This window comes from Perna viridis, chromosome 4, assembly GCF_037379345.1.
Source record: "Perna viridis isolate PV_CMFRI_1.1 ecotype Kerala chromosome 4, ASM3737934v1, whole genome shotgun sequence".
NCBI lineage: Eukaryota > Metazoa > Mollusca > Bivalvia > Mytilida > Mytilidae > Perna > Perna viridis.
Window position 1 is genome coordinate 33208364 of NC_142448.1, and position 53974 is coordinate 33262337.

The following is a 53974-nucleotide window of genomic DNA, read 5'->3' on the forward strand; positions in this document are numbered from 1 at the left end:
TATCAGTATTGAGTATGATATATATGTCAGCACGAAAACCAAAATTAAACCAAGTATAGGATCAGTCAGCTGATTGTCAGCGTCACTCATATCGTGCAAATGATTGGCTAACACTGTGTTACGAAAGATTTTTGGGGATTTTATTGGTTTTATCCACAAAGACAGTCGAATTATCTCCTAGAAGCAACGATGTTCTAGCTTTACAATGCACGAAATGAAGGATGTAACGGATATACAGAAAGTGGTATCATTTTCAACTTTATTGTTATAGTGTTATTTAATTAGCGTAGTACTTATCGTTGGTCATTATCATCAAGAAGATATATACCACATCAGAGATCCACACACTTTGAAAAGGAAGGGTGCCAGTCGGGGTTCCTCAGGAAAAAGGCCGAGGGTGCTAGGACATTATTTACCATTTTTTTTTGTCAATTTTATACATGAAAATGATAATGTGTCCAATGAAAAGCAGGAGCGTCGACCCTGCACCCTCCTGGATCCACCACTGCACGTAGTCCTTCCCTAACTTGAGTCTAATAAATGAACAAAACCATTAAGATATCAGCAAAATATCATTATCCGAAATAGATATAAATCAAATCGAAAAAATTCTACACGTTATCCGCGGTACATGTACATGTACACATTGCAAAATAACCATACACTGTGTATACCATATTTAGATTGATGGATGGAAATTTCCGTTATTATTTTTTTTTTTGCCGAATTTAAATAAATGTACTGTTTAATTCAGAATACTTTTGTTTTAAACCTAAAACTATCACGGAAATAACCAAATAGTCACTTAGTAATGTTTCCCTCATAGAGGCGTGTGAATCTTACAGCGATGTGGTCGCTTTTTGTTGTTGCGCTCTTATTTTTGCCTTCTGTTTTGGTGATACATGTACCTGGTGAGTATACATGTACTTATATGGTATTTTATTTTGTACATCATTTAAACGACATTCGCTTGTATTAGCAACATTTTAGTCCGAACCTTAAAAAAATCTTCTTTCAATCATAAAGATGTCGACCTTAGCGACTTTCAGTTTCCATTCCTAGGAAAAGTAGTAGCTTCCTTGACCCGTGTCCTGCTTAATTCGCAGTATGTCGCCATTTAAAGGTTCCTCTAACCGATCGTTGTATGGTTTAAGCACACAAGTTATCCGTGCAAACAGGAAATTACCAAATTAAAACAGATAAGAAAACTTTATGCGCACTTGCATTTTGAAAATATTTTGTAATGAGGATTTTTTTTCACGCGTCTCTATCGATGTTATACATACTGGAGGATTTTGAATATATTTCCTTTATTTTTAAACAAACGATTTTTGTAGAAGTGAGGCAGATTATTAAAGAATGTGGCGAAGACGTCCCAATTAGATGTCATAAAAGGGAGAATATCCAAGATCTTCATGGATCTGTTAATTACTACAATCCTGTGTATACTTGTTCGACCGACCATACGCTAGAAGAAAAGCAGTGTTACCTGTCGTACGAAACATTATCAAATATGACTGCATGCGGCGCCGACGAGTGTTACCTGAAAATTGATGGTATATACAACGACAGCTGCTTTACTGACACGGGAAAGATTTGGTACAAAGTAGTTGAGGCGAGAGATCATAGAGGTTACTTTTTAAACAATAAATCCGAATTCAACTAAGTATTATTGTCTTCGTGTGTCTAAGTTACTAACAATAGCTTGACTTACTAACCATATTCAACAATAAATTAATTTGAGATAAATATTGTAATCTGATTGGTTAAAATAATTTTGTTATATCTCTATGGATAAAAAAATATTGACACGCCCCTATTCAGTTAAATTCTGAGCTACTTTTCTCAGGTTTAAAGATATTAATATGTTTAAAAATTAATTCATAAGAATTGGCAATAATAAAAATTTTGTCTATTGAAAAATAACATAAATTTTCCATGTGCATATTATGATTATTGCACTTCGTGCAATAAACAATAAGCACATGGAAAATTTGTTATTTTTCAATGGACAAAATTTTTATTGTCAATTTTTAAATATTTCTACATTATAGGTGAGTTCCAAGGATCTGCCGAAGCTAATCTCGTTGATTTAACATTATCGGGGTTAACCAAAGCCATGTTTGACAAAAGAATAAAAAACCTGTCCTTTGTTGTTGTCAACGATACCTGTCGATACTGTGATGATGATGCATATTGTTCACCCAAGCTTAAAGTACACAAGAAAGTAAAGAACACGTGCTCCGGACTTACTTCGGAATGCAAAGTGCAGAGATTTCTAGATCTAACTCAACGATGCCTGATGAGAAGTAGTTTTATACAGTTATTTTATACTTGCCTCCAAGACATTGAAAAAGGTACTTATTTTAAAATCCACATAAATAAGATATCATGATTGATGAAGGTTAAAATTAGTGCATTCTCAATTTGAAACAAGTGCTATCTTTATAAAGATAGCAGACGCAGTAAAATTTTGTTCTTTGTACTTCTAATTTCCCACATTTTATTAAAATCATAATAAAACCTGATGCGCGATTTACAAGTTTTTTGGGTTGTTTGGCCAATCGGGAAACAGACAGTTGCGCTTCGGTAGAAAAGCGTCTTTAAAGTAAAAGAATAAACGGCAAAACTATACCGACTGCGTTGAAAAAATAAGAAAAAACTAGCGCTAATGAGATGACATTAATAGTAAAAGCATTCTATTACTACACTCTACAGAGGATGAATCGCTCACCTGGAAAAATTAGAAATTTGGTGACCATAATTTTGTAGCACGTGGGTCTTCAGGTGTATTTGAGCGAACTGGTGGACCGTTTATGTGAATTTTATGTACATCCGTATTTAATCAATTAAAAATATGTCGCTGAATTTATATGCCGTTTTTATATTTTGTATTGATTTGATGTCGCTCAAATGATATACGCAATTACTCAAAAAGCGTCGCTCAAAAGATAGTCGCTGAAAAGACAATGTCGCTCAATTTATACGCACCCATTATTTTACTAAACATAACAAAAATCAGATTATTAAGTAGAGATCCCTCCTAACAACATTCTTGTTAAAGGTGTTCGCTGCTCAGTTGAAGAATAACAATTGTTTCAAAGGGTTGTGAAATCTATTAAAATATTTCATGGTAGAACATTATAAGGAGAACAGAATTGATGGGTCTTTCAATGTGCTTATTTTGTGATATAAGCATTTGAATTTTTGGCGGGAAAATGTTTCTCTTGGTTTTCTTAGGTTTTGTCTTAGAAGGTATTATCTATGAAAAATCCGGAAAAAATATGGATCTCATAGAAACTTCTAAAATACCATTTAAAGATATGTCTAATGAAATTATGAAAAGAAAATACTAAATTAATAAAACCAGAGGAGTCTGAACATCTTACAAAAAGGTCTGAACATGAGCATCGAAAATCCTTAACTTGAAGAAAAGTAGTCAAACAAATGAAACGATTCTTTCTGTCATTATTTTTAAGAAAGAATTCCAAGTATAAGAACTGCTAAGACGATTATTCCTCTATCTTTCAAGAAGTTCTTTGGTCGCAAAATCAGAAAATAGCTCTGGACTCGGGATTCAGAGTGCAGCCCTCGAAGTGAGAAACAAATTTAATGCGAATAAAACATTTACAGAGGGTTACAGTTACACCCTGAAGACGGCTGAAAAAACAACTGCAGGTAATGAAGACTCGTTTCAGATAAATAATACACTAACTGAAGATAGGATATCTGTACAGGGTAAGCCACATTCTATAAGTATAGAAGAATGTTGATTTCTGCATGGGCGGGTTCAAAGGAGACCCACCTTATACTCGTAAAGTTTGGTTGATAGGAAACAATGAAAATCACTGAAACATGCCCCTTTGAGTAGCGTGTTAGCCCCACTTTTTGCATATTCTGGATTCGCCTCTGTTCTATAACTTATTTATGGTTTAAGGACTTGTATACATCAGGCATACAATCGGGATTGAAATTTTTAGACAAAGCTATCAAAAGGAAACGGAAAGAAATGGCATTACAGGGGCGGACATAGAAGTTGTTGGCGCCAATTATCCCGGGAGCCGATAAAAGAAAATTTAAACATGTTCACGTCCATATATAGTTATCGGTTATTCTCACGTAAAAACGGTAACGATATTATATGTTATCGCTATTTTGTTTAAAATCCCTTTGATCTTACTATACGATAATTTTCAATCTCACGCCAGTCAAGTGAGAATGAAAATTATCGGTAGTTCCTATGTCCTCGCGTGACATACAAGCAACAGCGCAGGAATATTTGACGATCCAAATAACCGTCTCTTTGTTTACTGCGAATGAAATAATGGCTAATTTGTGGCAATATTGTCTAGTCTACAATAGAGAATGATTAAATACAGTAACTTACCCGATTGGAATGAATATATCCCAATATTATTCCACAAATTTTAAACGCGAACGTCATAGCTTACCGATTTTTTTTTCAAATGATGTGTGTCACAACTGCACAACATACGTGACGTCACGTAGCACGTCACCGAAAAATAGTCCGGGAAGGAAATCTTGCAGCGCTTATAAAACATACATATTTAGGTCAGGACTACTCAAAATAAAAGAAAACTATAGTCGGCGTCACATAAATAACATACTGTTAAAATTTGAATAAAAATATTTTCTACGACTTTATTGACACCTACCGTCGTTTAAATTGTCTTAAATGACTTGCTCATTCGTTTAGCCAAACGGCTTCTCCCTAAACATTGAATCGTTAAATTCCGGTCAGATTTTAATTCTAGGTGGCAATATTTACATTGTAAAAAGTCGGCCATGTTTACAGTGATCGGGTTGCTAGGAGATGTTGTTTACGTTTGAATGGTTTGTCCAAAAACCGAAGAACCCAGAATGCAATTCGGCGTTATTTCGGATATCTCGGATTTATTTTACGCGAACAACGTATAATACCGAGAAGTTGATCAAGCAGACGATTGTCACCGGAGTTCGACGGGAACTTACGCACTTCGTTTGTAAACAAATCGTCCCGTAAAAACCAACATGGCGGATATTAGTATGGGATTTTCCCGTAAGGATTTGTTACGCATGATTTAAGCTAATAAGCGACTTGTTTTTGAGAAGCTGTTTGGCTAAACGAATGAGCAAGTCATTTAAGACAATTTAAACGACGGTTGGTGTCAATAAAGTCGTAGAAAATATTTTTATTCAAATTTTAACAGTATGTTATTTATGTGACGCCGAGTATAATACCTTACCATTCAGCAAAACAGCAATAAACAGAATATTAAATATTCGCGGGAGTTTCTCATGCTCATCTCTTCTCGTGGCAAAGCCGCTAGACGAGATAAGCATGAGAAACTCCCTCTCGTTTAAAAATATTAAATAATCTAATAATATCATTGCTAATTTATTAAAAACAAATAAAAAAACTAGAGCAATTAGTTCCATCAGTCACAATTTTTCCTCTTTCAGTCTTGGTAATTGGTGGATTCACTGGTGTTGGTATTGTTTTGGTTGCTATAGTAACAACAGTAGCCTGGATTTTAAAAAAAAAACAGAAGTATGAATCTAAAAGTTTAATGGAGTAAGAGATGGACACACACAACAAAGAACACGAAATTACCAAAATTACACTCATATTTTAAAAAATGTAAATGAGCATCCACTTTAACTGGGAGCGTGGACCAGGTACTGCGGTAAAATTAGCGTCCTTTGCTCGTCAAGTAATTAATGCACTTCCGCCTTATAATTTTCATAAAAGGATATTGCATGTCCGAGTGCAAAACAATGAAAGGTTTGGATAATCGACGAGACCATGTCAAAATGTCTTGTTGCCAACTGTTTTATATCAGGCTTTTCATATATAAGCATAACATGAATCCCCATTCGATATTAACTGACACAGCGTATGGTACTTTGATTAAAACAAGCATAGGATTAATCTTAGTTGAACCAGCAACCTTTTGAATAACTGGTTTCAGCTAATGACATGTTCCAATTCAAGCAGCCGCACATTTAAAAAAGTCTAAATAATGATAATCATAATGCTATACAAATAGAAAATCCTATATATCGATATGTATTTTTTGTTTTTGTTTCCCTTGTAACACCTCGAATATTGCGTCTGTTTAAGGTGTATTTTACCGACACACTATTGAATCATTTCAGGTGGGAGAAAGAGGAGAAAACAGAGAAAGAAGCGAGATATTATTCAGTCCAAAGGCCAAAGAGCGAAGTGGAAATGCATTATCACAATCATGGACATAATCTGTATTCAGACTTGACAGACGATCAATATGAAACTGTGTGAAAAAAGATATACCTCTTGAATAATTCGATATGCAACGGTGATATACATGTATTTTGTATTGTTCAACACAAGTTAAAAGTTTCAACTTTAAATTGGGAGCTATAAATGAATCTACGAAACCTTCATACAGAGTTAGGAATATGATCATCAATCATGATCATGATAAATAAATACGTCAAAGTACTATATATATATTTATATATATATATCGTATCTTCCCTGTATCAATTTGATCCGATGGAGCAGTTTAGCGGATAGAGTCGTCACATTCTGAGACATTTGTATATATATATATATATATATATATATGAAAAAGATATTAAAAGAACAAGGAATGCCTTCCTTGTTGTGATTACAATATATATCTATACAACGTCTCAGAATGTGTCGACTCTATTCACTACACTGCTCCATCGGATCAAATTGATACAGGGAAGATAACGTAAACTTATAGAAGGGTCTGGAAATTTCCCAACGATGTTAGAACTGTCAAATTTGCGCAGCAAATTTTTGTCGTTCCCTCCGCGGGACTCGAACTCGTACCGCTGTGACATCTTGCCAACACCTGCCTGCACTAAGCCCAGCGCCCTAGACCACTCGGCCAGCTAGGCTATAAAAATATAGCTTTCGCTGGCCGGTTGATTCCTCCTCGTAGGATTAATCTAGGGCTGTAACTTAGTACACGATGTATGGTAGTACCGGACAGTTCATCTAGGTGTTATTATGTAGGATAGTGGATCAAATTAATGATACATGTCACAACAAATCAATATTATACAACGTCTCAGAATGTGACGACTCTATTCACTACACTGCTCCATCGGATCAAATTGATACAGGGAAGATATATAATCGTATAGAAAGGTCTGAAAAATTCCCAACGATGTTAGAATTGTCAAATTTGCGATGCAAATTTTTGGTCGTTCCCTCCGCGGGACTCAAACTCGTACCGCTGTGACATCTCTCTCTCTATATATATATATATTGTAATCGCCACAAGAAGGCATTCCTTGTTCTTTTAATATCTTTTTCATATTTGATTAACATCATACTGCTTTCAGTATCTTTTATTATTATAAGCGTAAAGTTGTTTCATTTAGATTATACTTGGAAAAAGTTTCATCTGATAAAGTTTCAAACATAAGTAATGTCATTTATGGGATGGAGTGATATAGGTTACTTTTATTGAAATTAAGGAATTTTATATTTTAAAGATGAATGTTTACCTTTCAAAAGACACGTATTCCAGGCACTGTAACTATTTATAGATATCTGTACAATACAAACAGCAATAGCGACTGTTTATTTTCAATTCGATTTTCACAAATTCTACATTAAGATCCTAAAATCAACCAGTCATAAAATAAGAAGAAAGTTTTAAGTCAAATTTGTTTTCCGACATTAGATATAAAAATAGTTGAACAGGATGCGATATCCCACCATACCGACTCTCCCCACCTTATACTCTATATAGTTGTATATATGTTTTGGAGAATTCGGAAGGCCATCATCATCTTTGTTTACTTACAGAATTACATGTACTTGTATGAATACAAATGAACTTCATTTAATATAATATTGAAGCAGCATATCTTATCATTATTATAAAACGAGGAACCCTGACAAACTTACTTAAGGACGATCACTCGCCGTCTATGACAATATTATGATTCTGGCCATATGCAAATTATTCGTAAAAATAAGTTTTTCTTTTATCATACCATTTCAAAAACATACATACATAACCTTTATCAGAAACCAGGGGCGTAGCTAGGCCTGTTTTAGTTTTACGCAAAATTACGGCGAGGGATCTTGGTAGGGGTCGCTCAAGGCCCCCAGTGAGTCCGGCAAGGCAAAGCCCCGAGGGAAACTCCTGAATTTTAACGTTTTTGGAGCCAGTTTTTCAGAGCCTATTCTACGTTCATGGTATGCATATGTGATAAATAACCTTTATTTTATCTTTAAAATGTGTGTTTTTATTTTTGTTACTTTTTCCGAAAGTACGCAACTGCGTATTTGCGTATAGGCAGCTACGCCCCTGGAAACTAACAACTGCATATGTATTTCTGGAACCCAGATTTTGCCAGACTCACCGTTTTAAAATAGATATGCAACAGACTATTTTCCACATTTACATGATCTTTCAACATGATTATTTTTTTTTTCAAAATTGTAAAATATTATTGAATATACGAGACCTAAATTCAGTCTGTCAATAGTTTCTCACCGCTGTCCCAGGTTAGTGGAGGATTGAGCGCCCATGGCACAAACATGTTTAACCCCGCTACATACTGTATGTACCTGTCCTAAGTCAGGAACCTGTAATCAAGTGGTTTTGTTTTGTTTTTTTTTTAGTTTTTTCATTCGTTTAGGATGATATTCGTCTTTTATGAATTGATTCACTGCATTTGTTTTTGGGCTTTTTATAGTTTGCTTTATGGCATGGATTGTGCCCATCATTGAAGACTGTAGAACGACCTGTAGAAGTTTGTTTGTTGCTTGGTATTTGGTGAATAACTGTCTCACTGGCATTCATACCACTTCCCCAAACTCAAAATAAAAACTTAACCACCGCTGAAAACTTTCATTTTAGCCTTTTAACAAGATTTTTTACAAAATGCTTTTGAAGTTCCAAATAAAAAATTCATATGGAAACCAATAAAAAATTAGAAATCGGACCAAAAAGAACCTAGACATTGCCCCTAAAGGGACTAATACTCCGCAGCCTGTTGAAACCTGTACATATGGGGACGCGATTCATATTGGACACATGAGGGATAGACTAAGAACTTTTGACACACAATTTTTCTGCCATTTTAAAACACCAAACTACAAAAGGAAATCCGTACTATTTTTTTTGTTGTTGCCAAGACAATAATTGAATATGACTGCAAATTTACTTTCAACATAAATTCCTGACAATATCTACACATCTCTATGGTAATCTAACACTCCACTGAATTTCATTACAATTCTACATGTCATTGAAGAGAAGTCGCGGACAACGGACCAGACCAAGATTTGCTGAAAAAAAGCCTTAGTCCAACAGCCGTCTTTTCTACAATTTTTGCCCAAACATAAATTTCTCACAATATACACAAATTATATGGAAATTTAAAACACCATCAAGTTTCATTACAATCCTGCAAGTCGCTGAGGAGGAGTTGTGGACAACGCATCAGGCCAAATATTATTGAAAAAAAACGCCGGAGTCCATCAGCCATCATTTCTACAATACTTGCCCAAACTTAAATTCCTGACAGTATGCACATATCCATGTGGTTATATTAAAACCGACAAAGTTTCATAAAAATGCTGTAAGCTGCTTAGAAAATAGTCAAGAACAGACGGGCGGACGGACAGACATATATTCCCCAACTTCGTTTACGAGGGTATAAAAAGATTTTTTTTTTGGTGTGTGGCCCCTTATTATGCCAAGACCAACCGCTTCAGAATCAAACTTGAGACCCTGTTGAGAAAATGGACACATTAATGACCTCAACTGTATTATCGCGTTACCCAAGGTAATTAGTGTCTGTAGGGGGCAGACCAGAAATTGTTGGGGTATGTCTTGGCATGGAGAAATGTTTAGGAGACTGAATGCTTGTAATAATAATAATAAGACGAAACCGATAAAATATAATATATTTTCCCATTTCGTTTTGAGAACACGAAACCGATAAAATATAATATATTTTCCCATTTCGTTTTGAGAACACAATAATTGCATAAAAACTACTACAAATAACATTTGCAATGTTTGTGGTGATAAATAGAACCTCGACTTGACTCGTGTACTTCGAAATACCCTCCTAATATAGTATAAATACCCGTAAAATACGATGGACCAGTATGCCAATAAATAAAGGTGGTGGTCACTTGAGACGATTTGATATGATATGATATGATTTATTTCGACTAAATATCAACATATTACATGTGTTACACAATTTACAACATACATATACACAATATAAAATACAAATATATATTGTCTATAAAATTTTAAAAGTATAAAAGAATTGAACTGTCAAAAATATAGAACCCAAGACGTTGATATCTAATCAAGGATGGCCCATGAAAGCTAAATAGCTTATTTACAATGGGGTCCTCATAGAGTAAAAATCTTAGAGGTGAACAAAAAGTGTAACAATTCAAAACTTTGGCAGGGTATCTTGAAAGGAAACAAATCACTAGTATTATAAATAAAATCTAAAAACTTTAAGTGTCCAAAGAAGAGTTCATGGCTGTTGACCAAAGGTAGTGTCCAGGCGGCAAGCGCCACTCTGCAACAGTAACTCAGTACTCATCTTCAAACACTCAAAGTACTGACGTACAGTAAAATCCACTGTATTACAATATAATAATGAAACTATTTATGCCGAGCTTGCTTCAATTGATCAAATAAATAATCTTTTACTCCTAGTTTGAACGCATCTGAATTTTTTAAACTCTTTAAATTTGCTGGTAAATTGTTCCAGTCTTTAATTGCATTATAATAAAAAGATTGAACAGTTGGCCCCTTTATAATTGGAACATAAAAATTATTTTCACTAGATCTAGTAAAATGGTTATGACAATCTCGAATTCTTGTGAAATTACAATTCATATAAGATGGTGATTTTCTATTAAATATTTTATAAACATGGTTTAACCTCATTTGTCGTACCCTGTTTTCCACATTAAGAATACCAACGTCTTTAAATATATTAAAATCTATGCTATGTCTAGAGTCCAGGTTTTTACATTTCGCAATGTATACCCAGGAACTAGGAGGTCTGACTAGCGCTTATTCTATTCCCTACACATAGGCTTTCTTTTGGAAATAAAATGAAGCCTTTACGATCTTTTTCCTATTTTTATGAATAATTTTCATTTTCCGACGGCAGCGATGTTAAAATCGCGGCTGTTGTGGAAATTTGAGTAAGGTCGTCGGAAAGGCCTTCTAAATTGCCTGTATATGTGTATTAAAAATGTCTACGATTTTGTCCCTTGTGTTTGTGAACATTTATTTCTTTTTTAAACAGTGGTACTGTTGAATTCCTCAATATGGATGCTGTTGCACAACTTCTTTAAATGGAGCTCGATTTTTGTACCTAGTTTGGTTTGCTTGGACACGGTTCAAAACTGTTATCTAACCAGATTTCATTTCTCATTATTTTCAAAATCACAGCGGTTGTACATATACAATAATCTAAGACCGTTGTTTACAATAACCCCCCTCCCCCCACAAAAAAAAAGTAAATACAAAATGAAGAAAATCTTTCTGATGTGCGAATTTCTAAAGTCTATAGATAATATGCCAAGACAAACCGCTCCAGAATCCAACTTGAGAGCCTGCTGAGGGAATAAATACATTAATATTAGTGCCTGTAGGGCAGACCAGAAAATTTTTGGGGTCATTCTTGGCAAGAACTCGGAAACGGTTCAAAGTGCAACAAATTTGCTGATACATTTATTTACCAGAATTAAATAAAGAACACAAGGAAAAAGGAATTATCAAACCCTCCCCCCCCAAAAAAAAAACATTCGGTTAAAACACTTATTTTACCCATTTTAGTCCCTATTCTAAACGGCAGGAGCCACAAACTCCAAATTAAACAGGAACTTTCCTTTTGCACAGATACTTGTGTTCTTTAGTTGTCAGTAAAACTAAATATCAAATTGGTCAACCAGAACTAAAGTTATCACACGAAAACGTAGTGTATACAGACGAAGACGACGACAGCGCCGTACCTGAAATTTTTTTTGCGGTCGTACAAAAAGTACTGACCGTGTTTTAATCAAAATACAATCACTCGTGCCAAAAACGCACTGAGATTAACAAGCTCCGCACATTTGTTTCATATAGGCGTTCTTCAGTATACATGATCATAGTTTGGTAAGTCCAATCAAATATACTACACTTATAGACAATATCTAAATCCTGAAACAGGATTCCAAAAATTCTAAATTTGCAATTCTGAGGATTGGAGCAAATTTGACATGCTGATAGATGAGGAAGTGCCATTCTAACACTTAAATTAATATTCATTGTCTCCATAATGGTAAAATATCATCATTTATCTAGCTAGCAAATTTACAAATAATAAAATTTGATCACAAATTTCACATGGTCTGTTAGAGTTTAAATTTTGAATTATTTCCTAACAAAACTAGTTTAGTAAACGATTTAATGAATGTAATACAGAAGAATCAGCTGTTTTAAATGCAAAGGGAGGTAATCAGAGTGCAGAAATTCGTATTGTTATCTGATCCTAGTGATGCACCTCTAAAAAAGGTTCATATACTTCATCTACACGAGTGGATACAATCGCTAACAGGGTACATGAATCACTTAAACCCCAGTAAGCACATGGACGAAAATTATTTTGCAATTTTAATTAGCCTAAGACGTGTGACCTAGTAGAGAATCATTGACACGTTTCATAGGTGAATCTGCTTAGCCCATCACCTGTAATATATCGTAACTTTTTGAAACCTATCACTAATCATTCATGTACTACCATATTTTCCATTTCTATATCGACTTGCAACCCATATAGTAACACACTCGTACAAAAAATGTAAGCTAAGTGTCAAATCAAGGGGGGGGAGGAAGCCAAGGGTGTAAGTGGTGGGGGTCCTCCTCCTTTTTATTTGTAAATTTGTCATTTTCATCAGTAAAAAGAAAAAAAATATGTCCGAGCACTCGTTTCTTCCGAGGAGCTGCTCCTTCTCAAAGTGTCTAGATACGCCCCTGAACATGTGTTACAAACAAAACTTCCATTAACCTATAGCAGCATCGTGAACTGGGGAATAAATGAAGGGTAACAACTCAATTACTCAACTGATAAACTAATCAATAGTGAAAAGTAAAATCCATATAATAAATAGCAAATATCAGGGCAAAAACTTTTAAAGTTATAAATAAACCACCCCAATGGTCCCCGACTTGGCACAGGCTGACAGACCACAAGACAATACTTGAAAACAGCAGTGATCATTCAGACTTGATACAGCTTGGCTTTTTGGAAGTGATTAGGTATTTGGCACAGTATAAGATTTAACCCTTTTTCCTAAATGGTTTGACACAACATCCAAAATCAATCCCAGCCTTCCTTAGGGATTATGTAACAGCAGTAGAATTTCAAAGTGACCCATTCCCTTTACCCAATATGTCACCCAGAATTTTGTTTTTGTTTCTGACCCGTAATTCTTAATTGGCTCATGTTACAATCCCAAATTTCAATCCAACTCTCCTTTTGAGGCAGAACCTTGTAGTACAATTTAAAAAGATTCATTCACTTTTATGCAAATTATTGTTTGCACATCAGGAAACCACTCGTTTCTTGACCTTTTTTTTTTACCCTAATTCTTGTTTGGTTCAACAACTGGAACTACTCAGCTTTTCTCGACACACACAAGAAACACTCCATATGCACTACATGAAGGAGTCTTGTCTAATGTAGTTCTAAATTTATGTTTGAACTAGTTGAATTTTTTACTATTATTTTTTTGTCTTAGTTCCTCTCTTTGCACTAAAATTCGAAGAATTAGTAACTATTTTCCCCTTCTAGCATATAATATTGCACTTAAGTTTGTGGTGCCACCTGTTGGATAGAAACTTTGATCAGCATATCACTACAATTCGGGAAAAATCCTCCTTCCTGCATCTAAGGTTGTGTAGAAGTGTAGTGGAAATGGCAGAGTAGTTCCAATTGACTGGTTCAAGTCATAGTCCAAAAAAATTTATCAATGCCTTCAAACCAATATTAATGTTTTCACACCAAATCCAAGAGACTACAGAAGATGATAGAGATTAAGAAGGAAGACCATAAACCATTGGGTAAGGACCATAACTGTTACAAATCATTGGAATGTTTGTATTCATCATTTTACATCGAACTCATGTAAGCATCAAAGTACTTTGGACTGATTTCTTTCTGTTTCAAAGGGAAGTTTGAAAGGCCTTGGTGAAATTCAATATGATACAAACATATCACTGATTTCAAGAGCTATGTCCCTTACCCTAGGTCTAACTCCTCAGGATGATGACAGCACCATACAATATGACCACAAATATTCTGCCATCATATAAAAAGTAACCAATGGACTTCAACCCATCCTTCAAACTAAAGCAACTTTTTTCTAACACAAAAATACTACATCGCACAATTTGTAAATTTCAGCCATTCCTGAAGGTGAGCAATATATCTTACAGATTGTTTTGTTTGTTTGTTGGGGTTTAATGTCCGAGCAGCAATATTTCAGCTATATTCAGACGATGAACATGAAATGATGATGAAATGAAAAAGGGATGGGACACAAGGACAATGGGGTCTACAAATTTTGATTGCCACTGGAAATAGAGAGAGGTGGGTAGGGTCGGGCAATTTAGCCTCCTGTGGTTCCTACTCTGGGAGAATACCACAGTAGGGTTCTTTCACTTGCGAGGAACGTGGCATCTTTCCCAACACGATGCACTACTATGGTTTGCGGTCAGGTTTTCCGTATTATAGCCTGACAACCCCAGCATGTAACACGCCAGGGGTACCACATTCCACCATCTGGGGCACACATCCCAGTTCTGAGTACTATTTAGTCGCCTTTTACGACAAGCTTAGTGCTGCTGCTGGCCTATTCTTTTAACACCCGGACCTGCACAAGGCGAATATCTTACAGAGCTCTCATTACTAGTGCTGAGCTACAATTATGGATATTGTCAATGACTTTCCAGAGATTTGGACCAAAATATTACATCAAATGGGTAAACACACTAATTGAAAAACATCACTGAACAGGCTACAAGAAAGCAGATACACATTTACTTTCTTTTTTTTTTAATGTCTTTAGAAAAAGAAACCAAGGATTTTTCCTCCCAAGTGCTTCCTTCTGGCCTCTTCGTGGTCCATGATGCCTCCTGATGTTGTTAAGACTAGGAATCTGAAATGTAAAGGGAACTAATAAGTACTTAAAGTCATGGACAAGCTGACAAGACACCAAAGTACAATAAGCTTAAAGCTATTACTTACAAATATCATACAAGTCACCATTTTGTGTTTAAAATACTTCAATAACTTGCCAATCTTGAATTACTAACATTAACCCCTTGGTAGATAAACAAAAATAAGAATTTTTTATTAGAGAATACAACGCTTAAGTAAGTCCTTTTGTCTTGGTGCGGTTTTCATAAAAAATCTTCCAACTGAGAATTGTCTTAAATCCTGAAGTTTTCCTTCAGACTTCGATTTAAATCAATCTCATCAATTGAATTTTGAGATTAAATAAAAAAACAAAAAAACAAAACGCCAAAACACAACCAAACAACAAAAAATTTTTGGGTAAAAGGCCATGCTCAGCTTCAAAGATTTCATCAAGCGTGTTCTGGTCCTCCATTCAATTCATCAAAAGCCTCTCGTTGCCCACGTTGATATTTTTTCAGCCGAATGGCGAAAAGACTGCTTGTGGTCAACATGTGGGCAGCCATTTTTTTTTTAGAATAATCTGAAAACTGGAAAATGGAAGTAGTTGTGTAGGAAAAAAAGATGGACTGGTGCTATAATTTCTGGTTGGTCGGCTTTTACAAAATTAAAAAAAAAATTTTTTTGACACAGGAGTGAAATTCCAGTCGGTCGGATAACGGGAAACAGAGGTATAATTTTATTTGGCCTAATATCACAAGGGTATATGGGGGTTATGTCATGAATTAAGTTGATATTTATAAAGATTTATAATGAGTAAAAGTCTTTTTTGTGTGACTTAGTCATAACATATACTAGTTTGACTTTCTGAAACTTGGTGAAAAAAAAAAGGAGCAGGCACTTTTTCCTTAAAGCATGCCTGAACCAGATACTTAAACTTTTTAAAGTCCCTTTCTGTCATTTATTTTGCACGTTTGTAAACAGAACATGTGTATGAACCAAGCCAATTTTAACATCCAGAAATGATTTTACGAGGACATCAAACAAAGCGGAAGTAGGTAAAATCAGGATTTCAATTACCAGAATTCCGCTAAAAAGAGGAAAAAAATAATCCTTGAAAGTCCAAAGTAGTTTATAATTGGACAAGTTTCACTGTAAAAGGTTGAATAAAACACAGATCACATTGTATCCACCTTTTAGACCACATTCCATTGTTATCAACTCCATCAGATCTTTCGGTAGGAAAGTTGAATTTGTAATAATTACAAGCAGCGCTTTAGAATAATAGGATAATTAATTGGAAAGAGTGAATAACTAAAATCAGGGGTCGCGCTGGGCTTTGCCAATGCTGCATTTTGCGATTTTCTTGGCACCTAGGTTTTGTATATTAAAATTGACTGTAAGTTTATCAGAAGCGGATATTCTCTCCAATTACACAATTGTGTTGACACCTGTAATACATTCAGAAACAGACTTACGTAATAACAGAACAAATTAAATCCAATTAACAATGATTATCCCATCAGGAAGTGTCTAAATATTTCAAAATGAAAGAATTGATAAAAGATAATGGATGACATTTGTTTACACTTTTGTCATGTGACTTTTTTGGCGGGAAAATCGGTAAACAAATAGAATGGGGATTCCAAAAATCTAATTAAGGAAATGCTATTCAGATATCAAGATTATAAACAGGGAAACTGTAGTTTGATAGAAATTTTATCACTTGAAAAAAAAAGAAAAAAAAAAGAATCAAGTTTATTAAAAATAATAAAAAAAAAGTAAATTATATTGTATTAGATAAATTAGACCATAAAGGACGAAGGTGAACATGTTTCAAAATCAGGGTCTACATGAGAATAGTAATATAGTCTTTGATAGAAGTAAAATACCTGTTTCTGGAGTAGTACTTAATATTTTATGCATATGAAAGTGACAGCTGCCAATTTTTGTTGCCAATTTTCATAAATTAGAACCAAAATCTTTTTTTTTCTAATTTTTTTAAATATGACAGTATTAAGTCCAGTGATGAGTTATCAATTCATCAAAATAACCCCTTCTTTCATGACATACATGTATCAAAGATTCACTCTTGATGTATGTATAAAGCAGGTTTTTAGCTCTTGTCTCAGTCAGGATACAAAACCATTAGTCACTTTTTATAGGCAAAATATCAGTCCTCAACGTTAGCCACTAGCCCGAAGCCCGGGGCTAGTAAAATTTAAATGTCCGTAGCCCGACCGGGCTAGTCAGATTCGAGTTGTGAAGGTGTAAGATTAAAGTGTTTCAACGACCTACAGTACGTTGTTGTGTTTACATTCTGTCTGAAATATAATTGCAAAGTTACGACAATGTCACTATTGTTTATTTTGGTCATTATTTACTTTCGCGACCTTTTGTCCTTTCGTGTCAAATCATTCTGAGTTAAACCTGACGATATCTGGCGTTAATTAAAAACAGCAATATGCCGCAACATTTATTTTATGTTAGAGTTACTATAAAAAACGATGATTAAAAGTAAAACTAAATAAAAACTAATTGATTTATATAATAAAATCTTTCACAAATACTTGTAGGACAACATAATATTTAGTTGTCAAATTAAAATTACCGTGGTTCTTATTTTGATTTGAGGGTCGTTGTTGTCCGTCGATAGTTTTTGGTATTGATAAATTCTTTATTTTGTTTTTCTGAATTTTTCGGGCTATTAGTTTTGAGTTCGGGCTACAAAAAATTCAAACTTGCTAGCCCAAAGGGCTACTGGACAAAAAATTTGAAGGCAAGGACTGAATAATAAAGTACTACTCCAGAAAACGTGTTTTATTTCTAACAAGGACTTTATATTACTATGCTCATGTAGTCCCTAATTTTAAAACATGTTCTTTGTTGACCTTTGTCCTTTGTGGTCTAATTAAGTTTATCTTAAAATATAATTTTGTCTTTCATTAATAAATTTTCAACAAAATTCTTTTTTCAAGTGATAAAATTTCTAGCAAACAATCATTGACCATTCATTTTATCCCTTTTCAATTATCTCGAATACTATTTATCTGAATATAATTAGAATTTGGATATCCCCATCTATTTGTTTACCGATTTTCCCACCAAAAAGGCACATGACAAAAGTGTAAACAAATGTCATCCATTTTCTTTTATCAATTCTTGCTTTTCAAAATGTTTTAGACACTTCCTGATGGGATAATCATTGTTAATTTGATTTAATTTGTTCTGTTATTAGGTAAGTCTGTTTCTGAATGTATCATATGGTTTAACAGGGCTGTGAAGCTTGTATGTAGCCACGATTGTGTTTATCTTTGACCAGATGATAAGAATTTTGACTGGCTCGATAATATATTTACATCTAATTGACACTTCCCAGGAGGATATTGTGAGTCACGGTCACCTGGTCTAATTACTTTTGATTGGCTTCAGTCGTAATTAGTCATGATCAATGAACTTTGACCAGGTTTCAACACAATTGTTTAATTGGAGAGAATATCCGATGCTGACAAACTTAATGTCAATTTTAATACACAAAACCTAGGCGCCAACTAGTTATTTTTGTCGCCAGATCAAATAAAAAATTGAAAATTGCGACATTGGTGAAGCCTAGCCCGATCCCTGCATAAGGCAAAAAAAAAAATTATAATAGTATGTCTGTATCCTGCCTTATAATTTAGCCCTACCCTAACCATTGTATGGCCATTTTGGCTCAAGCCCTGTTTAGGTCTAGATTGTTGCCCATTAATCCAATGTAAAATGTCTTCAATAAAAAGACATTCCATACCTACCTACCCTGTATTTTCCTTGCTGGTAGCAGGAAACAACACTAATTTTTGTCCTAAACATTTCAACAGATAATGGGAAAGTCAAAACTTCTAGAGCACTGTATTGACCAGATAAAACTAGAACTGTTAAAAGGGTTACAGGCACCTTACAATTATACATACCCAAACTGTCTAGAGGGTAACAAATTTGTCGTCCATTTCTCCATATCCCTGAGGGCAATGTCAAATCTAGGACTAATTACACCACACTAAAACACAAATGCAGGATAGATGAATAGAATTGACATTTTGCTTGTCAATGCAAATAACAGAGCAATCAATTAAAAAAATATTGCATGTGTTAGTTTTTGTAAATTTTCATTTATAACTAGAATATAACATCATGTAAACTGTATAATGAAAAGTGTACAAATAAAATGCTTTGCAGTACAGTTTGATACTACAACAGAGGTTGAACCCTGAACTTTGGGGCAAGTCTTCACAGGACACATCATTCAAACTTGAAACAGCTTTTTATTTTGAATACAATTAGACATTTGACACAGGAAAAACATCTGATCAGAATAGAAGTGGCTCCTTATTCATGAATGATTCCAGAAAAAACCCAAAACAATCCAATCCATCCTTTGAGGGTATGGCACTTGTGGTAAATTTCAGAGTGATACATTCTCTTTTACTGAAGTTAGAATCCAGAAATCAGAAAAAAAAAAAAAATCGTTTCTGGTCCCTTAATGGCCCCTTTTCCATTACTGGCTCATGTCACAACCCTGAAAACAATCCCAGTCTTCCTTTTGAGATATGGCACCTTGCAATACAACTTCAGAGATCCTTCAACTTTTACTCACATTATTATCCAGCTGTACAGAAATGGTATAGAATATTATGGAACATCATCATAGACATTCCTATGCTTTATCATAGTTATATAGTTAAACTCTATGAAATGCTTGTTTCCGGCCCCTAATTATAAAATGGTTGGGACCATAACCCCCAAAATCATTATCAATCTTCTTTTTGTGGTTTGGAACCTTGTTATTAATTTTATAAAGATCAACCAACTAATGTTCAAGTTCACATGAAAAACAATGGAATATGCCCAATATTTGTATGAATTAGTCCCCTGAAAAGTGTATAACTGAATATGTAGAAAAATCAAAAAAGAGTTTACACTAATATAAATAAATTATTCAACAAGATTTCAAGAATTTTCAGGTTGTTTTGAAAGAACATGGGAAATCCCCATTTTTTAGGTGTCCTAAAACTCACAAATGAAATTTCAGATACTTCTCAAAATTGAATGGGAGCTCTCATCATTCAAAAGATGATTAACCAAAGTTTCATCAAGACGGGTAAAAAAAAAACTTTGTTCATACCTTGTTCAACCGTCCTGTTAAGTTAACAACAATTTTTCCATTTCTGTGGTCATCAACAATTTCGAACTCTCCAATGTAACCTTAAATTGAAAAATTAAGAATTATCAAGACACATATACACAAGTTACATATCCACATAATGGTTGTATTATCATCTGGGTTCTGTGGCCAGAAAGAACATCAATTTCCGGTCAGTACCTCCAGTTTCAGGAGCTTAAAAATAGCATCATGTCAGCTTATTTGCGTACACTTTGTAAATGCAATTGAGAACTAAACCAGTCTTGGAAAATATTCGCTACCTACAATGATTAAATACAAATCCAATCATAGCTTTTTCCATGATAAGGTTGGCCAAAACAGTCTGCATCATGGCACCGAACTGTTGACAAATAACGATGTAATCACTATTAACCATAATTCTTGCGTACTTAAAAAACGTGAAATGATAACGAAACATTTTGAATAAAATGAATCAAAACAAAATAGAAGAAATACAGAAAACAAATCGAAACAGAATAAAAATAAACTAAATAAAACAACAGCGTATCAGGTTTAACCTGTCTCATGTTAAATTTGAAAGTTCAATTTACATGCTTTCTGATGATATTATTTTGGGTCTGCTCATTGCTTCATTCAGTAAAATAAATAGCAGTCTCTGCTGAACTTTCAATATTTAACTGGTCTGTACTAGACATAAGAACAATTAGGATATTGGAATAGTATTTCTGGACTTGTACTCTTGGGACTACTGATTAGCTGATTAGTAGACGAGTTTCTCATCTACTGAAAGATGGGCATATGCATGTATGGGGGTGTCTTTTTGGTGGAACTAAAAACATGCATAAAATTAGAGGTCTAGAATCTTCAGTATATTTTTTAAAATGTGTAAGTCAAAATTCAACATTGTTCTTAATTTCCTTGAGAAAGGTACATGTTTAAGGACATGTAAAGTGAAGTAAATAATTGGGTTATAAATTAAGCATTCACTTTTTCAGCTTTTGTAAATATGGTAGAACATTTAGAATGAGAACCAAATATTCATAGCACAGGCCAAATAAAAAAAATATATATATTTGTGGTTCTGGTCACCTCTAAGAATGAAATAGGGTTGGTTGGTAACAGGTACAGGTTGGAAAATCATTTTTTTAAACAACTCAGAAGGTGAGCTTGAAATGTCACTAAATTCTGAAAGATGAACTTCTAAAAGTGAAATGAAAACGATAATTACAACTACTAATTATTCCACACTCATCTCGAACAGGAATGAAACATCAATAGGCACCAAAGCTGTAAATTTTTGGGTTTTATTGTTAGTGGCAGTAGCTGCAAGCAAGTTCACAGCCATTGTTGTTTACTTTTAAGAAATACTGAGTCTTTCCAAGAATGGATAGGGTGATTAGGGTTGGTTGGTCTAATTTTTTTTCATTTTGGCAAAAAAGTCTAGGGTTGGCCAAGCAACTGGAACCACACATATTTTAGCCCACAAAATCTGCAGAATCAACAGAACAACATACCATGTTTCATCATTACAGTCAAAAATTTGATGATGACTTTTGATGACGGTCTGATAAGCACTTGTCTTTTGCCCCTTCTTTCTGCAGCAGCAATTGACCGCAAGGCATCAGCTAACACGTTCATACGCACCATGTTGAACTAAAAAACAATTATTGAATTTGTAACTGTTTGTACATCAAACCTCATAACTCTTTTGATAAAGAGATAAAAGTATTGAATCTTTTAACTGTCTACCCGTTTCACTAAAACATTTCAGGGTTGTAGTCAAGTTCTTGGCCTGAGTCCTATATATATATATATATATATAATAATCATTTAGATAAGATACACTACTACTGTCAACTACTGCAATAAATATTCACTAACAGATTTATCATATACAAGAAAAATGTTCGATAATGTAACGATTAGTCAAACGTTAAAATATTGAATTTGATGTGTAAATTTGAACAATGCAAGTCGTTGTACACTTCACTAGTAATAAAGTAGATAAAGTGAGCATATAATTTGCTTCGTCGGGTAAAGTGCGGTGAAATAATACATGGTTTTCCTGTCCAAGTAGCCTTTCGCTGTCGAATACCTTTCGAGTCGAAAGTAATTTTAAGGAAATGACGAGACATTAGAGGCATAAATCTTAATTAAAGCAGAGGAATAATGATGTAAGATTCTTTTCCTTATTGGAAAAACCTCAATTTATTCTATAAAGTACACGGATGGGACAAGATTCATGACAAGTATAAGTTTAGCATGTACCGTTCAGTTTTAGCGGAAGTAAAGGACGAAAACAAGGCGATTGGTATTGTGGGTAGCAAGTGCCCTTTCAAGTCAATCGTATGCTTGTCGTTGTATTTACTACACTGTAATGTCAAAACGTTCAATTGACTACTTTCGTCGACAAGGCAATGTCAACAATATGGCTGATTATGGATAACACACAAACAGTACAACATGCGATTACAGAATGTTTCTTCAATTGCAATGAACTATTGGTAAAACTTATGTTAAAATGATACTTTTGTACAATTTTCCAACCATGTAAGGAAAAATAATGCACAAATGTTTCCATTTATTCAAGTTATTCACACTGTTGTCTGCACTCTCGTTTTCTGTTACATCATGTAATACATGTATGAACTTATGTGCCTACAATTTAAAAAGTGTAGTATGACAGTGTAGCTAACATCAGCAAAACATTACACCTGTATGATGTATATGTACATGGTCTTAATGAGAGGGAAAATAGGCAAAAATTTCTCCCTGTTAGTCACTTAGTCGTTAGTGTTCACTTCTGTTCTTTCTGACAGGGAGAATTTTTGTAATAGATTACATAGAAACAAATGTCTATGTCATTATTTTTCAACTGAATTACTAAAACTTCTCTTCTTAATTGATGTCTAAATTAGGCCCTGAGGGCAGGGAAAATACATGCAGTTTTAGCCAAATTAGGGCGATTTTGCACTATTTACGAAATTGAATTATACTTCTTTCTCCCCTTTCCAGTGTGTACAATGTACTTTAATCCAGGTAAATGGTAAGTTATAATGAAGAACAGGTGCATGCCCATCTGGGTCGTACATCATCGTAGTCAAGTCCAGAAGTGTTTACTATAGTATTCATTATATAAGTTTGCCATCGTGATTTACAGTCTTTCAAAAGGTTCAGTTTTTTTTTTCAGGACATTTGGTCCTGTGGTGACATACTATTTTCAGGACCGAACAAAGTTTTACTGTCCATTTTGACCTGAATTCAGAACGACAAATATCGGAAATTTTCTGAACTTCTGGTCTGGCGGTCCAGATTTTTTACCAGCCCTGGCACATTTTTACGGGCGATATCCGACAGGCAACGAACCTTGGGAAAGACTGGATTTACTGTACACTTTTAAGAACTTACAATGTATAACAATCCAAATTAAATGAATATTTAAATATTGATTTTTAACCTACCATAATATGACTATAATTAAGAAAATGACTCATTGTCTGCCATGTATGAGGCTTTCATAACAAAAGTAAGATGAAAATTAGATCACCTTTACACTAGAACTTAGTTAACCAAAAACAGAAATGACGATTATTGACCTGTCATTCACTGTTGTTTTTGAATTTTATTGAAGGCTGAACATTTGACCACTTGAATGGTGTTTAACCAGTAAATGTTTCATGTCTGTTCATTCTGATAAGACTTCACACTGAATCAGAGGGATGCTGATTTGAAATCAGAAATATCCTATATTATAATGAAAAATATGAGACAAATACATATACTTACTTGAATGTTCACAAAGGATATCACACATAGAACATTTTTTGGTGACAAAAACGTCATGGCAACCTTCTGCACCCACAACATCTGCCATTAACTTGTACCCCATTTTTCTTCTTCTTCTTTTTTTTTGGGGGGGGGGGGGGTAGTCTATCTTGATTTTCATTATACTACACTTTATATTTAAACTTCTCAACCATTTAGCTCCTTCTTGGGGGCATATTAATCACTTCAGTCATACAAATGCTAATGACAAAGCATTAATCTACATTGCTGTCAATTTCCTTGGTTCAAATTACAAAATATAACTTTATGTATGGCAATTCAATATCTACCTTAAAAATACATTTGCAAAGGTTCTCCGTCACTTCTATTCAACCCATGATGCATTTTTATTTCATTCTTACTGATGTTAGTGATGAAAATGTATAAAGAAAGGGCTTAATTGTTATATTTATATAGTATATGACCACTGTAAGACTATAACAGATATAACTTTGAATGATCTAAAGCATTTTTTTAAGAAGAAGTTTAGGACTTAGGACATGTGAGACTTTAAACTTCTAGTGCCTAAATAATTCTGAGAAGAGAAATGATATGACAATGAAAAAGCTCATTAATTACATGTCTATCAACTTAAGTTGCCATCCATTTGATTCAGTTTTTTTTTGTTAAGCATTATTTTGTGAATCTTGTAAAGACTAGTTGAAAAACATTGCAGGAGGTCTTATATGTAAAATAAAATGTGTATTGTTCTCTTTTCAAGTGCCATTAACACTCCCGTCTACATTTTATATTGTATCGGTAAATTTTTCCCCTGCTTTATAGACTCTTCTTGATAGCTGCCTAGGAAATGTCATTGTACAGTGCAAGACCAACAACCATTAGAAGTGGTTTGACATTGAAGACCAATTACTCAGTCCAGCACTGCTCAGATAAACACATTGAAGAGCAAGTAAGCAAATATAGTTGTTTGATAAAAAAGCAGTCTTTTATGCAGAGATACTATTTTAAAATTCTGAAATACTCATTCTCATTAGTAAAGTCAAACGAATCAGTATGGGAGGGTGTGATGCCTTGCCCTTTCCTGTCATTTTTTTCAAAACAGATGTTAATGCTTGCATTCTATGCCTTCAAATTTGCCTCTGAGATTGTATATTTTAGAGTGTTCTTTATTACCTAGTGTTCCATGCCCTTTTCAAAAGCAATGCAGGGAACATAAGCCCACAAATTATATCTTTATGACAGACAGTAGACCAATATTTAATAATGTTGTATAGTGATCATTAATTATCTAATTATATCCCCCTATGTGGTAAGATGTTTTTTTATGGTTTTTTTCATATCCTCATAAGGATATTAATTTAATATTAACAGAAAGACATTGTCAAAAATGCACAGACTGAGCTACATACTATTCTTACTGCCCTTGAGGTAGTAAAATCAGACGATGAGGTTGATAGCCTCAGGGATGAATGCCTTAGGATCAAGGAAAAAGTCGACAAAGCCCTTGTAGTTCTTAAGTTGCTGTACAAAATAAATGCAGAATTACAGTATGCAAGGGCTGACGTTAAGATGGGTGAAGGAGAACAGATAACTATTGCCAGAAAGAGAGTAAAATGGCTAGAGGATAGAATGGCTATGCTTTGTGGAAAGAATAGGAGACTGGTAAGAATAGATGATGATGATATTGTTTTGTTCTACAAAATATATAAAAAAAACCTCAATGATAGTAATTTTTTCATAGAAGTCATATTTACTTTTTAACTTAAAAAGGAAAAAAATGTCAGCTTTAACAAAAGAAAATGTTGCAAATATTTGTGAAGAAAGCTTTAGATGATTAAAAAAATGAACTTAAGATGATTTTGAAAAAAGTAATTAGCTTGAAATGATTTTGAAAAAAAAATTAGCTTTAGATGATTATTTGAACTTTTGCATACCATTCAAATCATCTTCAGAGTTTTATATATATTTAAACATTTCTAAGAAGTCAAATGAACTGCTGTTTGAATATAAGAAAGATTAGATTATAAAAAAAAGAAGCTGTAAATGAATTGAATTAGCTGCAGAGAAGACAAAATTATACTTTGGGGTTTCATTCATCTTGTCCTTGGTTACATCATATATTTTTGCTAAATAGTTCAAATAAACTCCCTTGCATGAAATAATTTTTCTAGGAAAAAGTGCAGAATTAGAAAACAACCACTACCACGATTCTGATTAATTTGTTTAACTAAAAGAAAACCAAAATATATCACTATGTCCCTGGAGTTAAATTCAAAACCATTGAAAATTTGAGTTATTATATTATTATGAACAATTCTAATTCTTACTTGTATCTTTTATCCATGGTATGGAATAATGCTTTGACTAAGTTTTTAATGTAATTTTCTCTTCAAATGACCATTCATTCTTTGGTAATTCTGTCAAACTAGGTACCCGTGCTTTTGAAGAAACGTTCATTAAAATCTATAAGCATTTTACGTATAAAAGGCATAAAGGTAAGTATTATGAATAAGGAGTGGAAAATATTTAGTTTTGAACGAACCAATTGGCAAATTTTAACATATCATCACTTTATTTTTGTGGGAAACGATTGATATATGTATATATTATACCAGCACTCTACAAATGGTTGGTATATTCGAATCACCTGGTCTGTCACTCCAAATTTTGTCATAACTATATCAACTCCTAATGGATATACTTATTTCAAACTTGTTATGTATTTTTATATAGATGGTTCATATATTGTAAGCCATTGTTTTGCGATTTGATAGTAACTTACTGTTTTGTTGTGTTGTCATATGAGTTATGGTATACCTAGCATGACAATGCCTGTAGCTTCATGTTATTCATTTATATGCAATGTGTATTGTAAGCTCTATGATAAAAATTTTGAAGTTGTTTAATGGCACCAATATTGTTTTTACCTGATGAGAGATCACACTGATGCATCATTGACACATACTTGAACTTGGACTTTTCTCAATATCACAAACATTAGAGTAACATTTTGTTAAAAAAATGACAAAATTACATTAACTATTGCACACAATAATTTCCAAATGTATGGTATTTAAGATATATACATGTAGCTATGTGCGGAACACCACACTATATTGGTCTAGGTGGAACTCTGAAATGTGCTTATTTGCTTGCAAAGATTGCTTGGTATAACTATAAAATTACCTTGCTGAAAAGAATATTTCTGTATGAGTGTATACATGTTTGATGTGATCTTTATTATAGAGATTAATTTGTACAAAAATATAAACCAGTTTGTTATTACACAAAAATAGTAAAATAATTTGTCAGCTAATTTATTATCATCAATTTTGATTTTTTCTAGGTACATAGCAAAATTAGAAGGAGTAAGTACTTAAGGACTGATATTAAAAAAAAATATGCTCCTTATGACTCAATTTATCTTATTTATTTTTTTAGGGACATGCAGGACCAAGACAATCACATAAGACATACACAACAGCTGTTACTTTCCGATCAGACAGTGAAGATTTCAGTGAACAGAGGGCTTTACCTCCTATAAGGCAGAAGTCAGATTTTTTTGATGATGATTCATTATATACTCCATCCATCAGTGAATCGGAAGATTTACAAGAACTGCAGGTATAAATACAAACATAGTTCCTTATTGTTGTTTTTTGGTGTTGCAAGCTGTTGAAAATATCCTGACTTTTTATTATTGTTTATTTTGGTGGGTAAGAGGGCAAGAAGATCAGAAATTATTCTCATCCTTTTTTAATTTGACAAAAAATATTTTTACTTCTTAGAAACAACTGCTGACTACTTGTTTACGTTATGTAGATTTTTGTATTGCTACAAGTGGATTATTGGATAAATATTCATGTGTAAAGATGTCACAATTTGTTTCTCTAATTTACATCATTAATATAAGGAAAGAGACTACTTATCATAAAGTTATATTCTTATTGATAGGAAGGTGTTAGATTTATTATTTAAGTAAGTGTTGAGAAAAATTCAAACTCAACTTTAGAGATCATGAAATTTAAAAAAAAATGTTCTTTCAAGTGTTGAATTTTGTTATCAGTTATGTTTGGAAGAGGTTAAACAATTCTTTCAAATTTGGAGTAAAGTGAAATTAGTTGAATGTCATTGAGTTTCTCGCTGGAAGAGAAGACATCACTGATTTTTTCATAAGAGACTGTCCATGTAAAAATCAGGCAGATCTTATGATATGGATGTCACAGGGTAAATTTTATCCCACTGAATTTTTTGTTTCAATGTAATGTATACATCATATGTGTGTCCAATAATATAAGATTTGAATTGATAATGGATGGCCCATAAAATGATTTTAAAGTTCCCTTACAAAGCAACCAAATTTGGTTAAAATTAAAGAGTTATTTCCCTTTTTTCAATGAATTTTAATGCTTTCTTTGTAACCAACATTCAGCTCTGAGAAAGGATGCATTAGTGGTATGAAAAGAGTGAAAATATTTTGAAAACCAATATGCCATGTGCCACCCACTGATTTTTGCATGGATTCCTCTTAAACCCTCTTAAAACAACACAAGAGTAAGAATGTGAATATTATTATATACGAGAGGATTCATCTATAGAATAGCAACTTATGGCAATAATTCGACTGGTATAGGGTATCAGTTATGGAAACTATATTAATGATTTATACAACTGAAGACTGTATGATATATGATTTCATCTTAGAGAGGACAAAGAGGAATGATGGACACACCCCTGTCTGAAGCCTCATCTGAGCTTCCAACTACTACTGGTTACAAACAGGTTCAAGAGGAATCAGAAGAATCTGACATTGAGCCCAGTCCACAAAAGTCTACCAGTGCTAGCTCATCTGAGAGGAAGGATACCAGTTCAGGACAATCTGAAGCAGGGGATCAGTTAGGGGAGTTACCATCTATGTTCCAAAAGAAAGAATACCCACAAACTAGCTCACCACAACCGATAATCATATCTTCTGGGATTCAGGTACAAACAATAGCAACGGTTCTTTTTCTAAAACATGTCTCCCAGTATCTCAAATTTTATTATTAACTTTGCTCATATTACTGAAAATCTATTCTATAATTACTTTAAAAACTATATCATGCAACTTGCATTGGAGTCATTTCCTTTGTTGATAAGTACCATAAAATACGAGATAAATTCAATTTTCAGCAAAATTCAAAATTTAGTTTTTAAGTTTTTGTCATTTTGAACATTGTGACAGCCTCCTTTTTTTTCACCATTATGTGGCAGGTTATCACTTAATGTTCCATTAATGCAATTTTTTTTTGCTGCATAGTATGAAACTTAAAATTAGAAAAAGGGGGAAAAGGTATATCATGTGCATTGGCAAAGTTATTTTTTAATATTGTGATATGTCATATCTCATGACCAAAGTAAACATTGACAATATTCTGATTTATCATTTTTTTAGTAAATACCTTTTACATGTACAATAATTTTTAAGAGACTGAGGTGTGTTCATGTAAGCTTGTAATACCTTATAGCAGTATTTTTTTTTGCAGGGTGCTAATTTTGGGGTATTTTAGCCATCTGTCTGAATACACCAAAATGAATTCCATGAAATATTTACTGTGAACTTAAGCACTTAGCTTGCCCTAAAAATTACAATCCTCAAAATTTGTCATGTATTTTTGCCTCAAAATAAAAAAATAATCTGATATTCGTATAGTTGTAACTTAACTGAAGAGGCAGTTTTCTGCTTTAGGAGGAGGATGAAGATGAGGAAGAAGAAGAGGAGAAGGAAGAGCAAGGTGAAGAAAAGGTCACAGAGGAAGGGCAAGATCAAGAGGACGAAATTGTAGAAGAAGTCAAAGGTCAGTCAGAAGAGGCTACAAAAGTTGATGAAAAACAAAAACAGACAACACAAGGACAGGAGAAGACATTTCTTACAGAGGTGACTACTGTCACAAATAAAAGTCGTGTTACCATAGTAACTCCAACCAGAGAAGACACCAGACAAGGTATGTAATATATAATATATTTTTTTTAAATTTAGGGTACTTCATTTAATTAAATGAAAGAAGTTAGACAAGATATATGTTTTGTATATGATGGATCTTTGGTCAGTTTTAAAATGCAGGAAAGCTATCAAAATTTTATTTGAAGTTAAATAAAAATATTGTCAGAAGTTGGGTTTTTGGATGGTGTCTTCATAATCACCCCCTTTCATGTAATGGACTAGCTTTAAAATATGTTTGCAAATATCTTTTTATTATTACATTTTGGGATGCAACTGATTAACTGAGATATTTTTTAATGCACTGAATAGGTTTGAAATGACTGTCACAATAAATTCTCCGCAAGTAAATTGTAAACAATGTGTAATAAAAAATTGAGAAAAATTGATTTGAGAATATATTGTACATATATGAGAAATCACTGAATATCTTACATTATTTCATATCGAAAGAATTTGTTGTTTGAAGTTTTATGACTTTTTATAACTTGTAGTGATAGGGTTAAAAATGTAGTTGTTGTATAAATTGCAGTTTCAAAATCAGTAAAAATATACAAGCACAAAAAATACAAACCAGGTATAGTTAGTGTGTGTGGAAAGCTTTATTATCTAAAATTATGGCTTTGTACCATTCTAATTAAAATTAAATCTTTGATAATTGCTCCATTTAAATGTTAACTTGTAGGAGATCTATAATTGACATCCCATTAGTGGTTCTATTGTAGGTCAGCATACCAGTAATATCAGTTGAGTTCGACATTATGAAAAAAAAACATCTACCGGTATTAATGTACACTAGCTCTGAAAGTGCATTTATTCAGTGCTACCAATTTTTGAGTTCTAGAGAAAGACAGCTCATAGATTATTGAATTTGTGTATTTGACAGTCCCATCATACAATGTAATGTAAATTGTCCTTTTTGTTTGGAACGAAACCTCGAAGTTTGCTTTGCCATTTAAAAAATCTTGAAAATTGGTACCCCACAAAAAATAATGTTTTAAAGTAGTTTTCTGACACTTAATATGACGTCTAATGGAACAATGATAAATCTTCTACAAACAGATATTAAATGGATGTGATATTAAAGATTCAATTTCGTTAGTTTGGGCTTAACACAGTTTTTAGGAGGTATGTGTATTAGTCAAGATAATTATATTATGATCATTTATAGACAATGTGAACCAAATACATGTAGTTTTAGTGTTTTAATATAATTTGACAGGATTTCTGTTAACAACTAGGTTACAGGGTTTTATAATAATAAATATAGGTCATGGTTTTATACTCATGAGCCAATTAGCTGTTGTGTCACTATAGGAATGGGACCTATTCTTTGATTTTTACTGTTTCAATTTGAGCATTTAATGTGTCTATACTAGATGAGATGTACATCTTAGAGTAGCATCAAAAATTATTAGCTTGATACATTTATTAACTTAAGAATTTCATGACATTATGGGGTACATGTATGATCTATTAAAACAGAACAATATGTTTGTGTCTGAAGATATAAATTTTGAGAATTACTTGAGGGCTGATCATATCACAGTAATTAATAATAACTGATATTTAATTGTAGGATTATCAATTCAATTTCATCATTTTGAAGTATTCACTTTCACTGCTTAAATAGTCGTAAATATCAAATTACAGAATTCACATTGTTTCACACTACATATGAGTAATTACCGGTACTGCTTCCCTTATGCGCTTCTGAGCACAAACGTGATGTAGATATTATAAAAGTACATAAAAGGTTTATGTTTCACTTAGGAGACACATGCACATTTAGTAGCACTCCAGCTAAGAACCATGCAAAATGTGATACATGGTTGGAAAGCCTACGTATTTTTATTTTTTATATTTTGTTTAAAACAGAAATTAACACTGCACTATAGAATTCAAAATTAAGGGAGATAACTCTGTAAATGACAATAAAATACAATAGAAACTATTGGATTTTCAATGTGGATTATCTCCTGAGAGCAGACAGATTGGAATAAATAATTATACATTTCATTATATAGACCTAATAACGAAAATAAAAATGTGAGCCTTTTTTGGGGTGTATCACATATTACAGAATGTGCATAATTCTTACTAAGATTGCTACTTAAATATTGTAAAAGGTCTCACTAACCACTTCTAACGTTTCCATTACTTTACATGTTAAAAAAGTAATTTTCAAAGTCTCACTGTGAATTCCCAGGACAAATGACATCTTAAAGTTGCATACCGTTGCGAAGCTTGGAAAGTAAGGCTTCCAAAATCATTATGCTAATGGTACGATGATAGTAGAAATTCTTCACAAAATTTACTTGAATAAATAATACTGAAAATCCACATTTTTACCTGTTCTGCTAACTGACAGCATGGACGCAAATTACTCACGCATGTAAACAATATTCATACACTTTTGTAATTAATTACATATATGATTTTAAAGTACACATTCTTAGCTTTATTTTGACTACTTTTAATCATAATACACACAAATAATGCACTTACAATGCATATGTCTAGGTTCAGTGTGTTTTTGGTACTACATAGTGGGGTGGCCATTTGACACGGAAGTGGTTAGTGAGACCAAAGATATTTTGGTTGTATTTGTCATTCCACTATCCCTACAATGTAAACAGTTAGAATTCCGTTGCTACATACCCCAACCAAGTCAGAAAATAGCTTGCCAGACATCCCCTAGCACTGCTGGAGTATCATTTGATCTGTAAACAAAGATTTTTGGAATATATAAAAATCTCTTGTTTGACTATCTTGCCCTCTGTCTGTCAGTCTGTCTGTCTGTCTATCCGTGTACACTACTTTGTAAGCACAACTACAAAATTTAATGAAACTTTATATGAAGGTTGAGCGTGATGTTACATGAAACCAGAAAATTATTAATGGATGCAAGATGCTTAAATGGATATAACTAAACTTCAGAGTTTTAGGTGTCTCAAATGAAGACAGAAACTCTCAGTGAGGAAACTCACAGTACTGGAATTACACTTGTTTTATTTCATACAGTTTCATTATGATTAGAAAATGTTGAATTTTGATACATTGCAGATGTCCCTAGCTTTGTTAATGTCACTGTCAATGAGAGATCTTCCAGTGGTATATAAACCAGCATGCATGTATTCAGTTTGCATGTTGTGTTTGACTTGTATTTTATGATGATTGCATGTTACTTATAATATCAAATTTTAATACATGTATTTACTTAATGAAAAAATCTTTGTAAATGATCTATGAGATTTTCTTAATGACAAAGTAGTACATGTATTAAAAGATACTGCAACAAAAAATGCTTGGAGATAAACTACTGCGAATAAAGTCTGTTTATAATACAATACATAATAGAGCTGTATAATAGAAAACATCTTAGAGAAAGTGTTGGTCGTGAAATTTAGTAGCTGCAGAATTGGATTGACGTCCTAGATAACGACACTATATATCCATATTAGATTGGTTTATTGTATGTTACTCTCAGAATGAGATGCTCTGTTTCATGAATTTAAATTTATTCTTTAAGATACCATTCTTGTTTTTTTTTTCTAAATAAGTTTATGAATGAGTGGTCTAAATGTCAAGATTAATAGCTTTTTATGTAAGTTCATTTTGAAGCATTAGGATTTCTTAGATGAATGTTGAGAGATTCCCTCTTTTACTCTTAACAGCTGAATGAGTGAAAAGAGGATGAATTTCTCTCCTGAGTGAAAGAAATTTCTGAGTGTGTGGGCTGAGTGAAATTGCCGGTTTCTTCTGAAAAATGCTTCGATTTTATAGCCAATTTACCTATAGTGAAGAAAATATGTCATGTATTCAATAATATACATAGTGTCATTACACTGAAAAATCCCAAATCACCTGTGACATCACAAATGTCTTTGTAAACATTGACATTACCATACCATTTGGCAATACTCAATTGACTGATTTGCCATGTAAGACAAGGTTATGTGAAACTGTCTGTATGGGTTTTCCTACATGGGAAATTCATCAAAACCAAGGAAAGTCAGTTCCTTGACTACATGTCAACATGAATTAGCAGTAACAATGATCACAACCTTGTACATGGTCCTTGTCAAACTACAATAACATACAAGTGCATGAATATTGAGTTTTTAGGACTTCAATGAAAAAACAGGTTATTGATGAAGTTGTCCATTTTAAAATTATTCTAATTAATCTTAATTAGAGTGTAATGATAATCAAAAGAAATGTTGCATGTTAAAAAAATACATGTATTATTATTGCATGTCTGAACTGTTATTTGGCTTAAAAGTGTGTACATGGTTAACATGGTTTTGAAATGAAATAATGCTATAATATATTGGGTAATTTAACTATAGACTGTTGCCCATGGTTTTGTCTTTTAAATAAGCATTTTGGTTTTTGCATTGAACATTATTTTTTTTTAATTGACTTCTATGATATAATGTTGTAGCAAAAATATTGACCCAAATAGTACTAAATATTGCATGAGCTTGGGAGTGAAATTTGTGTACTTTGAGATAAAATATTTCCCAAACAATAATCATTATATAATAATTTTGTATATCAAGATTCAAAGTTTCAGATATCTTAAGAATTTAATTTTTGTGAAAGTGTAACAACTTTTAGTCCCTCTCTTTGACCTTAAAATGACCTTAAATTTAATGGTAGTATTTTAAATACAACGGACAAGAACCTTTTTTATTTTTTGTAATGAAAAATTATGCTTAATCAAAACTGATTTATACTCAGCTTTCCTGAGAGAGGTAGAGGAAGAGGAAAGAGATGTTGTATTAGAGTATTGGCAGTCAGAACATCACAGATTTGAGTATGGAGAACATTATGACATCATGATGCAGTTAGATCCTCTGTCCTACCACCAGATGCCATTAGCAGTACCTGGAAGCTTCCTACAGAAATGTAAGAATATTGTCTATATGTCTGTTGTTCCTATTTTCCTAAGCATTTTAATTATCTTTATAGAACCAGACTAGAATTACATGGAAGTTAGATCGATTTACAAATTGTTGGGTTTATTTTTTATTATGATCCAGTTGAATGCATTTAGCTTTGATATAAAATACTTTATGATAATGGAATAGTTCATTTTGTTTTCAAATGCAAGTCTCTGTAAGAGTCTGGCAATGGGTGAATATGATAAAAAAATAACACCACTTTGATAGTGTTATTTAACCATATAAACCACCAGAAAACAAGGTAAAGAGACTACATTTTTCTTTTATTTTTTACAAGTGAACAGATCAGGGCAAATAACTCTTTCAAAAACTAAAATTTCTAACATTCTATTGAAATACTACTTAAGATAAGTAAAAGTCAACATGGCAGTCAATTTAAGTACAGGGGACAAGTGTAAGAAAACAAACTGTAAGCGTGATTGCTTTCGGTTTTAATGAATTTCGTCTGATTATTTCAAAGATTTATTATTCCTTTATAATTATAACAAGCTTTGAGAGATGAAATCTATAGAACTTCTTGATTATGTAAAAAATGGTAGCAGGCTTTAAGAATTTTTCTTTGAAAAAAATATTTTAAAATGTCATCATATAAAAATAGCATAAAAAAGTATCGTAAAGTATTTCAAGGAAATGTGTTTCTTTGTCTCACCTTAATATTCATCAAACGATATACAGTAATTTCACTGAATGGCATTTCAGTATTGATTTACTTGCTAAATAATTATTTATATAATGGAAAGTTTTTGCTGTACTGACTTGGAAATTACTTAATGATAATTGTTCTTGATAAATTGTTTTTAAAAGTCTAGTAGCTGATGTTATAATTGCCTTATTTTATGTTTACAGATGAAGAGGACTTTAAAGGATTGCCATGGAGAAAACTGGATAAGAATGAAATTGATGTTTCTAATGTTTATGTAAGTAATTATTTTTCTAATATGAATTTAAATTATTGGCGTTAATATAAATATAAGGGCATTGTCTGTCCAATGAAATTTTATGAAATCTTAGGATTTTTTATTTAGAAATTTATTGAGAGATTTTAGAAACTTTTTTTTATAATTTTCAAATTGTAATAAATTGTATGTTACATGTTTATTGGTAGCATTACAGATGTTTTGAATCATTTATATTTCCCATCTTCAATTGATATGGTATTATGTGATACCCTCCAAAAAGTTACATGCCTATCTGTCCCATGACAGTTTTCAGATTTTTATTGTAGAAGTTGTTGAAGGATCTTTGTTTAGTTATTGAGTATCATAAAATACAGATCTAATTTGAATTTGAGTGTGATTAGGTTATTTACATAAAAGCCATGGCCATTTTAAGTTGTTTCCCCCCCCCCCAAATTTTTTTGCAACATGGCATTATTTAATGGTATCATTTAATGTCTCATTAGAAGACCTTTTTTTTATTATGGTGTATCTGCCTTTGAAAAACATACATTTACCAGAAACCTGTTTAAATCAGAAATTCTAAGATGACGTTCTTAAAAGGCTTTGAGACCACAACTGTGGTTGATTTTTGATTGCTATATGAGCAGCATGCCACTTATTGGGCATGGCTTGTGTGTGTGTAAATTACTGCCCACTGTAATCATGCAAACAAAGACACATAACATTCGGATTTGTATCAGCTGTTTTTATTCTTTTCAGTAGTGTGAATGAACATCAAATTCATAATTAATAAAAACATTAAACATTATGTTTTAGAAAGGTTATATTATATTCAGTAAAAATCACTTACACATGTATGCAGTAGCATGCGCCACATGCATCATCATATGAAAACAAACGATTACAATCGTCAATGAATGAAATATTGTACCTGTCCATGTGTGAACACTGTGACCTTATAATGCAAACAACTGTTACCACATCTAACATCGTTCTACTTAATTCACCCTTTCCTTCATTATAAAAAATACAAAGCAATCTAACATAGCGTAAAGTGTACAGACAAATATTAAGGGTCTAAGATTGCCGTAATAGGTCACGAATATGTAAAAAATTACTATAATTTTCCTTTTAGAATTGAAATAAATCACAGAAACTTACCATCGCTTATGGTAAAATAATGCGACATAAGGGTCAGCCCGTGGTAAAACAATGATAAAATTGAGTTTCCGTGATTTATTTCTTAATCATATGAAGTCCCTTTTAATCAATTTCAATACACTTTAACCTTTGTAAACTGAACACCTGCCTAAAGTGAACAACTGCCTAAACTGAATACCTGCCTAAAACTGAACACCTGCCTAAACTGGACAAAACATTCAGATTTAAAGAGGTTCAATTCAGACAGGTTTTACTGAGTATAGATAAATAACTTACAAATGTCTGTCTCCAACATGTACATTTATATTGTTGCTGTAATTTGTTATAAAATTTAACATATAATTGAATGATATTTCAGAAAAGTGATTTAGACAAGCTTGCCAGGAAAGTTTACAGAATGTATGACAAGGTTTATAATGCAACCATGTTGTCTGTCCGTCCAACACAACCTGATATTGATCGCAGTAAAACTCAGTCTTCTATATTGCAGAATGTGGACAGTAAGTGAAAGTTGTTTAAAAATATCATCAAAATATTTGTCAGAAATTATATGTCACTGAATATGAAATGATTTAATTTCAGTGACATAGAGTAGTGAAAATGGCCATAAATATCTTTTTGATTTTCTGTGTCTTTTTTACTCAATTGTTCGATTCTTTCATTTGACAGCATATCAATACTTTTTTATGAATCCTTCTTCTTTCATAATAATTCTATACTTTTTACTGTATTCTCCTTTTAACTTTCATACCTTACAGTATACTTTGTTACTTTGATATATTCCATTGTCAGATAATATCTTTGTTACCTTTTTTCATTAATTTAGAATTAAAGTAAGGTTATGTTTTTTACAGCGAGCTCTGTAGTTACCTTCAGAGAATAGATTTTGTCTTCCCTTGATTAAATGATAACTGCCTGATTAACTTCCTGGGATAGTAATCTAGACAATTGACATTTCTATCAAACTTATATTTAAACACCTATGGAATGATAGAATACTATTTATCTCCTTGTCATTTGTCCAGTTCACTGCCAAAGGCATTTCATTAGGTAATAGGGTCATTCAATCAAGGGAAGACTAACTGTATTTCATGAAAATAACTATAAAACTCACTGTAAATTTGGTATGCGAATCATTAGTTGCAAATGAAAATGAAATTAAAAAAGAAGATTTTTTGGATTTCCTCTTGTTCATAATGCTCTTTAACCAGTCAAAATCTACTGCATTGATGTTTCCTCTTTTTTTCAGTGGGAAGTAAAGAACCCACAATGGCACTGGTACCATCAAGGGTATGTTGAATTATTTGTTCGCTTTCTGTTTAAAAAAAATGTGAACACATGAAATTTAAGCCAAAGATTTCTAAGTTCTAACTACTGGTTAAGAATGCTTTTAATAAAAAAAAAGTGATGCATTGTACATACAGAATTGTGGAAGTTTTGAAGTTGAGGAGAACATACTGTATTGTAGGTTATTTTGGCAAGTATAAAATTTGACTATACTAGCAAAACAGTATACATAGATGGTAAGTGGTGCACTAAATACCTAAGCCCAAAGTAAATTTTTTACAGAATTTATTTTGGTGCTTTTAGGCATGCCACTAAATTATACAAAAATTAATACCCCTGTGAAAATTACCCGCTATGTGGTATCACAGCCGGATAGAGTGAGATGTGTTTTTTTTTTGGTCATCAGTTGAGACATTCAAAACTGGTGTTTTTTTGTTAATCAGCAACATAAAAGTCGATTTGATGTTATGGTGTCATTGGATGTTGTTGATGCATACTGAAAGTAACCTGAGATAGAAAATATCAGGCAGAAAGAACAATGGAAAAATAATAAAGTTGTCAATAAAATGATATTCTAAAAAGAATGGTGCAGTAAAATAAGATATCATGTACCGATTTATTGAACCGTAAGTTCTCCAGAACTGCTCAGACTTATATTTCCTGTTAAGTATCAAAATTTTCTAATTTTATCAAGTATTCCATTTTCCATTACATTTTTTTCTTTATTTTCCCAGATGCAGAGAGGTAAAACCAGTTTATCTGGTGATGTATCAAGGATGTTGGCAACTCCTCCAGCTATACCCATCAAAATGCCAAAGAGATTCCTACTGTCAAAGAAAGAACCACCGATTGTATATTACCCTAAACCTATACCTCCACCAGATGTCCTACCACTAACAAGGACGGTAAGTATCATTTTTATACAGTATTACCCAACCAATAATAATTTGAAATTTTGTCTAAACCAGACACTTTTAAAGTCCCTTTCTAACCATTTTAATGTATTTTAAAACTAGGTAAACCAAACACCTGTCTAAACTGCACCAATTTTAAAGAACAAAAAGGGGTTGGTTTAGACAGGTTTCACTGTGTTAACATTGGAAATTTTAAATTTTTAATTTCTTTTATTGAGAGGTAATCAATGGTAATTATTTTTGGGTGTATCACTTTTTTTCAGATTTTGCATGTTTCTTTCAAAGACTGCTACTTAAGTCATGAATGACACTATTGTATCATACTTCAGTGTTGTAAACCAAATAACTCTCAATAAGATTTTTTTGGATAGTTGGGAAAGTTTCTGTAAATAATGTTTTCATTATTTATCTTTCAATGTCATATCAGTGTGTTGGTATAGACAGTAAGGTGTTTGGTGTGGATATATTTTTGGTGTAATACCCTTGAAAAGCACCTAAATAAGATGTTCTGTATACACAGTATACTCAAATAACTCAATAAAGTTATTTTTCAGACAAGAGGTAAAGAGTTTCCTAGACTGATTGACTCTTTCACTGACCCAGATCCAGTCAAGCGTAAACCAGCTGTACGTGTGTGTGACCAGGGAAAACTGGCAGAGGAAACCAGGCTTACTTTATATAAGGAGAAAATCAGAGGAAGAAGGAAGGGACCCAGTACAACAGAGAAAAAGTTCAGATTGATGTTACAACAGGAACAAAGTGTCCTTAGTACACCTCGTTCAGAGTAAGAATTATCTTAAAGTATAAACTAATCTCAAATTAATTTCAAGAATTAACTTGTATTTGCTTCAAATGACACCAAAATATATTGAGTTAGAACTTCTAGAAAATTTCAACCCTACCATTATTTGACAATCCCACTTTCTTGAATGATTATATACATATCATAGAATAAAAAGATAAACTTCTCTAACCTACTAAAAATCCTTGTAAGGGGATTGAAATGAGATGGAATAGTGCCTGATAAAGAAACTTTAAATGGGTTATACTAATTACATGAATACGTAACTTTCTCCTTCCAAAACACATGTACATGTCAAGCTTTCCTGTAATGATTCTGTTGCCCTCCACATTGGTGGGGAGACATATTGTTTATGCCCTGCTGGTCTGTCAGTACACCACACTTTTGTTAGCACAGCTTCTCTCAAACTGCTGCACCAAATTTCATGAAACTTTGGAGGAAGTTACGACATGATTTGTGGTTATGCATATTACCAGAAATTTATGACCCACTGAATTTTGTTGGAGTTTTACCCCTTTAAACATTTGGAACAGGGGAGACATATAAAACACCCTTTTAAACTTTGGAACAGGGAAGACATATGTTTTTGAAGGCAAAAATAAAACTTAATTAAATATACCTTTGCTGTATTTAAGGATAAAGCCTTATTATTATTATCTCGTTGTAGGACTAAGTCGAGAGGAAATTTATTTGTGAGGATGGCAACAACATTATCTAAAGGTATTTAGTAAGAAGTTATGTATTTCATTCTAGGTTTTTCCATGATTCAGACTGGTTTTTGAGTAGCTAACTGTGAATTACCTATTACTCTCTACAAACCAGTTCACCCATAAGTACTTGGTAAGGGGAGATAATTGATACAATTTATGATACTTGCTTAAAAAAAAAGAAGTTGGAAAAACAACAATCAAAGTAATGACAAGATTGTATTTTTATGATTTTTATGTCAGATTTTAACACTTATAAAGTAGTGAAAACAAAATTGCTAAACATTAATTCTAATTTAAAGTGCTTCAAATGTTTTTAATGCATGATATTGACATATTTTACCTAATCTTACCGATGACACTTAGTGCAACACATAGGCTGTGTCTTATCTTAAACATGTAGAAACTATTCCTATTAGAATCAAAATAAATCCCTGAGGCTAAATTTTATCATTGTTTTACCATGGGCTGGTAATTTGTGTTATTATTTTACCCTGCTCTATACTTGAGGTAAAATATGGCAGTTTAAATGGCCTGACTGTGGTTAAAATAATGATGGAGTCTCTGTGAATTATTTCTTAAATATCAACCTGATTGGAACTATTTTAGAAGAGGAAAATGTAGATGAGGCTGATGATAATAGCAGTGAAGGTAACCATGTCAACAACTGCTACTCTGCTTTGTGTAGTTGTAGAATGTCTAGCGTTGTTCATATCTCAGTAGTTTTTGTTGCTGTTCTAAAAATGGTCTGCTCTCAAATGTCATTAAAAATTATTTTTTTTATTACACAAGAATCATCATCATGGAATCATGCTAACTTAGATGAAATGCTTAATAAGTGAATGTAATTGAACAAGGAGAGGTTTTATTTATAGAATATGTAAAGTCTGTTTGAATTTTATCAATCTTCAACAAAAATTTATTATGAAATTATTTTTCAAATCATTCATTTTCTAAACTGAGACACAGCTCTTAAAATCATTGGAAAGTTTATATTTAGCATTTTACATCAATCTCATGTAAGCATCAAAGTAACTTGGACTGATTTCATTCTGTTCCAAAGGAAAGCTTAAAGGCTTTTGGAAATTGAATATGATACAAACATATCACTAATTTCAAGAGCTATGTCCCTTACCAAAGGCTTACCAATTTAAATCAATTTTGAAAACAGATCCAAACATTATAATTAGATGTAATGATTATGGTATTACAGCAACAAATCTAACTGATAGATATTGTCTGTTTTGTTACAGGTTGAAGGGTTTTGTCAGTTGTTCTCTTTGTGTGTGTGCGTTTTTAGTCTTTTTTCAAATTTAAGAAATCATGAGATTATAAAATAATTTTATGAAGTAGATTTGCTATTATAAATTTTAATTTTACCCCACTTGCAAAGTGGGGTTATATAGTGATAGAAGTGTCTGTCCTTCCATCCATACTTCTATCTGTACTTTTGTTACACAGAGGGTATTCTCCTCTTGTCCTTTTCCTACATCACTGAATGGAATGAAAACTTTAACAGAATTTTTCACAAAACATGGATTTTATCATGTTTCAACATGGGAGAGTGGGAGTATCAATTTAGTGAGCATTGCCTACACTTTTTCTAGTTTACAACTTTTTTGTCTATTGATGCTCCTTTTATGACATAGATATTAACCTTTAGTATGTATTAGGTTAGTGTTTTAGCTTTTGTAGTTCTCCATTTGCATCTATGACATAAAGAGCTGTATCTACTGCACATGCAATGTGCTTCTGTACAATATATATTTTTTATGCAATGTGCTTCTGCTCCATGTATGTGTTTATGCAATGTGCTTCTACACCATATATATGTTTATGCAATGTGCTTCTGCTCCATATATATGTGTTAATGCAATGTGCTTCTGTACCATATATATATATGTTTATGCAATGTACTAGATTAGATTAAACATATTTTGTTACTAAAATTCAACAAATGAATTAGACGCAAGTTAACACAACTTACAAAGGTTCTTTTTGGTAATTACATAATGAAATAAAATTTACGTACACTATACTACACTCTTATAACATACACCTTTCATTTCCAATATCATTAACTGAAATTTATCTTTGTATAAGTATTAGATTTTTTAAAAAGTGAATTGCAAGCTAAAGAGTTCTGATTCAAAATGTCTAAATCCAAGTGTAAATTAATAAAAGGAAAAGAAATGCAAACAATCATATCACTAGGTACAAGGCACATCAAAATTATTTGTTAGAACTATCATTTATTACACTTATGATATTATTTCCTAAAATAATGTGTCTGTTAATTATTGTTATCATTATCTCTAATTATGATTGTATAATTTTGTGATTAGGAAAAAAAATAATCATGCATTGTTTTTTTTTTTTTTTAATTCAATGATATTAGTTTAATTAGTCACATTTCTGTAATTGTAGAACATAAAAAATTCTAAATGAGCAATATTTCAGTAGTACTGGTATTAATGAAATTCCTTTATTTTTATAGAAAACTAATTAAAACAATCAATACATCAACATTATTGTTTGACTTATAATCAGACATGATTTTTTCCCACTTTTAGCGGAATTCCGCTATTTCAAATCCAGTGACTGAACACAGTGTACCTTCAACATAATACCTTGTCTAAATCATTTTTCTGAAATATCATTCAATTTTTACTGTATATTTAAAGGGAGATGATTTTACTTCCAATTTTGCTAATTTCTGCTTTGTTTGTAGACCTCGTAAAATCTTGTCTGTTTATTAGGTGTCATACCGTCTGTCTGATTGAGAAGTCACATTTTCAGTTACATGGAAATGCATGTATAATCGTTATACTAAAAAGATAATAGCAGGGCCTACTCTAGACTTTGATGACAAGGAGAAGTTTAATTAAATTTTGTTTGAGAAATATCAATTTTGACATATTTGTCAATATAATCTTTTAGAAAAACTTCTCCTTGTCAAAGGCAGATTGGAAAAGTGGGCACAAACAAGGAGAAGCTTTTGCTCATTTCTCTCATCTAGATTAGGCTCTGTAATAGACACAAGCACGAAAAAAAAACTAGAAATCTAAATAAGAAAAACCACAAAAAAATAAGTATTAATAAAGGTAGAATAATTTTCTGGTTTTTTGAGTGACAATCAAGCAGGTAATTTTAATTGGCTGTTGAAAAGTTGTAACATTTATTTGAGTGTCATAGTATTTGAATTGATTTACAGCAAGCACATGGAGTAAGCTGAAACCAAAGAGTCAAGAGTATGCTGGACTGAAATGGGAAAGAGTAAAGGTAACATAAAATAATTCAGTTAATGCTTATTGAAATCAATAGGAAACTATAGGTAATGTTTGCAGTATTTACAAATTATATACTACATCAATATCAACAAATATGTTTATTGCAAAAAGAAAGTAACATGCTTTCTGATTGGGTAAAAAAAATGTGTCCATCTCATAGACCAATTTGTAATGTGACTGTGATGTCATCAGCGTTTTTTTTTAATGAGCTCCAAATTAAATCCAAAGAATGACTGTTATATTGATTGTGCCTGTTTTAAATAATTTCAATGCCTGTCTCGTACTATATAACCTTCTTCACAACTTATTTAGTGTACACCATGTGGTTGAGGTTATTTCTTCTTTGACAGAAAAAAATATAGCAGTCATTTCTTAAACTGAAATGAATCATGGAAAATACAGGAAATAAAAGCCTCACCCAAAACCGATGTTTTGAATATATATTTAAAATTCAACGTAAGGTTTTTTTTCATGCTTTGTATTGTAAGTAGGTGTATCAATCATTTAAGTCACTAGCAGTTCTAGTTTTATTTCTACTTATTATATAGATAGCAGTGTTTTATCGAATGTTCCCAGTGTAATAAATTTCGATAATTCACACTATGAAATAAATTTCTCTCTCGCCTTTTCTTCCGCCAAATCATCACAACTTTTATATCAATCCGCCAATCACAGAATTTAAAATTCATATTGAAAATATCATTAAATTATGAAGAAAATCTATATAATAAATAGGATAATCAATTGGTTATTGTGAATAACCAAAATATGATCACTCGTCCCAAGAACTCTTGAGCTCTTGAGAATTTAACTCATGTGCGGAACATGACACTCATTAAATCTAGGCATTCTTTGGCATTCATGATATTTATACTTTTTCAGACCATTGTCCACAATAACCTGACATCAAAGAGAGCCGAAGAAAGAGTTGATGCTTCAAAGGTAATATGTTCTGCAGTTAATTGAAACATTGTCATCGTAAGATAATGAATAAATATTTTTAATCTTCACCACAACTTTTTTTTTAAAAAGATAAAAATGTCTGGTGTATTCAAAAGAATATAGTCCAAGGATATATATGAGTTAGGGAAAATAGACACACACAACAAAGAAATGAAATAATTGAAGTAGCATGAACAGAGAAACAAAAGTAAATGAGCAATCTGGACTCCACTATATATTGGAAGAATGGACCAGGTTCATTAAGGTAAGCTGGGGTAGGGTAAGCTTTTCTGCTTTTGCAGATACATCCGCTGAATTGATCATAAAATGTCACGTCCAGAGTAGACCAAAGAGGAAAAGAAAACTATGACACAGTGAACAAATTGGTTTTCATGGTGCATATAGATACACCGTAACGATCCGTGAGTTCACGATGATTACCATAAGACTTTTGCAGTGATGACTTTAATCTTCTTTTACTGAAAATAATAAGTAGAAAAGTAAATATATAGTTATTCTATTTAATAAGCTACAATATATGTATATATATATATATATATTTCTAACAGCACCTAGGATTGTTAAGATGTGGAGATGCAACTGTGGTCTATGCTCTGAAGGAGAGGATGAAATCTGATGAAGATCAAAGAGTCAGATATGAAGCTGCCAAATCTCTTATACTTGTTGGTATGGTATCAGTATTTTATTTTTCAATTAATTACTTTCATGTTTCATGTTTTTGTTTAAGTAAAATTAAATGTTATGAAGTTTCCTAAATATTGGAAAAGGCAAAATAAAAAATGGATAAGTTTGTTTTAGATTCTATAAAAAATGGCTATAATATGAATTTTGGTCAGTGAATTGTTTAATAAAAAAAAATAGAAAATAAAAAAAAATTGTGAATAAATTTGATATGAATTTTATTAAAATGCCAAAAAACTTCAAAAAATATATTAAAGATTTAAATAAAATATTATTTTACTTACATACAGTAAAACCTGTCTAAATCAGACCCTGAAATCTGAAAACCTGTCTATAAGACACTTTTTAAAGTTATATCAGTTTAAGTGTTTATATGGACCTATGTAAACCAAACGCCTGTCCAAACTGAACCAATTTTTTATGTTCGAAAGGGGTTTGGTTTTGACAGGTTTCACTGTATTTATTTGAACCTTTGACCTTAAAAGATAAGAAATCTAGTCACTAATTACTTGTCTTATTGGTTTGTAGGCTGGTGGGAAGAGGAAGTTTTACAGGTAATCCTGAAGTACCTGGTAATAGGCAATACAGAAATCAGACTTGATCTCATCAGAACTATGATTGATGGAAAAAATGTACAGTATGTAAATAAGGTGAGGGTCAAAGGTTATAGTTAAAAGAGGTCTGAATCAAAAATATATCAAAGTATACAATGGCATGTATAAAATGTAAAGTATGTTTCAAGGTCGGTGTAATAGATATAGTGAAACCTGTCTAAAAATAACCCTGAATAAACTGAATGCCTGTCTAAAGTTAACCCTGAATTATCTGAACACCTGTCTAAAGTGAACCCTGAATGAACTGAATACCTGTCTAAACAGAACAAATTATATATTCAAAAAGAGGTTTGGTTTAGATATGTTAAATTAGGTTAGACTTGATCTCACAGAAACTATGATAGATTGCCAAGATTACAGATTATATAAAAAAATGACAGTGTCTGATGTTGAAGATGTAAGTAACAGGACCTGAATTCTCTGACTTGGACCTTTATTTATGTATCAAAATAAACTCAGTGTTGAAACTGAGTGTAGCTAAGTAACATGAAGACTTTATCAGTGACAAAAAATACAAATAGACTACAGTCAAACCTGTGACCTAAGACAGATGAAAATCAGAGTTACATAAAACAGATGGTCTTTATATACTAGTTAACTTCACAAAGAATGCACTACATAGAGATATTTTAATCATAGTACGTTAAGACAGCTTATTGCTGAATACTGGTGGTCGCATAGACTATACTGGTACTTTAATGAAACCAGTGTCAATAGGATAAAAATTACTTGTTGACCACAAATAGATAATTACAAAATACACTTTATGTACATAAAAGGTCACTTCCTAGGTATTTATAGGCTGCAGAGAGCTTTATAACAATTTACCATGATATGCATAACTACATCTAAGAAATCTTAACACATGATAATATGATAGATCAGCTCTCAACTATACTAAACACTTGGTTGGTTTAGATTAATGGAAAGTTAATAACTGACAAACCTGACTAATTAAACTTAAATATGTATGTAGTTGAAATTTAACAAATCATATATACTTATAAATGTGTCTAAGCAGAGAGACATGCCTACCTGCAGGCTTTGCTTTTGTGAGCTAGGGCTATTAAAATCTGACTTTTTGTTTCAGACCATTACAAAGTATGGTCTGTTGATTGATCAAACATTGTTGTTTGAAATGCATGAAAATCTGCCTTAGGACATAAACCTAATTATTAATCAACAGATCATGTGATCTATACTTATAATTTTAGACTATTAACACATTTCCTGAGTTAGTGAAGGTTCTAAGCCATTACTGTTGTAACCCTGATCCTGATGACCAGATCTCATTTGAAGCAGCAGTTTTACTTGGACGTTTCTGTGTCTCTGATGGTAATGGTAAATTCAAATTAAAACAGGCTCTGGAATTCAGTGAGGACACTCATGTCAAAGCCAAGGTGAGATTAGCTGCTGTAGCATCTTTTATAAACATAACTTTCAGTATGCAGCTTAAAATGGTGCATATGATAATCATATGAATCGAGCATGTTATGATTATCATATGTTTCCATTTACAAAGGTCTCTCTGAATTAAAACTTGCACTGTGGATTTCCTGATATGAATTGATATTTTGCTGGTAATTTAAATTCGTGGTTTGACAAATAAATGAAAACAATTGAAATTGATACTCCATGATCAACTTTTTTTCTCACTTTCCATCATATGAAGCAGTCCTGAAGTTTATATGATGTAAAGGGAGATGATTTAAAATATTTATAATACATTTCTTAATTCAATGAAGAAACTCTGATATTTCAGTCTCTAGAGATCCTGATCAAACAATTGAATGTGACAGACAAAGATATTGTAAAGAGTACATTGAAAATGATAAGCAAATCTTCAGTTTGGAAACATAGATGTCTGGCTTCTGAACTTCTCATTACTATAGGTAAATACCATCTGATTACAATAGGTAAAGGTCATTTGATTATTTTAGGTAAATATCCTTGCAATAATCTCCTTTTTTGTATGAATGGATATTGTGGAAAATTATGTTGTGTATGTGGGTTGCACACATTAATTTGTTGTTTTCAAAGAGCATTAGAAGATTCTGAAATGCAGCAAATTGAATTGATGATTTTTAAGGCTTAAAAGAAATGTATTTACATGTATATACTATTGCACAAAAAACAAATGAAACATTTATGTTGGATCCAAGCTGTATTAAGCTATGAATATTCTTAATTTACCCTGTTATCATAGTCTTGAAAATATAACCCAAACAGAAAATATATACAAATCCATGTTACCAGATCTCCATTAAATTTATCTTTTTCATTACCAGGTCAGAAGAATGTATTTTCTGGTGCTAAGGAGGAAGAAGTTTATGAAATACTTGAAAGGAGGCTATGGGACGATCCCACTTTGGTAAGTAAATAAACACAGCTATAAGTGCCACACATTAGAATCATATGGTATGCAACATATGATAATCATATGAAAAGAGTGCGATGTGATAATCATGTGTTTCAGTAAACATATGATAATCACACAATTTTCATATGATAATCTGGTGTTTTTCACAAACATATGATTATCATATGTTTCCAGCCAAAATTATCATATGAGATATGATAATCATATGACTATCATGTGGAAATTATCATATGATTAACATATGACTGTCATATATTTTCAAGTCAAAATTATGATATAAAAATCATATGATAATCAAATGATTACCGTACGGAAATCATCATATGATTACCATATGATTTTCATACGAATCAAGCACCATATGATTTTCATATGAATCAAGCACCATATGTTTTTCATATGAATCAAGCACCATATGAGTATCGTTTGTCACACATTTGGCTATGTAGCCCTATTTAAACTAAATGTGGTATACAGGTCTACCTTTGTCTATCCCTCCCTGTTTCTCCACTTCAAAAATCATTCTCATTTTCCATTTGTCTTGAAGTAATGACCACAGTTCTCTCTAATAATTCTTCAGGGAGCAGTGGTATATATTTTTGCCAAATAGCTGTACAAAAATTATTTTTGCTATAAAATTCAATAAATAAATGCATGTAAATTATTTGTACACATTAGCAACTGTGAAGATGTGTGTCTTTTGAAATATATTTCTTATTTATTGTACTACTTGTTATAAAAGGAAAATAGTAAACTTTCATATGTTTACTTCTTCATGTGTTTATATGTTTACCATATACATATGTGTAGAATTAGCTTTTTATTCACTTGAATATTTCATATTATTTTTCTTTTGTATTTCAGAACATTTAGTTGTTTAGAAAATTCCTTTGTATACCTTTCTAAATGTTTAACATGTCTTTTGTGAAAGAGAAGGTGTATAAAGAAATCTGAAGTATATATTTAGTCATTGAGTTAAACATATTTAAAGTCAACTTTTGAAACACAAATGTAGAATTCTTATGCAGTGAAACCCTGTCTAAACTGGACTTAAGAATTGGTTTGGTTAAGACAGGTGTTTGGTATATTATGGTTCAAAATACATTTAAATTGATTTTAAGGGACTTTAAAAAGTATATGGCTCAGACAGGTTTTCAGATTTTCAGGATTCTGTTTAGACAGGTTTTCAGATTTTCAGGATTTTGTTTAGACAGGTTTCAGTGTGCTTTATTAACTATTCATTAGTTTGGAAACTTTTGAAATAAGAGATGGTACTGAATTATTTGTTCTATGAATTTGTTATTTATTTTGTTTTTTATTTATAAAGAATTTTATTTTCATTTTATTGTAGGAAGTAAGACTGTCTGCTGCTAAGGCCTTAACAGCATTAGGAATGTTCTCAAAAGCATGTGAAAAAGTGGAAAAGTAAGTACCAGGGTACAGGATGACTGTTGCATTATACGGTTATTGCATGAATATGGGAATTTTGTTCCCAGTAGAATTTTATATTCCACAGTGTGAGTGAAATATTTGTTCTACCAGGGATAATATTTCCAATATTCATACAATAACCCTTTCATTGTATAGCAGATTCTATTAAATTATAAAAATGTGCTTTTGTAGTTGACAACATTATGATTTTAAGGTATATGCTAACTTTACCTTGCATTCTAAGTGGAAAATATATTTCTATACAATGAAGCATAAAGCACACATTGATTATTTTTGGGTAGGCACTAACCTTAAACATAATGTTGAAGTTCAACAAGGTGGTTCTAGTAATCAATTTAATGTGAACTTGATATTAATATCCTGTTCTTTTGTCAGGAATTTAGAAGATTCAGATGAAGATACCAGAAGCCAGGCTGTAATATCTGTGGTAGGTCTAATCAGATTTATTTGAATTATATGCCAACAAAGTATGCAAAGATGGTAGAGTTGGTATACCTGGTGTTGATGTAAATAAATCTGCTTGTAATGTGGGCTAGCATTTGTATGGAAAGCATGAATTTTCTTGTTGGTCACATGATTAAAATAGGACCAATTAATAAATTTTGATTTTGGCACAGTGGAATTGGAAATAAATCCTTTGCTAATATTCATGGTAGGGCCTTTCTAATATGTACTAAAGAATGAAACCATGTTTACATCAGTTACATACTAATTTTTCTATTTTTGCAGTGGACAGAAAATTGCAAAAAATACTACCCACGAATTTAATTTTAAACATCATATAATGCTCATATTTTTTTTTTTAAATTGTGAAAATTGATACCTGCGAATATGTTCACTACAGAATCTGGGAAAATTAGCAACTGCGAAAATTAATTAGTAGTTTCTATGGAATATGGAGAATAATCTTAAAAAACAGCAACTAAACCAAACATAAAAAAATTGATAGTGATTTGAATATATTTTATGTTGAATTTAAGAATGCAAAATTGGACAGAGTTATAAATATCAAAATAAATTGACATCGGAAATTAATATAGTGCATTGGTAAGTTAGAATTCTTGTATCTGATTATACAGGGCACACTCGGTATGAAGAATGAGAGAATTATAAGGATTCTTTTGGAGATGATGGAATTAGATTCTAGTGATTATGTCAGACTTATGGTATGTAGAAAATCCATTTCATAGTAGAAATGCAATAGTAGATTTTGACCTAATATATGTACTTACTTAACTTGCCCATTTTTATTGCCTTACTGGTCTAGTGGCTGTGTGCTTGCCTAAAGTACCAGAAGTTGTGGGTTCAATCCCTTGTTGAGTCTCATCAAAGACTTTTAAATTGGTAGTCACTGCTTCTGTGCTGAGCACACAGAGACAGAGTGACGACTTGTTTTGAAGTCTACATAGTATGTCAGTGGGAAGACATGCATACTGTTGCTTCTGTGATCTAGCTCAGTAAAAATCCAGCCCAGTGTGTTGGACTTCCACTAAGAGGGATCTGTTAGATTGATCAAACATATTCATTTTGAAATGCATGAAATACCTGCCATAGGACACAATCCTAATCAATCAGTCAATCAATCAATCAATCAATCAACAAATGTGTCAAAATACCAAGCATCCTCATTTTAATTTGGAAAAAGGTTGCACTTATGTTATAAATGTCACTATACCATTATTTTTTTTTACAATTTGTAGAAACATGCTTTTTTGACTAGAATTCATTATAATGTAATACATTTTGAATAAATGATGTTGGTGGATAATTATTTTCTGCATTCATATGAACTGTGTGGTACTCAGCCCTTTATTTAGTACTAGTAAATATAACATGACATAATGACTAGTTGCATGTGAAAAGATGGTTTCGTGTAAACTATGTGTATATACATGTGTGATGCTGGCACTTGTGTTGCATACATATTACATAAATTGATGTCATATATGATATTAAACCCCACTGAATGAGTGGGTGGTATATTGGATTTACCTGTTCATCTGAATTTCTTGAAAATTGTATAGGCTCCCAAAGGATGGATTACTTTAAAATTTGGTGTGTGGCTATAAATGTATGCATATTTTGTAAGTGATTTTGGCTGCTGTCTGGTAGCAACTTCCTGTATAAGTTGTAGTATACCTTACTTTGCATACAACTATATTATTAATGAACCAATAAGTGTAACATGATTTCAATGATACAGAGACTGTATTTCTAACATGCGGACATATTTTGGTAACTTTTGCCAAATTAAATCTTATTTTCTATCAAAACACATTTTAAAATGTCGTATTGTAAGGATTTATTTTGTGATTTATAACAATAAAATATTATTTTAATTTAGGTAATAAGGACTTTTGTGGCATTAAAGTTGACGGATAAGAGAGTGATGAGGGCTCTACGGGAGAGAGAAAGAGCTGATGGTCCACTGTCTAGGTATGTGTAATAGTATACCATTTGAGAAAAAAAAGTTGATGTGTTATTGTGAAGGTACCATATAGCGGATTGTCTGGAAATGTCATTATTCTTTCTGCAAAATATTTGCTCTGAGCTCAAGATTAGAATTGACAATATTTTCAGTATATTTTTGCCTTAAAATGGCAAAATTTTGCATTCGCCAAAATAACCTGCCATACGGTATTTATAATACAACCATGACACATGTGAAAAGAAAACTAATTTCCGTGATACGTAATATTTTTCTCTTCATATTTTCAGTAAGCTTGGTTTTCTTTATTTTCTATTTTTCTTCGTCAACTAATACTGTTTATTAGAAGGCATGCAGATGTGAGTTCAGTTATGTAAAGAGGTTAACAATTACCATGAATTTAATATGATGATTGGTATATTTAGAAAATGATTTGAAAAGGTATGAGAAAACATTGTTATAATGGGAAATTCAGCAGTTTCAATAACTATTTCTTTTCCTTTCACAGAGAATCCAAGAAAGCAATAAGGACTTTAGAATCATTGATGTCATTAGCCAGTCCTATTGGAGGACGAAAGTCATGCACTCCTTCCAAAAGAACAGGGAGCTCTCAAGGACAAAGTAGACTGGTACAAAGTATTGCTTAAATGCTATAAAGACTGCCCCTAGAAGACTTACATCTTTTTCACTGTTTGGTATTGTTTCTGTCTCTCTGGCATATTGCCTGTCTTTATTGACTTCCATTTATTGATCAGACTAATAGTATAGTGTAGAGACTTGGACTTGAGCATTGCAATATTATCAAGTCTGGTCTACATATCCACATGCCTTGTTTTCTACATTTTACATCACAATATGGCAGTGGCTGTTATAATTGAATAAAATATGAATTTTTTACAATTTTATTTTAGTCCCAACAATAAGTTTGGGCCCAGGTTTTTGATTGGTTTATGCCGTCAATCAAATGATGGGTTATTCAGTATAAGTCTTTGTAAGAATCAGGCAAAATGATAAACTCACTGATATAACTATAACACACAATATTATTTCACTAAATGAAGTGTTGTATATTTGAAATGACCACTTTTTTTTATTTTTGGAGATGTTAAAATTTAGGAGTTTTTACAGGGTTATTTGCCCTTGAATTGCTCATTTACAATGCATTTCAATGAAATTATAACTCCCTAAAATAATATGGGAAATCTTAAATTTATTACTTAATTCTGAGGTATGAATAGTGGAGTAAAGTGATGGGTTACTTCATACCTTGTTTCACCTACTGCCTGATTCTTACA

General features: G+C 32.2%; 3 protein-coding genes across 11 annotated transcripts; 2 read left to right on the plus strand and 1 right to left on the minus strand.

Annotated features, from left to right (window-relative positions):
• Positions 1–829: 829 nt before the first annotated feature.
• On the plus strand, positions 830–7882 carry LOC148619811 (uncharacterized). The gene is made up of 6 exons (XM_088580108.1): positions 830–911; positions 1338–1631; positions 2055–2357; positions 3634–3738; positions 5464–5551; positions 6160–7882. The coding sequence occupies exons 1-6, from the start codon at positions 848–850 to the stop codon at positions 6299–6301; spliced, it is 996 nt and encodes a 331-aa protein (XP_088436234.1). The 5' UTR covers positions 830–847; the 3' UTR covers positions 6302–7882.
• A 7224-nt stretch (positions 7883–15106) lies between these two features.
• On the minus strand, positions 15107–22715 carry LOC148619812 (small ribosomal subunit protein uS8A). The gene is made up of 5 exons (XM_088580125.1): positions 22634–22715; positions 21880–22018; positions 20366–20445; positions 19155–19240; positions 15107–15226 (listed from the first exon to the last, which is right to left on the minus strand). Exons 2-5 carry the CDS (start codon positions 22010–22012, stop codon positions 15133–15135), a joined length of 393 nt encoding a protein of 130 aa, XP_088436251.1. The 5' UTR covers positions 22013–22018; positions 22634–22715; the 3' UTR covers positions 15107–15132.
• A 5-nt stretch (positions 22716–22720) lies between these two features.
• Positions 22721–53579, plus strand: LOC148619813 (uncharacterized). Of its 9 annotated transcripts, none has more exons than XM_088580109.1 (29): positions 22721–22869; positions 24974–25100; positions 25523–25813; positions 26581–26646; positions 27593–27775; positions 28856–29134; positions 29880–30135; positions 30664–30708; positions 33198–33245; positions 34878–35045; positions 35948–36018; positions 37520–37661; positions 38411–38451; positions 39183–39353; positions 39917–40146; positions 40832–40884; positions 41481–41522; positions 44086–44153; positions 45044–45103; positions 45673–45790; positions 46334–46455; positions 47634–47819; positions 48182–48311; positions 48708–48790; positions 50151–50224; positions 50627–50678; positions 51331–51417; positions 52596–52687; positions 53188–53579. In XM_088580109.1, the coding sequence occupies exons 2-29, from the start codon at positions 24999–25001 to the stop codon at positions 53324–53326; spliced, it is 3399 nt and encodes a 1132-aa protein (XP_088436235.1). In that variant the 5' UTR covers positions 22721–22869; positions 24974–24998; the 3' UTR covers positions 53327–53579. The 9 variants fall into 9 exon arrangements, with proteins under 9 accessions (XP_088436235.1, XP_088436237.1, XP_088436239.1 ...); XM_088580110.1 differs by having other exon boundaries at positions 22758–22915; XM_088580111.1 differs by lacking the exon at positions 41481–41522.
• Positions 53580–53974: the final 395 nt, after the last annotated feature.

Excerpts from the sequence above, each read along its gene's own strand:
- LOC148619811 (XM_088580108.1), top strand. The coding sequence starts at position 848 with ATGTGGTCGCTTTTTGTTGTTGCGCTCTTATTTTTGCCTTCTGTTTTG. Across the intron at positions 3,739-5,463 it reads AGATAGGATATCTGTACAGG|TCTTGGTAATTGGTGGATTC; the intron begins GTAAGCCACATT and ends TTCCTCTTTCAG. Across the intron at positions 5,552-6,159 it reads ATTTTAAAAAAAAAACAGAA|GTGGGAGAAAGAGGAGAAAA; the intron begins GTATGAATCTAA and ends GAATCATTTCAG.
- LOC148619812 (XM_088580125.1), bottom strand. The coding sequence starts at position 22,012 with ATGGTGCGTATGAACGTGTTAGCTGATGCCTTGCGGTCAATTGCTGCT. Across the intron at positions 20,446-21,879 it reads GACTGTAATGATGAAACATG|GTTACATTGGAGAGTTCGAA; the intron begins GTATGTTGTTCT and ends TTTCAATTTAAG. Across the intron at positions 19,241-20,365 it reads TAACAGGACGGTTGAACAAG|TGTGGTGTAATTAGTCCTAG; the intron begins GTATGAACAAAG and ends TTTGTGTTTTAG.
- LOC148619813 (XM_088580109.1), top strand. The coding sequence starts at position 24,999 with ATGTCATTGTACAGTGCAAGACCAACAACCATTAGAAGTGGTTTGACA. Across the intron at positions 35,046-35,947 it reads TGGAAGCTTCCTACAGAAAT|ATGAAGAGGACTTTAAAGGA; the intron begins GTAAGAATATTG and ends TTATGTTTACAG. Across the intron at positions 48,791-50,150 it reads TATGGGACGATCCCACTTTG|GAAGTAAGACTGTCTGCTGC; the intron begins GTAAGTAAATAA and ends ATTTTATTGTAG.